The 72089-nt window shown below is 39.0% G+C and overlaps 1 protein-coding gene across 1 annotated transcript; it reads right to left on the bottom strand.

Annotated features, from left to right (window-relative positions):
• Positions 1-14517: 14517 nt before the first annotated feature.
• On the bottom strand, positions 14518-71081 carry LOC121504567 (cytochrome P450 26B1). The gene is made up of 7 exons (XM_041779454.1): positions 69908-71081; positions 40644-40868; positions 23969-24087; positions 23213-23369; positions 22827-22982; positions 19657-19941; positions 14518-19486 (listed from the first exon to the last, which is right to left on the bottom strand). The coding sequence occupies exons 1-7, from the start codon at positions 70109-70111 to the stop codon at positions 19094-19096; spliced, it is 1539 nt and encodes a 512-aa protein (XP_041635388.1). The 5' UTR covers positions 70112-71081; the 3' UTR covers positions 14518-19093.
• Between the last annotated feature and the right edge of the window lie 1008 nt (positions 71082-72089).

Genomic DNA, 72089 nt, shown 5'->3' with positions numbered 1-72089 from the left:
TTTCCCACTTAAAGTTGGTTAGAGGGCCAACAGAAGTGGCAATTGTCAGTTAACACTTTTTTGTCCAGTTTTTCCCTTTGAAACAGTTTCAGACAAGCTGTTACAATCGTGGTGTGACTTCATATGTCTAAATATAAAAGGAATATTATGACAGGAGTGGACTTGACCACCATGATGTCAACCATTGGGTTAAGGACTGACTGTCAATTGACTGCAAACACCTCAAATGTGTTCTGCAGACTGCAGTATAATGAAACCAACAGAAACACATCATCTGCAAAAGGTAGGTATGCTCCTAAACCCCAAAGTTCCCTGGTCGCCTGCTTTCAACCAAAAGAACCAGAGATTTTGGTTCAAGGGACTTATCGTCCAGGAACTGAAAGGTTCCTGTGGGCCAATGGGCTCTAAAGGTCTGCAGATCAGGCATCCTGATGTAGCCAGGTTTCAGGAAGTCATACAGCCATAAGATTTAGGCATGCTGGGTGCTGAAGACCCAGGACTAGGCCCACCCACAGCATTGGCTGGGCCTCTGAAAAACCCAGAGAACTGACCCTCCATTTATGATTTATTGATGATAACAATACATGTGTGTTGGGTCAGTAGCATTGGTGCTAGCATCCCGGCTAACAGATTCTTCTTTTTTGAGCTGAAAAGAGCGTCAAGCTGTTTTTGGGTTCTGGTGTTATTATTTATTCATGCTTCTTTTTTACCTTATTAATTCTTTTCTCCATTCATTATCGCCACTTTCAACTCATTTTAGCCGTTTTTTGCTACTTTTTTGCCACTTAATCCCATTTAGCCCCTTTTCATCCATTTTGCTGCTTTTTTAATTTAGTCCTTTCGGCCCCATATCCGTGATATTTTTTTACGAATTTTTTTTGCAACTTTTCACCAATTTTTGCCAAAATTGGCTACTTTTGGCTACTTTCTTGTTGTTTTAAAACAATTTTTGCAACATTTAGCCATTGTTACTATATAATTGATGTTTTTCCCATTTTTGAAAGGGTTAATTTGCCAATATTTGCCACTATTTTTTCAACCATTTTTGAAACATTTATCCATTTTTACCACATTTTTACATTGTTTTTTTGTCCATTTTACAAGGGTTTTTTTGCCCAAATATTTGCCCTTTTTTTTCTATTTTTGCAACATTTATCCACTTTTATCATTTATTCACTGTTTTTTCCTATTTTTACGAGGGTTTTTGCCAATATTTGCCACTATTTTTGTTTTGTTTTTGTTTTTGTTTTTTAACATTTTTTAAACATTTATACATTTTACCACATATTTACAGTTTTTCCCATTTTACAATGTTTTTTCCCAATATTTGGCACTTTTTTTCAATTTATGCAACATTTATCAATTTTTGCCACATATTCACTGTTATTTCATTTTTTGCAAGGTTTTTTTTTTTGCCAATATCTGCCTCTTTTTCTGTTTTTTTTTTTAACTATTTTTAAAACTTTATCCATTTTTACTACATATTTACAGTTCTGTCCTATTTTACAAGGTTTTTTTTCCAAATATTTGCCAATTTGTTTTCATTTTTGCAACATTTACCCATTTTTGCCACATATTCACTGTTTTTTTTTTTTCATTTTTTGCAAGGGTTTTTTTTTGCCAATATTTGCTACTTTTTTGGGCCAGTTTTCAAAACATTTATCCATTTTTACCACTTATTCACTGTTTTCTACATTTTAACAAGGGTGTTTTTGCCAGTATTTGCCCTTTTTTTCAAATTTTTGCAATACTTATCCATTTTTGCCACATTTCCACTTTTCTACCATTTTTTCAAGTGTTTTTACCAATATTTGCCACTTTTTTTGGACCTTTTTGCAACATTTATTCATTTTAACCACTTTTTCGCTGTTTCCCCATTTTTACAAGGGTGTTTTTGCCAACATTTGCCCATTTTTATCACAATTTTGCAATATTTATCCATTTTTACCACATTTTCACTGTTTCAAGTGTTTTTTGCCAATATTTGCCACTTTTTGTTGCCTTTTACTAATTTTCCTGGCATGGGCCTTGTGCAGGCCTGGACAGGAGGCCAGAGCATTACAGGACCAAGGCTGACATTAGGATGTCTGAATGGCTACTAGACCTGACCTGGCCTCATCCAGTCAAGGACTTGACATCACTGTGAGTTATCAGTCATGTCTGGAAATATGTCCTTTTTTGCAACAGTGCAGTTGTTGACTTTAGTGTCCTCGTGAGCACCCTGCAATAAAATTCCCAGGGGGATTTTGTTACAAAGACAAGAAGCCCACTCATACTTATTTAGAATTGACATGTTTATATGTTATGAACCTCCATGCTGATTATTGATGGCCAGTTCTTTAAGTTCACCCTGGACGTCCATGAGATGGACAAGCCAGGTGGATCACAACCCAACATGTTTCCCTTCACTTTGCCAAGTGCATGCTGGGATATGCCCCAGCTGCCCACCATCCCTCTAAAGTACAAATAAAGCATGGGAAATGAACTCTTCACTTCTCGCTGTTTGTTTCTTTCTTCTGCTAATGAACAACAGCGCTGCTCCTCTCCTCGTCCTCCTCTCTACATCTGTCTGTCCTTTTCTCCCCCCCCACCCCCCACCAGATCTATCTTTTTCCCTCCCTCCGTGCCTTGTTCTCTTTTCCATAATAATTAGCTCCCCTCTAGCCCGACTTCAAACCCTGTGGTCGGAAATCTGCATTCCGAGGATGGAGAGAGGCTGAGGAAGAAGAGAGGAGAAGGAGAGAGTTGGACAGAGAGGGAGGGCAGACGACTGAAAGAAACTATTGTTCCCTCATAACAGCAGATAAGAGCCCAAGAACTGGAGGGCAAGTGTAGTCAAAATAGTCAGAGTTTGTGCGTGATGGCTCCGATAAAGTTTTCCTCAACAGTTGAGATGTTAATAGGCTGATAGGGGAGGTTAGCGGGGGAGGACCAAGACTCTGATGCACAACTCTTGATACTTTTCTTTTTCTTTATTTTTTCCATTCTGTCTCTACCTGCCCATCCCCGGCTTATTTTCATCAATCCTCCAGGATTTTTCTGGATGCTTGTGATCTTTGGGTCCTCAGGTGGCACTGCATTAAAAAGAATGCATAATTTTGCAATGGAAATCACTGCAGCACTTCTAGAAATTACTGTTTGCCATCCACTGATGCAAGTTAAAGCTGTATCATGCAAAGTAAAAAAAGCCATTTGGGAAGTCATTCAAGAAACACTGCCGTCTTCTCTGGGTCAAAGCTCTTTTATAATTGGGTTGAGGCCAAATGGAAAACTGTTCTGTGGTCACATGAATCAAAATTTGAAACTATTTTTGGAAACCACAGATTTTGTGTCCTGTAAACTAAAGAGAAGAGGAAACAACCAGTTTGTTCTCGGCGCCCAGTTCTAAAGCCTGCATCTCTAATGGTATGGGGTCACATTAGTGCCTCTGGGCTGGGCAGCTTACACATCTGGAAAGACACTATCAATGCTGAAAAGTAGATAGAGGTTTTAGAGCAACATATGCTCACATCCATCCAACGTCTCTTTCAGGGAAGGCCTTGCATAGTTTAGCAAGACAATGCTAAACCACATACCACATCTATCACAACATCATGGCTTCACAATAGAAGAGCCATAAAAAGAAGAATCCGACAAAGAAGATCCAGAACTGTTGAGGGGCTAGAATCCCACATCGGACAAGAATGGGACAACATTCCTCTCCCACAACTCCAACAACTGATCTCTCACTTCCACAACATTTACAGAATCTTGTTAGAAGAAACAGGGATGCTACACAATGGTTAACATGTCCCCGTCCCAACTATTTTGAAATGTTTCACTGCCATCAAATTCAAAACGAGGTAATATTTTCCATTAAATGGTAGAATATCTAAGTTCCAATATCTGATATGTTTTCATGTTGTTTTGTGAATTAAAAATGAGTTTATGAGCTTGGCAAGTCACTGCAATTTGTTTTATTTGTATTTTACGCTGTGTCCCAACTTTTTTGGAATTGGTGTTGTACTTTGAATATGCAAAGACAGAGCAAAATAGTCAAAAAAAACATAAATATGTTTCTTTCTTCCCTTACCCATTTCTTCAACCATGCTGTCATTTATTCCATCACATTTTCTCACATTAACAGTACTTTCAACAGCCTAACCTCACTCTCTTCCAGGGTTGCCAGGTCTGCGGTTTTACCACGGATTGGGCTACTTTTTACAAACTGCCACGGGTATATTTTTTTGTCTGTGGGTTGAGCAGACCCATTTCTGATGACTTGTGTATGTGTATTTAATATGCAAAGCAGAATAAACAACTTTATTAACCCTCAAACGCAACTAAATCCACCAGGAGAGAAGCAGGATAACACAGAACATGGCAACAACCAAAGATCCGCTGTGCCACTCTGGCACATAGGCATTCAGAAGCAGCACACCTGCAGTTACACAAGCATTATATGTGGTGTGGTAGAGGTTTAGCTAATGTTGAATTTCAGCGTTGGGCTTGGTTTAGGGCTGGTTTTGGGCTTGATTTGTCACCCAGACCTGGCAACCCTGCTTTCGTCTTTCCTTGCCCTTTCACTTTCTCAAGTCTTTCTTGACTGTCATCTTCCCTTTTTCTCCTCCTTTCATGCCTTATCTCTAAATATCCCATAATTATAATTCTATACAAAACAATAACGTCCTTAAACTTTTCAGGTAAAAGAGTGTGCATTTAATCAGGATATTGCTGTCATTTCCAACCTATCTACATCCTTTTAAAATGATTGGCCCATATATAACTTTTGAAATCATTTAGGTTCAGCTTTCTTTTACTAACTAGCTCTATTAATTGCAGGGAAAACTGGATCCTCTTTAATAGTTTGAGGTTAGAGAGGATAAAAGAAACAGCATTAACATAAAGATATCTTGTTTCTTGTTGAAATAACTATCATTAGTCATATGCTTTATGTTGTACGGTGATTCAAGTTTCTTTTTTATTCTTAACTTAATTCATGTGCTTTTGCATTCAGTTTTTGTTTAGAAAAGTAAAAATAATGAGGAAAATATCTGTCAGATCAGTGGTTTAGAAGGGTACAAAACCAAAGAAATGCAAATACACTGTAATGTATAAGTGGATATGCTAAAATTAAACAATAAACCAACACAGAGATCATTTACCCATATCAATACGATGATGTCATACACTCTATGAACCTGATACTGACCTCTTTCCCATCTTCATCAATAATTCATCATTGAAAGACTGTGCCACAGAAATAGTGCTTTGGTTTTTTTTAGGTTTTATCTTTATAAAGCAGAATTCTTACCACAACACAACTACCTCTATATTCATCTTTTAATCTTGGATTAAATGAATACAGGAATATAATGGCATGTTGATAGACACCTTATTAGGGCATGTACAAGTGCTCCTAATGTTTGGAATTTTTCCTAAATCAATAGTTCTCTACTAGTCTTGTCTTAGTACCCATGTCTCCCTCTGCAACCCTGATGATGACAAACTGTGACCCAATGCTCTGAAAAATCCAACCACTCAAATTTGTATGTTAAAGAATGATGCAGTCTGGACATGAGATAGCACAGAATATGTCTTTATTATTATTTTTATTATTATTGTTAGTATGATGATGATTATTATTAGTATGTTTTATTATTATTATTATTATCATTATTATTATTATTATTTTCTTTTATGGTTATTATTATTTATATGTTTTATTGTTATTATTATCTTTAATTATATTATTATTATTATTATTATTGTTATTATCATTATTATTTGTAGTAGTAGTAGTTGTTGTTGTAGTTTTGGTATTAGTAATATTATGTTCTATTATTGTTGTTGTTGTCATTATTATTATTATTATTATTATTATGTGTTATCATTATTATTATTCACTTTATGTTTTTTGTTTTTTTTTAATGTGTCTTTCTGTCTACCAAAAAACTGAGGCTTGATATTGTTCGGTTTCTTTCTGATACCAGTGCCAAACTTATTCCCTTAACAAGTTGCCTGAATCAATACTTTAAGAGAAACAAAAAAGTGTTAAGAAAGTTGTCAGCAACTGAATAAGAGCTGTCTCAGTTTAGTAAAAAATTCAGAAATAAGATGCAGATAGAAAACATAAGTAAAGAAATAAGGTGTGACTTCTTTACATCAGTGTTTTGTGCATGTCCTTTGGAGTGACAGGCATCACATTGGTGAAGAAAAGTACCAAAATGAAGCACCAATATCTGTCTTGTAATTTTATATGGTAGGGAGTTGGTGCCAGTACTATGTTGGTACCAGTTTTTGAAACTCATCTCAACTGTTTCGTGTGTGGAAGAGATTTCATGTTGTATTTGGTGTCATATATATATCATGTCTTGCTGAAAAAAAACAACTACCTCCTCATTACTCCCTAAAAATAATAGTGCAACATTTAATTTTACTTTTTGCCCAAGCTTTGCCCACTGATAAAGACACCCCAACACATTCTTGGCCCCTGACCCACCAGATGACAAACATGGCCCTAGCCTTTATTAGGAACCCCAGCCTATAAGAGATGCAGGTTTTCGAAGTGTGCCAGGATAAAACGCTGGATGGTCCCTCTCTTCTTAGGACATGGAATCTGTGGATTCAAAAGAAAATTTCAATTTTGATTCTGACCACAGAACAGTTTTCCATTTTATGTCACATCATTTTAAGTGAGCTTTGGCCCAGAGATCGTGTTCACATGTGGCTTTTTCTTTGAATGATACAGCTTTTACTTGCATTAGTGGATGGCAGAATGAAAGTGTAGCTGAGCACGCTGGTCTCTACCAGTCATACTATGCTATTGTTTTGATTGAAAGCCCCATGGTGGTGTGTTTAAGTCTGAACACAAATGTCAGAATCTCTCAAAGATACTGTAATCTATTCACTTAATGTTTAAGTTGTTATTATTACACTTTGCATATTGTGACAAATAGGGGGTGCTGTTTAGCACTGTATATATAAAACCACTGTGTATATGTAAACCTTAAAGAATAGCAGACTGGGGACATGAAGAGATGAGAGCTCACAGCTGGCTTTTATGTCGGGTCATGTGGGTTTCACTTCAGTGGATGAGCAGGTCTTGGATTCACTTCACACACAAAGGGAATATATTTTTTATATGATGTAGAAGCTCCCATACAGCACATGTGTTCAGAGGATTCTGTATGTGTGTGTTGATGTTGGTAGATGTAGCTTTGTGAGGACTCGTAAACATCACAGACTCCAGGAGGACCATTTGACATGTGAGGACATTCTGTTGGTTTTAACACTGTGTTTTACTTTTACGGATAAGTATTGGTAAACAGTGTGATGAGGCATGTTATTGTGAATAAATAATGTCCCGGCAGGTCCTCACAGGCGTAGAGCTCCAGACTAAAGTCTGAGTATCTTCATGTGTCTGTGCTTGTTCTTTGAACTCTGTTTGACTCCCGCACCTGCTGAGCTCTAGACGCATTCGTATGAGTTCACCTTGAGTTCATGACCCTACTCATACACACCTGTGGCAATTCCCAGTTTATCTGCGATTTTATCTTCCCATCATCACCTACGCCTCATGTCATCCACTGAATCACATTTCCTCATTTTAATGTGCCATAAACAAGGCTTCCGTTTTTTTCCTTCCCACAGTGTCATTCCTTCCTTCTTTTTCTCTCTCTCTTTCTGCTTATTTGAGTTTTGTTTTTCTTTTTCATGCCAATCATGTTATGCAACGGTTTCCCCTCTCTTTTTCTTCCAATTCTAAATGAGTCACTTTTTCTTGCACTCTTCTTCCGCTACTGGGAAATTAGGGTTAAGCAAATATTATATTAATAACTGAAATTTCTTCTGTACATGACAAGGGTGAAAGCAAAAGTAACTTATGATTGATGGTGCGATTTTCCAATCAGCAGTTTCCAGGGACTTTTAGGGGTCGTTAGCAGGACTTTTGTTTTCCCAGGAAGATCATTTCTGTGAAACTAAAATTAAAAAAAAAAAAAAAAAAAGCAGAGCAAGGCCTCTGTATCATTTGTACAAAATATAAGCATTTCATGGACAAAAATGTCTTCTGGGAAAAACATGGATTGCAGAATTGTATAAAAACTTTCTTCCTTTTATTTTTTGGCTTAAATATTTTCGTCAACTTCAGTCATGATTAAAAAAACGACCAAATATTTGAATATCTGGGTGATTTTAACCCTTTAAATGCCAGGCTGGCCACAAAAAGTCACTGTTGTTTTGTTGAAGAAATTACAAAAAATATTTGAATTAATAAAAATATAAAAAACTAAAAATTATATGGATTTGTTTGCCCTGTTGGTTTTAATGTAGGGACTAATTTAAAAATTTACAACCTAATAAACCTTTTCTGGACAAAAATGTCCATTTACAAAAACTGCTATAAAAATATTACAAATTAAAATCTTTCACTTTTTCTGGCCTAAGTTATTCAAGCCACAGTAGTCATGATCAAAACTACCATTTACGTGAATATTTTTGGGGTTTTGTAACCCTTTAAATGCCAGACAGATCACAAAAAATCGCTACTTGATTTTAAAAAGTCAAAAAATTAAAAAAAAAATTAAAAAAAAAAAAATATATATATATATATATGTCAGGTAGCAGGTAGGATTTTTTTCAAACATAATCCTGACTACATCAAAGATTAACAACAAATTTGGTTTTGATGCACTGTCAGTTTTAAAACTTTACCTTCCTATAAGCTATTCAGGGACAAAAATGTCCACTTAAAAAACTGATTTAAAATATCACAAATGAAAATTTTACACTTTTTATTGACTGAAGTCTTTCGGTCAACATTCATCCTAATTAAAACCACCAAATATTCAATAATATTTAGGATGATAATAGTTAAAATACCATTTGAGTACATGGTGTTATTGTTTTATATGAAAATATCACACAAAAAATGAGTTATTGTCAATATGCTACATGATAGGGGACTGGGGTACTTTTTCAAATTATTATCCTGAATGTGCCAATGGTTATCAACAACACTGATTTTGGTTCATGGTTAATTTCTTTTGTAGTCTCCGATTTAAAATTTTACTTCCTTATATGCCATTCATGGACCAAAAATGTCCCATTTACTCCTATTATAACTGTATTTTTTAATCTTTTTGCCATAGCAGAATAAAAACATGAATTCTGTAATGCCAGTGATTCATTTTGAACAAAAATAGTGAAAGTTGTCATTTTAGTGTTCACGCCTAGATTGCCCTATTTTCTCATTTTAACCCTGTGCATGAAAATCATGTCATTTATTAGTGGTGAAACAGCTATAGAATATACTTGCTAATGCTATTTCAATTCAAAAAAGTAAACTACAATTACTATCACACTATTTTGTGAAATTACATTCAGTTTTGCTTGTAAAGTTCAGTCATTCATGAAATGCTTTTGCATGTCTTGGATTTTTTGGCACAGCATGAAATGTTTTTGTATTTCACTAAATGCTTGCGCCTATCACGAATGTTTTGTGTTTCCTGAAATTATTTCCTTAAAATGTTTCAGTATGCTATATTTTTCTTTTTGTTTTTTTTTCTTTTTGTTTTTTTTCTTTTTTTTTGCCATCCCCAAATCTAATCCAAAGAAATCCAAGAACAGATGAGAAACAAAGTCACTGTCATCTATCAGTCTGGCCAGAGTTACAAAGCCATTTCTAAAGCTTTGGGAGTCCAGCAAGCCACAGTGAGAGCCATTATCCACAAATGGATTAAACTCAGAACAGTCAGGAACCTTTCCACGAGTGGCAGGCCAAAATGACGCCAAGAGTGCATTGACAACTCATACAAACAAAACCCAGGACAATGTCTAAAAACCCCTTAACATCCTTGAGTTAAACCTTTAAGGCACTTTCGTCATTCGTGTTTTTCTGTGTCATCCACAAACTCCAGAAGGAAGTATTTTTTTGTCAGTGGAAACTTTGGAGAAAAGAAATATTAAACCAAAAAGTGTCTCTACATGCTTGACAGGCCATCATCTAGGGAAACCCCATTACAGCAACAAGGAAATCACACACCTCCTAGAAACTGAAACGCAACACAGACTGCCAGCTGCCTTCCAGAAAGCACTGACACCTGAACACAGACACACCTGTTGGCAACGTCACAGGCATATGATTAAAGGAATGAAGCATCTGTAATCACAAGATTACACAACACTTTGAGGATTCAAGGGCAGGCGAATTTGCAGCTCAAACACTTCAGAAAAAGCCCCAAAACACCAAATTCTAACTGTAAATTTTCTTAATTAAAGCATGAATTTCACTTTCATTTTTCAAATTACTGGCTAATGTGAGGTTAACATTTCCAAAAGCTTTTGGCAGATTCTTGGCAACAGGTTCAGTTGCTCTTGTCTGTGGACACACTTTAATTTTTGCTGGAGTACAGCAGGTTTAGAGAGGAACGAAAAGTGAAACTAGACTTGAAGAGTCATGAACTCTTGACGTGTATGTTACATGGATTTTTACAGCAGTATTTCCGCAAAGCATGGTGAAATTTTAGATTTTCTTTCACTTTTACGCACTTGTACTACTTTCTCTTAGGCGAGATGACAAGTTTGTTAAAGTTCTGATTAGTTTTGTTCAGTTTTCTTTGTTGTCACTGTCTCATCCTGTTCTGAGATGGCCCGTCACACTTCTGCTCCCACAGCGGTTCCATCCTGTTGGTTCAGTCTGCATGCTGATGGCTGGTTGTCTGGTCTCATTGTGATCCCTTTGCCTCCAGCTGAGGGTTCTGCTGTGTGCTTCTGCATCCAGTCTGATGGATAATAAGCAGTTTAATCTTTTAGAAGTCATGATAGTCACAGCTTAGAGTACCCAATCACTCATTGTTCATTTTCTTTAGCTTTCTCCCCTTGTTTCCCTTTCCTCTGTCTCTTTTTCTCTATCTTTTCTCCCTTTTTTCATGCATTTTTTAATTTTTTTACAAAGAATAAGTGTTTCTTTACCGACACCTAAAACATAATATTCTTGTCAAAAAAGTAAGAGCTGATTGCCGGATGCAGTTTTTTTTTTTTTCAAAAGTGTTGTCATGTCGAAGGCCGTCCTGTTCTTAAGGTCATTTCAATGCAGTCAACAAATGCAGGATATACCCTGACATCCAGCCGACTTTCAAAGAGCAGAGGAGCACACTTCTAAATGTGAGTAATTCACAATATTCATGTCAAAAAAGGACTGCAGACTCTTGCAGACCACTAGTGTGCGATGCCACCTCTGCCAGGATGGAAGTTGCATGTGCAATATATTTCTAAGGGTTTTTTCTGATTTAACTTTGCAGTTGCAGTTACATTCATGTATAAACCACATTGCAAACATTATAGACAGAGCAATATTTCATAGGAAAAAAAACAGAAAAGGTCAGAGGTCTAGCCCCAAAGCAAATCATACATAGGCCTTATTAGTTTTACAACAGTGGTTTGCTTTAGCTTGTAAGCTATAGCTAAAGCTAATGTTGCCCAACTATGTAGTTAACAGAAGTTTTAGCTTGTGGACAATAGCTAAAGCTAATGTTGCCACTGGCTATGTAGTTTATACTAGCTTCAGCTTATGAGCTATAGCTAAAGCTAATGTTGCTACTGGCTATGTAGTTAATATTAGCTTCAGCTTATGAGCTATAGCTAAAGCTATTGTTGTTACTGGCTATGTAGTTAATATTAGCTTCAGCTTATGAGCTATAGCTAAAGCTAATGTTGCTACTGGCTATGTAGTCAATATTAGCTTCAGCTTGTGAGCTATAGCTAAAAGTAATGTTGCTACGAGTTATGTAGTAACAGTAGCTTTAACTTGTACGCTAGAGCTAAAGCTGATGTTGCTACTAGCAATGTAGTTAACACTACCTTTAGCTTGTAAGCTATAACTAAAGCTAATGTTACTCCTAGTTATGTAGTAACACTACCTTTCTACTAGCAATGTAGTTAAAACTAGCTTAAGTTTGTAAGTTATAACTAAAGCTAATTGTGCCCAACTATGTAGTTAACAAAATTTTTTTACTTGTAGACTAGAGCTAAAGCTAATATTGCTACTGGCTATGTAGTAAACACTAGCTTTAGCTTGTAAGCTATAGCTAAAGCTAATGTTGCTACTGGCTATGTAGTCAATATTAGCTTCAGCTTGTGAGCTATAGCTAAAGCTAATGTTGCTACTGGCTATGTAGTCAATATTAGCTTCAGCTTGTGAGCTATAGCTAAAGGTAATGTTGCTACGAGTTATGTAGTAACAGTAGCTTTAACTTGTACGCTAGAGCTAAAGCTGATGTTGCTACTAGCAATGTAGTTAACACTACCTTTAGCTTGTAAGCTATAACTAAAGCTAATGTTACTTCTAGTTATGTAGTAACACTACCTTTCTACTAGCAATGTAGTTAAAACTAGCTTAAGTTTGTAAGTTATAACTAAAGCTAATTGTGCCCAACTATGTAGTTAACAAAATTTTTTACTTGTAGACTAGAGCTAAAGCTAATATTGCTACTGGCTATGTTGTAAACACTAGCTTTAGCTTGTAAGCTATAGCTAAAGCTAATGTTGCCCAACTATGTAGTTAACAGAAGTTTTAGCTTGTAGACTATAGCTAAAGCTAATGTTGCCACTGGCTATGTAGTTAATACTAGCTTCAGCTTATGAGCTATAGCTAAAGCTAATGTTGCTACTGGCTATGTAGTTAATATTAGCTTCAGCTTGTGAGCTATAGCTAAAGCTAATGTTGCAACTAGTTATAGAGTAACATTGGCTTTAGTTTGTAAGCTATAGCTCAAGCTAATGTTGCTACTAGCAATGTAGTTAACACTAGCTTTAAATTGTAAGCCATAACTAAAGCTAATGTTGCTACTGGTTATGTAGTAACACTAGCTTGCTACTAGCAATGTAGTTAACACTAGCTTAAGCTTGTAAGCTATAGCTAAAGCTAATGTTGCCCAACTATGCAGTTAACAGAAGCTTTAGCTTGTAGACTAGAGCTAAAGCTAATGTTGCTACTAGTTATGTAGTTCACACGAGCTTTAGCTCATAACCATTTTCTAAAGCTTACATTGGTACTAGCTATGCAGTTAACACTACCTATAGCTTGTAAGCTATTGCTAAAGCTAATGTTGGTTTTGGCTATGTAAATAACACCACATCAACAACCATTTTAGCTATGTTAGCTAAAGCTTTAGCGATGTCCACAATGGGCCTTAGCAAACATTGCTAAACTATGTTGGCTAACAAAATTTTGTTAGCTTTAGTTATGTTAGCAATGTAGCGTTTTTACATGACTATAAAAATGGATTGGTGACTTTTATGAAACTGTAAGATGTGTGCAGTCTTAATCAATATTACCTAGGTAGCTTATGTAGCTAACATAGATAATATAGATTTGTTAGCTTTAGCCTTAGCTATGTTGGCTGTGTTAGAGTGTTTTAATGGAGGACAGGCGTTTTCCGGCAAGCAGACTCTTTACTCAGCTTTGTTGTCTTTACATTAGTATGTAGAGTACTGTGTATAAGTTGTAGGTATGTAGGGTGCTAAAGATTCATGTGTCAACAAGTGGGGACAGAGTTCAGCTCAACACGTGTCATGTGTCACCTTGCAGCCTAGGTCAAGGTTGATGGCATCTTTTTATCTAGGCTTCAGCCTCAATTTTTGGCCCAAACACCCCAAAAAGTTCTGCAAAGTACTGTATATATTGCACCACTGTACTCTTTCCTGTAAGATAGTAGATGGTAGGTGTCTGTTCTTAAAAGCTAAAGACCCTGTAAAGTGAAATCCTAATTTTTTGTCTTAAGACACTAGATATAATGGATTGGTTGCTGTAAACATATAAAAACACTGAGACCTACATGTGACTGAATTTAGGATTTAGACCATTAGAAAGTTTTTCACCTCTTTCCTGGCTGGGTTTAATTTGGGCGGGGCCAATATGTGGGCTTGTGATGTCACAAGCCCATATTGGGGAATAACCCTGCCCCCTAACGCTACAAAATAAAATAACAGAGCAGTTCATCTCAGTACAGTCTGTTGTTAGCTGGTGTCACTGTCTTTATAGAAAGTTAACAGTCAGTTAAATGCTGTTTTTTGTTCATTGTGAGGTAAATTTCCCAAATCTATCAGCCACAGTGGTTTATGGATCATTGAAAGTATCACGACAGAGATTTGAGCCAGAAAACCAACTTTGTCTTCTAAGGTCAACAAAAGGTCAACAGGCAGGCTAATGAAGTGTGCTTTCCTCAATTCAGATTGTAGCTTTTTTTTTTTTATTTGAGAGGATCATAAGTCTCCTGAGTGGGCGTGGCTTCAGCTCATTCAACAGACACGCCCACACCATGCTGGAGCAGATTTCACTCCCTCATTTTTCCTGATTTGGAAGCTTAATTTCATAAACTTAGAGATGTTTTATTTGACTAAAATTTGACCTGGGGGTTCATAACACAGGGACCTGTCAAACAACAAACCTAGATACAGATCTATTTTCACTTTACAGGGTCTTTAAGAATAAAAAACAATTGTGAAATATTTGAGAATAATGCCAAAAACTCAGTGTTAATGTTTTTCTTTATGGTTTATTACAGGAGTACATTTAACAGTCACGGTAACAAAAGGAGAGGAGAAAAGTCAGACAAGACATTCATATTTAAACTAAATGAACATTTTTTTCCTGTAAAAAGAAAGAACAAATATTATGTACAGAAAGATGTCAGACAGGTTCAGAGAAACCAACAGGTGAGAGGGAAGTGTAGTCGCATGGCACTTAAAAAATAGACATACCTCGCAAGTGCTTTCTGTTTTCCATAATTAATATCAAATAAAATGCAGTGATAATAAGTCTGAATAACAAAACAAAAAATAATTATTACAGTAATCAAATCAACAATATTAACACTTTAAACATTGTTTACAATATAACTGAAATACATAACATTCTAAATACATCCAATATTTACCAAAGACCTTCTCATTTAGCCTAAAAACTCTATATCTGTAATAGAATAAAAAATATCATTTCAAATATCTTATAACAACAATATTAATCGTACAATAACATTAATATTAGGTTATTAGTAGATGTAAATAGCTGATTTTCCCCATGGCTTGCTAAGGAAAGACGTATTGTACAAATTAATATACACTGTTGCCTAATAATGCTCTTTTTAGCTTTCTCAAAATGCAAATATTTTAATCAGCTAAATTATATATTTATATAAAAAAGGGAAGAAATGGCAAATCTCACTTGGTACAAACTATTGCAATCTATAACTCTCAATTAGAAAATGTACACAAGAAAAGCAGCAAAAAAATCTATTTTTCATAAGAAGAAATCAGTGGTGTGGTTGGTAAAAAGAGTGAACAATGTCTAGCACAGGCAGAATCCTTCAGGAATGCTGTTGGACAACAAGGCTGTCCAATAGGAAAAGCCTTTCTGAGAATGACCCCGCCCTTTCCTGAAATCTTATTGGTCCATTTCTCTCTAGCTTCAGATCTCTGTTCAAGGCTTCTTTAGTGTCCAAGAGTTCCGCTAACAAGTCCCAGAGTTCTGCTGAAGCTTTCCACGAACAAGAGAACAAAAGTTCCTCTCCAATAATGAAACACACAAAGCTCTGAGAGTCCTGATTGTGCAATCACCTCAAACAATAAATCTCTTTCAGCTCATAAAGTTGCTTCAACCATGGAATTTCTTTTTTGTTTTGCATTTTTAGCGTTGATTGGAGGAGCAGCAAGACAGAATGTCACCTTCTCCACAGAACTCAAAAATGGCTGCCCCACGGAGACGGGAAATAAAAACAGCACACAAACAAACACAATATGACAAAGCAACATTTAAGCAGCATGTATGTTAAGTTTTCTCTTCTCCAGCTCTACTGTGTCCCTCCGTTTCTCCCACTGCAGCTCAATGAAAGCAAGTTCTACCTTGCATAGGGTTATTGTCTGGGAGAGATCAATCTCAACGCAACTTGAAAGTGAAGTTAATGCAATACAAAACAAATCTGTATCTAGATACTGTCTGCTCTTGATTCAGTTCATCTTATCATAAACAATGGTGATTGGTAAAAGGTCTGTTGATTCTACTCGACCTTCAGAATAGCTTTCTTAGGTGGATACAAGAGCTACTGGAAACCCCTGATTTCTCTCTGTTCACAAGGATTGACCTCAATCCAATAAGTATCTAGTCCAGCTATGAAAGTCTACAGTGAGTAACTGACAGTATTTATGTGCAGTAAGTCCAAGTTAACCTCCAAAAATGCTAATTAGTTATTCACCACAAATACAAATCTTCACCTGAGTTCATAGAGGATTAGCTTTTTATATGGGTAACATTTTGAGTCAGTATTGGTGGGCAATTTGAAGTTGGCAACAACATTCCAATATTCTTCTACAGAGGAGGATTAGGCTCAGGTGTGAAGGAAAAATAATGCTGTGCACTTTGAGAATTAAGTTGAAATGATGAGGAAAAGAAGTCATTATGTAGGGAATTAAGTCAAAATTTCAAGGATTAAAAATGATTTCAAGATTAAAGTCAAATTGAGAAAAAAAATTCAAATGTTGAGAATATGTTGAAATTTGAGAAAAAGTTGAAATTTTGAGAATGAAGTGAAACCTTTGAGACTAAAACAAACGGTGAATTTTATAAAACCACACCATTTTCATAAGTTAAAAGCTAAAGAATGTGTCTTTTGTTAAATCCAATTCTGATACAGTTTCGCAAGTTCATTGACTGTTTATTATAGTCTACTAAGCTTTAACTTTATTCTACAACTTTTTGACTTTATTATTGAATTTGTATCTGAAACTATTTTTAAATTGTATTTCAACATTAGTCTGAAATGTTTTTCTCAAAACTTGAGCTCTTTCTCAGCATTTCAAGTTTACTAAAGAGACTGTAGTTCAACTTTATTCTTGAGGTTTTGACTTTTTCTTGAAACTGTATCTTTATCCTTTGTTCAAGATTTTCTAAAAGTGAATTTCACATCTATGTCCGGAATTTCAACTTTTTCTCAAGTAGAATATCAACTTCAGTCGTTTTTTTTAGTTTTTTTTTTTCACTTTTGTGTAGACACTGTAGTTCAACTTTATACTCACATTTAAACTTTTTCTCAAAATTGTATTTCTACTTTATTCTTTATCAAAACTATATTTACACTTTGTTGTCTAAATTTCGATATTGTTCTAGAAAAATTCTATTTCAACAAAGTTCTCAAAATTTTGACCTTCTTCTCAACACCTTGACTTTAGTCCATAAACTGTTATTCCACTTCATAGTTTAAAAAAGATCACTTTTTTTTTTTTTTCTTGAAATTGTGTATGACGTTTTATTCTAGAAATTGAAACTTTTTTCATGACATTTTGGCTCTTTTATGGGCAATTAAACTTAACTCTACAAACTATTTTATTCTCGATAGTTTGACTTTATTTTCGATATTCTCTAAATTTAGACTTTTTCTAGAAACTGTATTTCAACTTTAGTTTCAAAATTTGAACTATACTTTAAGTTTTTTTTTTCAACCTTACTCTCAAAAAATTTTAACTTTTTTCTCAACATTTAAACTTTTGTCCAGAAACTGTAGTTCTTAATCATTATTCAAATTTCTTTTTTCTTGAAATTGTTTTTTTTTTTTTTTTTTTTTTAACTTTATTTTCAAAAAAATTTTTTGGTAATTTGACTCTTTTACAAAATGCTGACATTTTCCTTTAAATTGTGTTAACTCTGTTCTTGAAATTTCTTATTTTTTACTTGAAATTGTTTCAACTTGATTCTTCAAATTTTGACTTTTTTTTCTTGACATTCTGACTCTTTTCTTGACATTTTTTCTTTATTCTCAAAGTTTAAAGTATTATCTTTTCCTTACCCTTGCTTTAATCCTCTTTTTATATATATTTATTTATATATTGATTGTTTGTTTGTTTTACATTTGATTTCGTCCCAAATACATTGAAGTTTCAGGCTTTGGAATTTGGAATATAAAGAAGGCATCATTTCAATGCTCAAACTTTAATTTGGAAAGTCCAGTCCTGAAATTTCTTGAATAAATATTTATTCATATCTCACGTTGTTGGCTTTTTTAGCTTATTCTGCAGTGGAATTCATGACTGAATGCAACATGGGAAGTACTTTTTAAGAAGTCAACAAAACTTTTTTGGCAGTTTTATAGTGGAAGGTAACTGGAATTCAGAAAAAATGCCAAGAACATGGAATCAAGAAGGAATGTGTTATACTTTTACTACATGCATCCATGATAGTTTCCCTTAAAGAACTATATTACTCAATTCTTGAAACCGCCCTTGCCTCCACCGCCTATATTGACCCTTTTTAGTAATATAAGTTGAAGCCAGTCAAAGTAGTTACTGCATCATAATGTGGTTGGCTTGTCCAAGAGGTTCAGAGCAAATCTGACTAATTTAATGTTGCTGTAAGACAATCTGCCACCCAACGTGTTATGATCTTTGCAAATGCATCTGTAAACAGAGTCATCACTGCTTTGTGTAAGGCTGACAGAGTCTTTCTCTGATTACCTGAACACATGAGGTGAATCTGGTTGCCACTATAATGAATTCTGGTTTGAAATAGTCATTTTCATCCAAAACACCTAGAACCTTCTGCCCACATCTCTTTTACCCTGCTAGACAACTGAATGGTTCAATGCATTTGATTAGAGACAAGCAAAATGCTAAAGTATCATATTCTTTCATCCTATACCCTGTTTCATCCATCTTGTCTTCCTTCCAGAATCATCCATACTTTCACTTTTCTATTTTCAACACTTCATTTCACCAAAGTACCACCATACTTCCCTTACTACCATTGTGCACTACCCATATTCTATCTCAAATTATATTACATAGCTTTTTTGTAAATAGATTTTGTTTGTATATTTCTTTAAAAAATACACAGAGCATAATCAAGAACGTTTTTGGCAGCTTCATCCTTTCTCAGAGGAATGTTCAGGTCATCATCTTCAGTTGTAACAAGAGATGCAGACCTTTTCTTTAAGTCTGAAAAGGAACCCCTAACGTAGCAGGTGGAGAAGAAAAAATAACTGAAATTCTTTCTTTCCTTCCTTCAATCTTCTCCCTAAGACTTCTTTATAGCTCACCCCCCCTTTACTCGCCAACCCTCTGCCCCTCAAACAGTTGCCCCAAGCAACTCTTCTGACTTGGCCATGATCTCGTTCTGGTTGGAGTCCAAGCCGTAGAACTTGACTTTCAGTCCGTCAACAGGGTGGACCACCGGTACCGTGATCACACGGGGGAAATTCCGGGTGGCAAGCTCAAAACGGCTGGTGCTGGCCAACTCAATGGCGAGAATTCGAAGGAAAAGAGTGGCGAGCTGCTTGCCCAAACAGGACCGGACGCCACCACCGAATGGAAGGTAGTGGAAGCGTCCCTCTTTGTCTTCTCCTCGCTCTTGGCTAAAGCGGTCAGGGTCGAAGGCATCCACATCTTTAAAGACAGCAGCGGTATCGTGGGTATCCCGGATGCTGTACATCACACTCCAGCCTTTTGGAACTTGGACTCCCTGCAAACAAACATTAAAGGTAGCCAGTGATCAAAGTGATATGAGTTCTTGTAGGTTGCCAAGAAAGGGTGCAAAGATATTCTGTGAGATTTTCGGTAGAATTTTGGTCTTTGACAGGACTTAGTCATTCTTGATAAACTTCATTCAGAAACTATCGCAGTGCTACTCACATCAAGTTCGAAGGTCTGCATAGCGGTTCTGTAGGCTCCTGAAACTGGTGTAAAGAGTCTTAGCACCTCCTTGATGACACAGTCCAGGTACTTGAGGCTCACAATGGTGTCCAGCCTCAGCTCTCCTTCAGGACAGAGGCAACCATTGTGGAGGAGACCCCTTGCTCTTAACTCCTCCCTTAGGCGTTCCAAAACGGCAGGGTGGCGGAGGAGTTGCATGATGAGTGAGGTGCTGGCGCTGGCCGTCGTGGCGAAGGAAGCAAAGATGAGCTCAATAGTGGACTCCTATGGGACAATTAAAGGCAAGATGGTAAGTTACTCAATATACTTGGCTTCTGACCTGCACAGTGAGAACGTAAAGAGTGCAAACTGGACTGACCTACACAGTTATACTCTGATAGGCCCAGAAGGCTTGGTAGGCTTGGTATGTATGTTTGCTTGGTAATCAGTCGTGCCAACTGATGAACCCCTGGTGAGTTGGGACCCAAAAGTAGGTTGCAAACCTCTTTCCAGTGAATCATGACTGTGTTTTAGAAACAAAAATTGCACCAAAAAGCCCATGAAACTCTTTTATATCATGGTTAGTTTGTTCTGCCTCTTTGATTGAGCAGGGTCTGGCTGCAGACTACATATCTCAGACGCCGCTTCTTGTAGACCACTACTGTGAGATGCCAGATCTGTTAGAATGGCAGGGACGATGCTGATTGGTCAGGTCTGTTCTCAGACTGGCATAATTGTTTCAGATTGGGGCTTTGCAAGATGGATTTGCCTGATGACAGGCATGGAGTCTGGACTATCAATCTGCTTTAGCTTCGTTTTTGGTAAGAAGATTATCTTGGGACGGTCAAAACCCATATTTGTCCATTGCACATATAATATGTGACAGTATTTTCAATATAATGTTCCTTTTTAATCAAAGCATTGATAATGTATTTAAATGAGTGGTTTACTTTTATATAACTGTTACAAATTGGCTAAATAAAGAAGCTGAAAAAATAAATGTTTGTCTAAAAGTCAAGACGAAAATGTGGCAACTTTTATTGGCTAATATAAAGACTAAATTCAAAATAGCTGCCACAGCACACACCAACTTTGCTGTGTATTTTTCTTACATATATAGAAAAACAGATTCTGTTTACCTGAGAAAGTGTTGCCAAAGGGAACCTGTCTTAGGTGACTGAGCACACACATATACCAACTAATATCATAATTTGTCTGACAAATCATCATGGGATCATACGCAGTGAAAGTGACTTTATATACACATCTTCATGTCAAATATGGCTGCAGCATTGCAAAGCTGATGCCCAGAGGGAGACAGTAACAGTATAAGACATATACACTCATGGACAGGCACACCCTCTATTTACCTATTAAAATAATTCAGAGGAATTCTGTGGAAACTCAACTCTCTCTGCGTCTCTCTCGCTCTCTGTGGTTTCTGGGTTAAGTCCAGGGCCAAAAATAAGTCAACACTCCTCCTGCTAGGGGTCTGAAAGAGGCCTCCTGTACGCACACACATATATAAATACTCTCACAAAGTGAACTGGGGAGCCCCTGTCGCAGAGGCCCCGGCTGAAGCTCTCTCCTGCAGTTTTCTGACGCGCACATATATAACACACCGACATGGGGTGAGGCGGAGATGTGTTTTGACACGGATGATGGCAGATGAGAGGTTTATAATGAGTGTCGTGCTGCCCAGTGTTCAGTGTTATTTATTCCACTACTGTAATAATGGGCCCGGTATGGTACACTAAATGTTAGTATTGGATATGAACTTTCCACAAAAGGCTTCTTTTTAGGAAAGAAAAACATCACACTTTTATTATGTCTTGGCTTTTGACTTTTTTTGGCCTTGTTGTTATGAAACAAATGGCAGGCATAAGGTGTGGGGTGGTGGATATGTGCCCAAAGTAAGCAGGCCCAAGTTCAGTTTTCTCACAACTTAGCCTAAAAATCGGAGACAAAAGGACATAACATGTAAGGTTGGGAAACTGTTTTCTTCCATGCTTAATTATGTATTTTGTTATGCTACCTCCCCTTAAAACAGTAATCATGGCTATGCTTCAACTTTGGCTGATATCCACACCCACCCTCAGCATAACATACGACCATCAATATTTCCACTCTCTGGGCCATTTAGCCAAGTGACAAGCAATTAGCCCATCAGTAGCTGAGGGAGAATCCAGTTGGCTTGTCCACAAAGTAAAGCTAAATCAATTCAATTGCTTTTGGTAAATATCTCTGCTTAGTCTAAGTTCGTGCTCATGCTGAATTTAAGCTGTACTTTACAGATCAATGACTGGCTCTTTCTTGAATCTGGCTCAGCAGTGGATAGCTACAGTGATGGGTGGGGAGGTTATGTTTGGGAAGAGTCACACTAAATTACAGATACCCCAAAGAGGTTGGAAGATAAAATGGGTGGTTGCAGGATGATTCACATCACTGGAAAAAGATCAAATACAGTACAAACAATAACAACGCTAGTTTTGTATTTCTCAGGCCAAGACTTTAGTTTTCAAAGGATTTCTGAGAACCAAGGTTAAAACATCTGCAAACGAGGGTTAGGGGTTAGGGAGTGATGGACTCTTTGGCTGAACTGCTCCCATCACTTAAAAAACAGTGGTTCCCTTACTGGTATTGCTAGCCAGTAGCAGTGACCGCTAGTGAAGCTATTAGCTTAAAAGAAGCTTTAGCAGAGTATCAGAGTTTAAGAGTATCAAAGAATCACACGGAAAGCTTATCTTGGTGGGGATGATGTTTTTGCTCTTGTCCCAAATGGCCTCGGCATGAGTTGTATCCACCAACAAGCTCCAGTGTCAGTGTCTTACTGTCAAGCTCAGGTTACTAACAGAGCTGTGCATGTCTACTACCTCGTTTAGTCTTGTCCCTCTGATTGGCCAGTAATGAATGTGACATGCAAAACAAAGAACTACCCTTCCTAAACACTTTATATGTGAGGTTTTACATATGAATGTGAAATATATCCATGCAATGGACCTGTTTTGAGCTAGTCTTATTTTTGGAAAAATGGTGGTCAACTAACACATTAAGTCATCGGCTGGTGTGTGCCTTTGATGAACGTCTTTACATTGCTGTATCCAATACAGCCACTTGTTTACATACCCATTTCCCACTTATTAATTAAGTTTATTACAATGATTTGTTACCTTCAGCTCTTGCATGGTGAGCTCAGTGCCATTCTCTTTGGCGCTCTCCATCAGGACGTCCAGTGCGTCGCTGTAATCCTTCCCCTGGGAGCACAGCGGCTTCTCTCTGATCGCCTTCTCTATGCTTTTTTGCAGAGAGTCTCTTGCACGGATACCCTACAAACAAAAGCAAACTTAATACTGGTAGAAACATGTTCATTTCAACATCATCCAAAGTTTTCAACTTGGAAAATTTGTTGTGTTTCATTTGTGGTATTGAGAGGTCAAAGTATGTTTTACTTTCAAAAAATGGGGAAGAAATTGAAAAAGTAGTCAGTGGCAATCAAGCGAAGAGACCAAATGGGAAGACTAGAGGTTATTATTCTGTGATAGAAAGTTTGCAGTACCTTTCTGTAGCCGCTGAACGGCAGGTCTATAGGAAGACTGAACAGGTTGTCAACAAAGTCCTGGAAAGTTGAGAACAGATTCCTCATCTCCTCTTCTGTCACCCTGAATCCCAGCAGCACCCTCACCGCCATGGTAAATGACAACCTCTGGCTTTCCCTGTGGAAAGACAACCGATCAGGACTAATGCATTTTGCATCCAAAATGTAATACCAAGCTAATAATTATGCTTTCATTTTACATGCTGTTGAGCCTTGTAAAAGCACAGAATTGTTCTTTCCAAAGGGTTCTGTGTTATAGTACTCTTGAAGGTAAAATATCTCTAAGTATGCAGATGATCTTCTGCTTTATTTTTATGAACAGAAAGTGAAGATTACCTTTTTAATGTAGCCATATCTGCAACATCTCTTATGTCTCTACCTCCAATGATGTTTCCACTAATGATGCCTCTTAAATCCAGCAAAGGCTGCAGAATTTGTGGCGGTTGTTATCAAAAGAAAACGTAGACATCCTAAATTTTAAAGCTGAAATTTTGGAATGCAGTGATGTTGCATAAAGGTGTTTTGAGTATCTGTAAGAGTGACTTGATATATCTCCATCACAATCTGGGAATATTTTTTCAGTTGTCCTTAATAATAATAAGAAACCCAACAACGAGATGTGGTCTAACCTAGACAAAGTAACTAAGAAGGGCAGGCCTTGACAAAGAGTCAACTGCATCCCTCGTGAATGCGTTCACACTATGAACTCTGTAGTACCTGTAGACGTTGATGGGCTCAGGATTGGAGCTCCACACTCTGAGGCTCTCCTGGATGACCTGCTGGATTTTTGGGAGGTAGGACTCCAAGGCTTCATGGCTAAACACTTTGGCAAACACCTGTAGAGACAGAGAAAGACACAAATATTTCCATTTATTTAAGATGCAGGATGGGGCCGCACCTGCCTGTTTGTAACACTGACTGAAAAAACTGATAAGATCAATCAGGATTTTCATTAAATGCTCATAAATTCTGACTTGGCAGAGTGTCAGAAAGAGGTGAGAAAGTCGTTTGAACCCAGGTAAGCAAACTGAGGACAAAAGCACTGATTAACCAAACAGTACACGATACTCCAACGGTTGAGTGTTCTTAGGAAACCTCTAAGCGTGGAAAATCCTGATTGACAGGGTGTATGAACAGATGGCACTATATTCTGCTCATGTACTGACATTTCTTCACCCCACAAAGGAGTATTTTCTGTTTGATTTAACCATCTTTGATGATGGCATGAAAACCAAGTTTTCAAATATCTAGGTCAAGTGAATGAAATTGAGTTTTTACTTTAGTCATATTCATTAAAAATACAATGTGTGGTCAATGCAAGGAAGCTGGACTCAGTCCAAGTATTTTCCCAAATAGGGTCAAATGTCTGGCAACAAACGAGGAGGAAAAATTGTTTTCTTGTCCAACTTGGCAATCAGCATTCAGGGCCGGTTACGTAACACCTTTCTACATTGAGCCATAAGCCATCATATTAAGTAAACAGATATTTTGAAGCATTTCTTTGCAGGTCACAACATCAGAGAACAATGGGAAGCATACAAATTTGAGGTATATATACTCAAATTGCTAACAGTACTTCATCCATTCTTTGAAGAGCATAAAATGTCTAACTTATTACATTTAAATACCTCAACATGCCCAACATTGATGCAATGTACATTGTTCTCACTGATGATCATTTTTCATTTATAGCACGCAATTTTTACAATCCAGTCAAAAGGTCAAGGGTTCGATTCCTGGCTTCTGCAATCAAATGTTGATATCTCCTTAGGCAGGACACTTAACAGCAAATCCTTCCCACTGGTGCACCAATGCTGCATGAACGTGCACAGATGGATTAGTTAGTTCTGATTGCCACTCTATTCAGTGTGGACTGAATGGGTTTGTGTGATTTGCAATGTATAAAGCTCTCTGAGTAGTAACATTGACATTGCTGTTTGAGCCAAAGCTCCTATCTAGAGATTTATTTGGAAAATCAAACTCTACTTTAACACCATTTTATACCCTTTATTTACATTGAAAATACATGCATTATTTATTGAAAGTAGTTTGAGACATGTACCCCATATCTGATGCTCATCAGTACTGAATCTTCAGTGTTCTTGGAGCATGAGGCCCAGACCTACCTTCGCTCACCTATGTTGACACTTCAAAACTATTTGTAGTTACAGCTGCCTTCTTAAAAGTAGGATCATTTCTTCAATGCCATCTTTCAGTTATTTAAATTTTATGTTTTTTTAAATAACTTTTATTTTAGACTCATTTTTAATTGATAGAATTGGGGCATCTAAATAAAAATTTGGTGGCAAATTGACAAATTTTAGGTTTTATTTTATGACTTCTAAGCCTTTCAATTCACTCATGTCTGCGTTGAAAATCCTTACACACAAAAGAACCTTATCAAAAGTCGAAAAGAAAACTAAGCCTTTTAGTTACAACTGATAAAGAGTTTAGGTTTAGAGACCATGGGTGGATTTCTCTATAGCAGGGGTTTCCAGGGCAGCTTAGGGTTGTGCTGTGACCTTAAAACTTTAGGAAGACATTCTTGTGTGAATTGTTTAACAGAATCCATTTTGATTTGATAATTTGTTTTGATTCCACTGGAGAAGTTAAGATTCCAGGATTACGTACTTATCATTTAATGCCATATTTAAGGATATTTTAAGATATCTGTTAGCTTATAGTTAAAGTTTTCTCCTTTCATAATCTTATTCTCCTGGTAAATACTATATCTTTTGATAACATTTTATAACAACTTTGTTTTTGCCATCATACAGCACTTTGATATGCTTTATAAATCATACATGTAAATGAACATAGCTTGCCTTACATTGTTGCTATTTACCCTTAATGTTCTTTTGCACAAAGCCAGATATGTTTTTCCTGTTACCATGAAATCTACCATGGAGCTATCCCCACTGAATAAATACTACCACAAACATTTTTAAAACTTTCACATCTGCAACCTTAAACAAATTTGGTTCAATACAATCATGCAATACAAGTTGAAATATGCGCCTTTAAATGATGTTCAAACCACCAAAATGTCATGGTATTTCTCCTATAGATGGTACCAGCAAGTTGTGGTGGTGACTCACTTGACATTTACCAAGCTTGATCCTTGTACAGTTTTCCTAATATTAACCTTTCTTCTCTGCTGTCACATCTCCACAACTTCTACTATCCATTAATCCCCTTCTTCTCTAATGAGTTATACCTCCACAAGACTTTCCATCGTGCCCTAACTCCTTTTCATTTTCTGTGATGCCCAGTCCTTATTCACCCCCAAACCCTCTTTCTTTCCCCCCTATTCCTCTTTACAGAGACTTATACATTGTGGAGGTTTTCCCCTGTAGTCAGCAGAACTGGAATGACAGACAGACAGAGCAAAAGAGAGAAGAAGGAGGAGGAGGGGTTCAAGTCTTTCCTGGCTGCTCCTTGTAGTATTTCTTTGTATGAATCAGTCGACAGTCGTCAGTGTTGTTTGGACAAATAACATTCCATCTGATTTAAGCTCCAAAAGTGCCCTTAAACAGTCTTGGAAATGATTTAAAAGTGGAGAACATTGGAGAGGAGAGGAGGAACGTGAGCACACTAGACTAGAATGGGGCTTTTATATTAATCTGAATCAGTCAGTAGCACTTTATTTTATTTGGATAAATAACATACTGGGACATTTAACCTCTGGAGCCCTCTTACAAACAGTCAGAGTTTGGTCTAGATGTAAAATTACAAAAAGAAAATGATTAATATCTTATCTGATTGGAGTATAAATAAAACAATCTTTTCACTACAGAGGACAGGATGAAACCACACTACTACATTTTGTTTTACCAATCTCAATCAGTATGCATGATTTGCATTTTTAAACCCAGTGAATTAGAATGGAATAAACTGAAATAAATACCTTGTATAGAGCTCTCTGACTGCATCACCAGCCACCTTAATTCACTACCAAGTTCAGGCTACACATTATTTTAATGCATTTTTTAAATATGATGGACTTTGTACCCGCTGCAGCCAACAGGAAGTTGAAACAAACTGATGATTTTCATGTTAATGAATTCTGTGGAATAGAAGTGAATTTGATTAAATAGGCTACGATTTGGGATTAAGGACCTGTTGGCCCTGAAAATCCATAGTCTTATTCCATGTAGCCTATCTTGACTGCCTCATGACCTCCCAACAGAAAGTCGTGAAGGTCTAGATTTTTCTTCTGCATTGTACGATTTGTTTCATCATGTCAGATGTCAGGGATGTTGACCAATGAGACCACAGCGCTCTCTGCATGCTCAAAAGTCATGAATGATGACAAAAAAATGGTAAAGCTAAAGAAGAGACAAGCTACTGGGACTAAAAAATTGGAAATATTGACAAGGAATAGCAGTGGTATTTCAGTACCCTCGCTAACTGCCATTAGCATTAGCAACACTCACTCATCATAATGTTTGGATAGACAAGTACAAGTTAATAGAGTACATACAGTATGTTTGTTTATGGTATTTTCTCCATATTTTGTGTGGCCCAAACTCTCATCATCGAATGACAACACATCGGTCACAATGATTGGTCTGGTCCCACTTTACGGTCCGTTTCAGCTCTAACCTGACACAGTGACCACTGCAGCCAACAAAACGATCATGACCTCATAGCCTTACCCTTAAATTTCACATACTCTGTTTGCACACTCGGCCATAGTCAACTTTTTTTGTCAGGGTCTTTTCACCCCTCATAATATGCGCAATGACCGCAAGTTGTTTTCAGGCCTGTGGGAAATCCACAGCACAACCAGGGGCTTGTGGTAACCCTACTACTGGTCCAAACAGTACCCTAGGTCATGCTTACTCACCAAATCCAGCCATTACTCCGCCCTAAATGTGTGAACTTCATTTTTCAAGTGATTATTTTCCATGCCCCTGGTAAAATGCAAGGACATCCAGAGCACAACCAGGGTTGTGTCGATCCTCCTTCCCACCAGATGATGCCCTCAGGTGGCTTACTTGCAATATTTACGCCTTACTCCAGCCTCAGTTTTAGGCCCAAGCATGCCTAAAAGTACTGTACAACCAGTGGGCAAGGGCAAGCACCAGTGAAAGCAAACCTGCTCACATGAAATGCTGTGGACATAGATGATTTTGAAACTTAAAGTAAAGATTAATCCATCTGTTATTCATACTGTTTGTCCTTGCAAGGAGCTAGAGCCAACCCCAGCTTGCATGGGGTGAAAGGTGGGATATACCCTGGACTTGTAGCCGGTCAATCAAAGAGGTGACATACAGAGACGAACACCCAGGCGTTCTTGCATTTACTCAATGAGACACTACTGAGCCAAACTAGAATGTCTTTGGACTGCGGGAGGAAGCCGGAGTACCAGGCCAGAACCCACACATGCACGGGTAGAACATGCAAACTCCAAACACAAAGGCACTCTTTTGGCAAGGATTTGAACCAGGAACCTTACTGTTACGAGGCGCCAGCGCTAACCACTTCACCCCAGTGCAACCCCATGGCAAAGACGTGGAACACAAACTAAATATTTGCTTTCTTTTTTTCATTTTTGTAAGTTTTTTTGTGCTTTTTACGGGCCTCTTTTTCCCTAGCTTGCACAAACCCGTGCTTGCATCATTTGTGGTTGCACTGTGGGTTCTTTTTATGGCCTTCCTCTTGCTTATTTATAAGCATGCAGATAAACTAAATCATGCTTAAAACAATCTAGACTTTACTTTTACTGCCTTAGAAGAGAGCCTGCAAACTGGCATGCTTTTCCTCGATAACACTCTTCTAAAGGAGGCATATGTCTACAGTAAACCTTTGGAAAACCTGAATAAGCGCACCAAAGTGTGTTGTTGCACAAACTGAGCCCTTGTAGCTAGAAAAAGGCTTTATTGTGTATTAAGAATATATTTTCCACATGTTGACACACTGAAGAAACACGGTTATGAAGACACACTGTTCTTGCTTCTTTCCATTGAGACATAATGGAGTCTGAGAGGGAATAAAGAGGCTTCTAGTGGGCTTTGAGCCTCGGCCAATGAGGGTACATGTGGTTCCTGAGGTCGATGTTTCAGCCACCAAACCAACAGTTGGGCACCCGTACTCTTATTTTGTCCTCTACCTCATTTTTCCTCTCGTTTTCTCTCTCTTCTGTAGCCGTCTTCTCTCCCTCTCTCTCATCGTTCGTCCAAACCCTGCTTCCCTCCCTCCGTCTGTCGCCCTCAGAATGAATGAACAATAGTCCACTGAGCTCAGTGCATGAAGTGTACATGTGTGAATTACGTGTATGCAATGTGTAGGCATGTATAGATACAGTATATAATGCCCTGTGTGTTAGGGAGTGGTTAGTGCAGATCACAGAACGCTCCAAGACGTAAGCAGCGCTACATTTCCTTCGCTGCAGCGCCCGAGGCCGCCGGTCACAGATCAGTTTACATGACCTGCTTTCCAACCCCAACCACAGGGGATTACACACACTATCTGACCTCAGAACAGTCTGAGAAGAAACACAAGGCTGTCATGAACGTTGTTTAGTTTGTGAGGCGGCCAGGATTGGTTGGTTTGGAGGAGAAATGTGGTCGTTTGTGGCCAATCAGCCACTGTTCGATCATCCATTGTTCAGGGTTACTGCGCATGCACACGTCATCAATCACCCTACGATGTCTTTTATTATGAGGTCGCTGGAAGTAATCCCCTGCAAACTGTGCCTGACGTATCTGTCTAGCATATGAAGCCATTGATCCAAGATGCTCATCTGTTCAGCCCAAACTCGTTGGTTGACTTTTAAAGGTTCAGGTTGACTTTGGTGTCACTGGCTGACAAATAAGGACTTCCACTTTCACTCTGGAGAGCAAGTGTTGTGTCCTGGTTGGATTCAAGGTTTACTTATTTTTACTAACATTGGTTACGTCAGTGAAATAACATGGTTCCAGTTCATTTTAATGCTTCCATATTGAAAGCCAGCAGAGGAGGCATTTCGTTTCTGGGCAAATATTCTTGTGAACACAATATCTCAAGAATGCTTTGTGGGATTTTCTTCAAACTTTGCACAAATGTCCACTCTGAATCAAGGATAATCTTGTTAGATCTTGGTAATCATAAGTTAAAGATCAAGGTTACAGGGCTTGATGTTATTCAGGGGGCAGTGGAATTCTAGCAAAATCAGAATTATATGTTTGCAAACTTTGCACAAATGTCTACCCAGACTCAAGGATGAAGGGATTGGATCTTGGAGATAATGGGTCAAAGATCAAGGTAATAGTACCAGATGTTATGAGATATTTCAAGAACGCTTAGAGGGGTTTTCTTAAAATTTTTCTTTAATGTCCATGCTGACTCAAGGATGAACTGAGTAAATTTTGTAGGTACAAGGTTACTATGAACTGCTGAACCAGCATGGCTTAGTTTTACTGTAAACCAGTATGTAATGGCTGTCAATGGAGAGGTTAGCTTGGATGTAGCTACAGAGGTACTCAATAAAAAGATCTCAGTGATGATTTTAACCCATTTAGTCAAACGGTTTTCAGTGTTTGAGTTATTTGACTATTTTGATCCATCAGTGTTGGATGCCGACTGCCATTTCAAATCTAATGGGATACGTAGGTGTTGTCCCAGCATGCCCTTGGGCAGCATGTTGCCTGTTGTACAGTGACAACTGTTTGGATTCCTTTTCTCTGGCTTCTGGTGGATTGTTGTTGTGTTTTTTTTTTTTGTTTGTTTGTTTTTTTTTTTACATAAGACACTTGGCACCATGACTGAAGTTATCCACTGAGTTAGTGGCTTCCCACCTGCAAGAAGAGATTATAGGGGGTGTGCAGTATTTTATCAGGGTTTTTCCTAGCTCTGCATTTGTCTCTTTAATGCAACCTTGCAAGAGAACGCCCTGTGTTGCCACAGGGGTTCAACACAAGGTTGCCATCTTGATTAAATATGAGAAGTGCTTTGCAATGGGGCATGCCCACTTCGCCATATGCTTCGTTACAATGTTACAATTTCATTTAGGGGACGCTTCTGTCCAACGCAATGTACGCCTTAGAGTAAGTGCAACACAAGCAAAGATCTAGACAGAAGGACACAACATCAGAAAGTGCCATCGACTACCGCCAAGCAGTGCTAAAGCTAATGCATGTGGTGTGTTTTTTTACCAGTTAACACCAGCAACGTGAGACCTCTCATCATCACCATTAATTAAACTGTCTTCATTAACAAATGATGACCACAGTTCAAGTGCAGGGTCTCTCACAAAGAGCTGGGTGCAAAAACCCCAGAAGTAGAGCGGGACAGTGCAAGTCATCTGCATTTGGGACAACAGTGGAGAAGAGTCTAGCGAAGTGCATAGTAGAAATGGACTCTGCAGATTGGAGTTCTACCAACGAGAGACAACAGAGGAGAAGAGTCAAGATAGTGACTTAGAGCGCTGATGTGCTGGAAGTACAAGACGTCTTTTGATGGACGAGCGTAGGAGTGTACCTGGATGAGGTTACCTGCTTTGTTAGCAATGATTAGAGTTTTGAATTTGATGTGAGCTGCAACAGGAAGCCAGTGTAAAGGGCTGAACAGTACAGTGACACAAGCTGTCTTGGGTTGGTTGTAGACCAGATGTGCGACGGTCAGTGTGCGACATTACAGCCAGCGTTGCTGCTGTGATTGGCCCACAAGGAGACGGAACATTCGGACATGCAATGCAATAGATATGTGAAACAGCCCTGGCGTGTTAGGTTAATCAGAAAGTGTGAGGGTGTCAAACATATTGAAAAGCTTCCTTTAGCTACTTTTTATCCTCTGGGAAAATCATCCATCACGAACATTACCATCTTAAGCAAGACTTCAAAAAAGAAGCCAAATGTTAAATGAAAACCTAAAGGATGATTTGGAGAGATTTGACTAAGCCAAAGATGGTTGTGTAACGTGGTGAATTTACCTATTTAACCCGTCTGTGCTGGATTACGTATAATCGGTCAATTTGGGTGAGTACTGCGCCTCTTCACACACAAACCTACAGAGATAGAGTCAGAGCAGCAGAGCGGAGCTACTGTAGGACCAGTGAGTCAGCCTATCTCAAAGGTAACTACAGGTCAGACAAACTCAGAGTATCTCCCCTTTCTCTCTCTCACCACAGTGTGGCTGCCAATCAAACACAGTTTTTTATGCAGTGTCACTCTGGGACATACCAAGTCCCACGCCGGATAGGGGGGATTGTTCACTTCAACAGTCATTTTTCTGCACCACAAAAACGTGACTGTCTTCTGTAGCCCGCAGCGTAAAGACACACACACACATGTCGCACACTCTCCCAGACTCCTGCGCACACAGACACGGCCGTCCTAATAACGTCCATATGTCTTAAATTATGTGAAAGTGCTGCGAGCTGCTGGTTCCACAGACATGTAAAGACTCCTTTATTCTTCTCTCGGCCCTCCTCTCTCTCTCTCTCTTTTTACTCCCACCTCTTCCCGTCTCTCCCTGCCCCTTCATCCATCCTCTTTTTGAGATACATTTTTAGTCCTTTCTCTGTTCTTTCTTAGTCAAATGAGCCGTTTGTATGGTTTCTTTGCGTCTGTCATCACTGTGAATCACAGAGGGAATCCTTCTGGTGAGCTTTAGATGGGAAAGGTCAAAGCTAAGAAGGCATTATTGTAGGTATTTATTCATCTTATAGCCTGTTTTATAGCAATAGAAACTTTCCTACACAGAAGATGGCAGCATGGCCTAGTTGGTTTACAAATCAGCCAAGAAGAAGAACGAAGAAGAGACAGCCAAGGCAACCACTCATGTCGACATTTGCTAACGCTCCATGCAGAAAGTAGAGTCCATCCTCCTGCTACGGATGCTTTCATTATTATCAATGCCAGTAATGACCCCGTTCCTATTTCTGCAGCTCAGATGATGCAGTAGGCCCATGGTGCATTTATACCAAGGTTTTTGAACTAACAGGAAATGCTTAGAAGTGCCTCTACTTGCTGAAACGGACTCAGTACTTGGGCACAGTTGTGTTTGGATGGACCATGCATGAATCATACATGAGACCACCTCTAAAAGACCCAGTTCTTGAGTACAGCATGCTGGAACTGGACTTTTCAACTGGACTATGATCCAGGCCTAGGCACCTAATGTAAAAGCGCCTACGACGCAAGCAAAGCTTGATAAATATGCTACATTCAAGTCAAGCACAATAACTTAAGTCCATTTTTTAACCTTACACAAGAAAGGACTTTGCATTTCCTGTGTCCTTTTTAAAGGAATAACACGCAACATTTCAAACATTTCGTTTAGGGCAGGGTTGTCAAACTCAATCACAGCAGGGGCCAAAATCTGAATTTAGGTCTAACCTGAGGGCCTAACAGGGTCACGATTAAACCAAAAACTGTCCACTGTGTTTTCACAGGTTATGAATTATAGGGGAAATTAAACAGTGATGATAAAGGATTTTAAGATTTCTAAAAAAAAGTCAAAATGATTAAATATCACAACATCAGTGTTACCGTATCCATGTCAAATAAATGCTAAATAAATTACTTAAAGGCTCAAAATCTGAGATAAAAAGTCAACTTTATAAATCCTAAAGGTCAAAATACAAAATTAAAAGTCATAAAAGGTTTTTAAAAGGCAAATATATGAGATAAAGACTTAAAATCAGGAGTTTAAAGGTCAAGATATAAGAGAAATACAAAATCAAGGGTTTAAAAGGTCAAAATAGATGATAAAATTCAAAATAGTGACTCTAAAAGGTCTAAATATGAGATAAAATTCTAGGTCAAGAGTTTTAAAAGTGAAAAATGGGATTAAAAGTCAAAGTTAGCAGTTTAAAAGGTCACAATATGAGAGAAAAGGTCAAAATTATGAATTTAAAACGTCAAAATATGGAATAAAAAGTAAAAATCCTAAGTTTAGGTCATAATCTTGGGACTCAAAATGGAAATGTGAAATGAAAACACAAATGAATTTCTTTCCCTCATTCCTGACTTCTTATCTAAGTTTTTCTACTCTCTATTTTTTTCTGATTTTAATGACTCAACAAGGATTTTTTTTTTTTATCTTTAAGGTTAAATTTACATTTTTATGCTGGAGGAAATCTGCAGACCTCATTCAGCTGAGCCACTTCTAAATAAATTATAATATGATCTTGCGGGCCGGGTAAAACTGCACTGTGGGCCACATTTGGCCACCGGGCCATGAGTTTGACACCTGTGATTTAGGGGAACTAATAGGCAATTCAAGCCGAAGATTTTCAATTGGATAAGAACTGAAGCAATTTGGGCTGTATATCAGAGTTGAGACCCGTCATAGGAATGTCTTAACTCAAGTCCAGTCTCTGTTTGGGACATCAATGTCGCTGGAATTATTGTGAGAACCAAAACGGTGCAACGGAAGCTTCATGAAATGGGCTTCCATGGCCCATGGCGAGCAAGCGCATGCAAGCCTCACATCACCGAGTCCAGTGCCAAGTGTCAGATGAAGTGGCGTAAAACACACCGTTTCTGGACTGTGGAGCAGTGGAATTGTGCTCTGTGGAGTGGCCAATCCCACTCCTCTGTTTGGCAGTCAGATGGGTAAGCCTGGAAAACGTTACCTCCCTGACTGCATTGTGCCAACTGTGAAGTTTGGTGGAGGAGGGATCTTATCTCTAGTGAAGGTCAATCTTAATGCTTCTGCATACCAAGACATTTTGGACAATGCTATGCTTCCAACTTTTTGGAAACAGTTTGGGGAAGGCCCTTTTCTGGCCCAACCTGACTGTGCCCCAGTGTACAAAGAAGGACTATAAAGACATCGTTTGATAAGTTCAGTGTGGAAGATCATGACTGAACTCCATTAACTCCATCGAGCACCTTTGGAATGAACTCATCCTTGAGTCAGGGTCATGTTGCATGCAAAAGTTTAAGAAAAACCCTTCAAATGTTGTTAAGATACTGTATTCACATGTAAGTGATAAGCATTAGGTGTGATGACCTTTAATCTATGACTTTTAAATTCGAATAATTCCTGAGTCAGAGGGGGCATTGTGCAAAATCTTAGGCAAATCTCTCCAAACCTTTTTGGTATATGACAATCAAAAGAATTGCAAAGATGGATGGACAATCATACAGATGGACAGCCTAAAAAATGCTAAAAATGGGGCATTAAAACTACAAAGAGTTATTTAAATTGGTTTCAGAACTAACATTTACCTTAAATATGAAAACCTTAATAATGTCTAGATGACATAATATTTGACCTGCTGATAACACTCTAGCTCTTCTTAATCTTTAAACAACAGTCTCAGTTATTCTCAGCTACTGCAGCACTTCAGCATGACATAGCTGTAACTATTGGCCTGAAGCTGTCAGGGAGTTGAAAAATCACCTTCACTGCAGCTTTTTCCAAAGACATCATTGACACAGTGTTCATGGTTGTTAATGTATGAACCACCATCCTGCAAAGACTTTGTATAAACTCAGCTGCAACTCACCATTCATATATCTCCTCGTTAAATTCGGCCTCAGAGAGAGATAAAACTTAGAAAAGCAAAGAGGTAGCAGACACAGTTGGCTTCAGCTCTGCTAGACTTGGCAGTGCCCTCTACTGGTGATGAGCAGAATCACAGGGTGTTAGATCTCTACTTCTGACCTTCCTCTCTGTTTTCACTGTCTGTGTTTCTCCTCCTAAATTTAGGGACAGGGGGTCGGTTTAAAAAAAAAAAAAAGATGATGAAAAATAAATGAGAAGGAAAATGTGGAACCTAGAAAGATGTGGAATGAGAGAGTTTAAATAGTGCAAGAACAGAAAAGACTGGATGTGAAAATAAAGAGCTGGCTGCCACTGTCAACATAGTGTGTATTTGTATGTGTGCTTCAAAACTCTTTAGTGTTATTTCAGTTCACAGGGACATTTTCCACTGCAGCTTTAGCTGTTTCAGCATGTTTACTACAGCACGCTTATTCACTGACTACTAACTCGCCGTTTTCTGTCAGTTTACATCATCCTGTGAGGTAAATAAAGGCTTCTTGATGATGTCTTTCCCTTACTTATTGTAGCCTGGGCAATGAAACATCAAGTGTTCTTCGATCTTGTGCCATTTGTGCACAGAGAATGGAGGAACTAAAGTAAATGGTGCAGGTTTCGATCCCAAATAAGGCCACCTCAAGGCTTCCAGCATGGCTACCCCCTGTAAAACTTCTTATCGTGGTTTATATCAGTGGTGCCACAAGAAATTCCAACATCTAAAGCAGGTATAGTAATGTTTTCCAAGTTCTCATTGAATCAAACTGATACTAAGAATCAACACCTTAATGTAATGCGTGATTGCTACGTAAGCATTACAAATGCAGAACCACTTGTTGCTAGACTAGTACTACATCTAGTGGGTCTCGGAAACCATGTCCCTCATTGATAAGCACCACTTTCCATTGCCTTACAACACTAACCTGACACTCTGGACCACTGGTTCTCGAGTGGCCCACCTCCTTTACCTGAAGCCACAACTCAAATGTCCAAAAAAATTCAACTACCAAAACTGTTGCAGTTTGGACCCTGGATGGAACAAAACGTGACTGAGTAAAGATACCAAACAAAGCTTTGTGATAACAAAGATCTTAGTTGTTTTTTACAGAGATATTTTCATTAGAAATCCAGCTTTCTTCAAGATATTTCTGTCCAAGATAACAGGAAAAACAGGCCAGGATCTCAAGAAAATAACCTGAATTTCCTCCTTGTCCAGGAAAACAGAGTAAAATAGCATATATGGAAATACATCTGCCTAGAAATACCGTACATCCTAGCACAATCTTTTTAAGGCACCGATATGTGACCCACTGCAAACAGCTCCACAACCCCCTTTTGGGTCCCGACTTACCAGTTAAGAACAACTGCTCTAGACATCTAGACATCCTCGTTGGCTATACGGTGTTTGGGAAGGGGGTAACCTTTAAAAACACTCTAAAGTGCTGTAAACACACATTTTCAAATGTGTTTTTTTTTTAGACCTGTAATCCACACAACGTCACACACTCGAACCTTGTACACCGAGTCCGTTCCGATTTATCTGCTTTAACTGCCAAATTTAGTAGAATGTGACAAATTGTTACAGACTGTGAGCCTGTGGCTCTGTCACGTCTTTAAAATCACACTAGATCCATCCATCCTGACAGAGATGTCCATACAGAACAAGCTTATGCATCATGATGGACAACATGTGCTTGATTTTCTTTTTTTCAATGTGAACAAAAAATTCGGACGAAGAAATGACTCAGTATGCAAAGGCCTTGGACTTATGTTCAGTTCGTCATATTCATAGTCAGGGTGCAGCACCCCAAGAAGTAAGCTATGAAGTGCAACTTCAACAAGCAGCTGTTATTGTTGTGTACTGTTGGTAGAGTCAGATGGTAAATACAAATCTTGCCTAAGAAAACTGGTAGAAAAATATACTTTACTCCTTTTTGATCTAGAAATGTGGTCCAGTTCTGATAAAACTGCAGCTATAGCTAACTTTGCAAAGCAGATGGATTCGCCCATTTCCACGTTTCTCACTGGCAAATCCATCTTGCAGAGCTCCTGTTTGAACTGTTTAGGCCCGGTTAGAAAGTGACAGGACCAATCAGTGACGGCAGTACTTTAGGGCACGGCGGAGTCGTGATGTAAGCATTGCACAAGAGGCCGGTGCAATTATGGCGGAAGAGATTAGCATGGATGCTCCTAAAGTGCCAGTTTTATCACAACTTGAAGACATTTCTTTGTTAAAAGAAGAACAAAGAACAGTAGTGAGTTGTTTTCTTTTCAAAACAACAAAGGTCTTGTACTGACATGTCTACAGTCGCCATGGTTCGCGTTATGCAGCTCTAATGGAGTTCATTCCTTCAGTAGGGGCGCAGCTCGGTAGCAGCTATGTCATGTGTTTTGTTGCTCCGATTTGCCCGTAAAGATGTGACAGACAGAACGTTCATGCAATCACCCTCCGAGTTTTTTTCAAAGGCTCTGCCCTTTTCCCAAACGTTGTCTGTGAGTGGCGTGCCAGATTAACCTATAGCTGCATCCACGCTAATCTCATCAATGGCAGCCATAGTTTACCGGCTTGCAGTACAACTACGCCACAACTGTAGCTACCGCCTCTTTCTCCACAAATAATGCAGACTGGTGTGGATATTTTCTTACTGGGAACAAATGTTTCAGCTTGTAGCACTGCAAGATGACTCCACCTGATGATGGACATGGAATCTGGAAAAACTATGGACTTTGCAAAGTTCTTATCAGCCTCAGTTTGCACCTGTTTTAGCTCTTAGGGCAAGACAAGGGCCGAAAGAAAGTCCACCAACAGTATCTCCTTTGAGTTAATGTTCAAGGCTGAATTTAAGCTGATGGTTCAACAATTCAGTTTTACAAAATAAAATGCGACTTTTCTGCACAAACAAAAGTCTTTCAGTACAAATAAAGGACTTGAAAAACTAACTTGCACTCAAATAACTGAAAGAATTAACTGTGCAGAGCCCAGTTGCAACTTTCTGGAGAGAAGGGGGAATTTTCAAAACAAAAACGCAGGTTTTCTGTGCAAGAAATGTTTTTTTTAGTGCTGGGAAAGGGAGACTGTGTCTCTTGCATAAGTTTTCCACCTAATGCTGCAGACTCGGACAGTTAATCTCAGAACTGGCCCAATAATTTCATTGTGTCAATGTAAATAGCCTATTTATGTTGTTCAGTGAGTGTAGGCTGTTGTTAAATTCTCCCATCCCTTCATATAATGCCAGAATTTATACTGGAAATAATCCACTGGGATAAAGGCAGAGGGAGTAGGATTAAATACGAATGATGAAGAAAGGGATACCAATTAAAATGTTGTAAGAAATTAAAAGTCTTTAATGTGAACTAGGAGTCAGTGGGGAAGTTGTCAGGACTGACTTCTGAGGCAGACTTTGCCTTCAAGTCTCAGTCAGAAGCAGCAGATCTCCTTCCAAACTGACTGTCCAGGAGCCAGAGAGAGAAGAGCCTTGGTACAGTACAGAAGTTGATAAACTGTCTGTCCACGGCAGACATCATAAGTCCGATGTTGTTTTCATACAGAGACGATGTGGCCCCGTTTGGCCCTGACCGTCCCGTAGTGGAAAACCCTTCTACTGTGTCTCTTTGGAGAGAGAGTTTCCTAGCTTAACACGGGGTTAGATGGAAACTGGCTGGCTCTGTTGATCCACCAAAGGCTAATGTGCTGTGTGAAGATTGTTTTTCCGTATGAAAAAACCACGAGGAGGACACACTCGCATACTCGGTGAGGAGCGGCTCGGGTCCAGTGGGTCAGACAGAGAGCCAGTGGCTCGTTCTTTCTCTCAGTTTGTTGTTTCGTTTCCGTCTGTTGACTTTTTTTATTAGCCAGAAAACAGGAGGGAGCGCAGCCAACAAACACGCACTAATACACAACCACACTGCCCGGCTGACCTCTCTGCCCTGCTCGTCATTCCCAGAGAACTGTTTTCTCTCGATATTCATACCCTTTTCCCTGTCGTGACCACAGGATGGTCAGGCTGTACAGACAGATCGGTCATCTAGCTCTACACCGCTTCAGAGGCGTTGCTCAGCTAAAACCTGCAGCTATACCCAGAATATTTTGCATGATTTCTGCCCATAGATCTGTCTGTTTGGGTAGCGAGCGTAGGAATGTTCAGGTGCGTGTATGTGTGTGCATTGGGCCCCCACAGAAAGCCCCTCTTTGTGCTTGTGTTGCAGGCTGCCTTCCTAATCAGGGGTCATTACATGAGGTTAGTGCGAGGGTCCCCGGGGAGAGGAGAGGGGATCAGAGCCCAGATTAGACTCAACCGACCCCTCACTGTCCCCGGGCACCGCACAGGCAACGAAACCCGACCCCCGCCTCCCAAAAAAATCTCTCCTTCCTCCCACCCCCCCGCTTTACCTACGATCCAAGGAGAGAAAGTCTGATTTACAGGAAAACACAGCAGCCTCTGCTTCTCCTGTGTTTATCTGCGGCTGTGTGCGTATGAAACGTGTGTTTGTGCGAGGGAGCAGAGGTATGTGCCCCGGGGATAACGGGATAATAGGAGGGAGAGCTAAGTGGCTGATTACCTGAAATAGTGCTGGCATGGAAGGGAGAAAGGAAGAGACTGAAGGTAAAAGAAGGCAGAGAAAGGGAGATCTAATAGTCAGAATAGGGAGAAATTATAAAAAGCAGATAACAGAGGGAGGGCGGGTATTGACGGGATGATGGAGTGATGGAGAGGCCGTTCTCACGCTTCAGTAGCCAGAACGCTGCTGATAAGAGCGAAAGGACGGGGTAGCTTTACACTGATAGGCTTCATTTCAGTGGGTGATAGTGTATCCAAGCATCCTCTTTGTACACTAAATGACTCCAGAGCTTTCAACAAATGCATTTGTGTAACAATCACGCCGCACATATTATAAATATGCATGTTTGAGTCCTGACCTTCCTCCTCTTGCGGTGGATGTCTCCGATGCTGTTGGCCAGCGAGTTCGGTCCCAGCAGCGTGGCCGTGCTCTGAGGCCAGTCCACCGTCACCAGCGTGTGTTCGCCCATCAGCACCTTACGAACGTTCTCGGCGCCCGTCACTCGAATCAAGGGGCGGCCCAGCAGGTGGGTCTTGAAGACGTTGCCATACTTCTGCCTCCGCGATGCATGGAAGCCTGAACCCTAGGGACAGAAAAGACATATAAGGTCAAACTTGGTGCTTTAAAGGTTACGAAAAAAGAGCCTCTTCGAAAATGTCCTAAAGAATTCACTTGCAAATGTAATAACTGCCAACAAACATTAAAAACTACAAACATAATGCAAATTCACAGTTTTTAACGTAACAATCCCATGAATGTCATAAATCTCTCACAAATGAATCTGCAGTTGTCTACCACAATAATCAATAATCTATAATATTTGTATGACGTATTTGTAACAACCTCATTTAAACACTACTGTTTATGGTTAGTTTGTCTAGTTTGAGTGTTAGAAACCAAAGAAATACCAATAAGGACAAGCCACAGTCAGGAAAATAAATAAAAAATGGTAGTTATTCCATTACCCATTGGCTCATGCTGTCAAACTTTAAAAGGAAGCCATGCAAAGATCATCACCTCAAATACCAGATCTATAAGTAAACTTACTCTACATCTACCCCAAAGGGAAATCGTACGTCTGATCTGTACTAATTCAGATCAAAATGTGTCCAGATACACATTGTAAAGATTTGATCTGATTCCTGACTGACTCCAGCAGGTGGGTTAGGGTTCAGGTTTGACATTTTTGACCTCATGAAAACCTCAAGTTTGAACAAAAATCTTTCAGGTCCTTCATGAAAGCTCTTTTATTCTCCGTCCAAACACTCAGTGTTCTCTAGGAAGTCATCTGTTTAATGTTTCCTGTTTGAAATAAACAGAAGAAGAAGAACCAAATGGCAAATTTGCATGCACAGTGAAATACATTACTTCTTTGGCAGCAAAAGTGGAAGACAGAAGAAAGAAACTTCTGTAAATCCAAGAATAAAGGCTCAAGAATTGACAGCGAATTTAGAGGAATTGGATAGAGGAATTGTTCAGAAGCTTCAAAAGTTGCTGAAATCTCTCTGTTTAGAGGATATAGTCGATGTATTTGCCCTTTTTTCATGCTGGGACCCACCAGGAGAAGCCAAACAGTCCATTTCAGGCCTCCGCCCTGCAGTTTGAATAACCCTGCCGTCAGTAAACCCCCAGAGAACCAGAGCTGGAGTCAGTTAGCGAGCTGACCGGGGTTCAGCTTTGACGCTGACCTCTAAACGGTCCGGGTCACGGCAGAGCGAGAGGGAGCCGACCCCAGAACTGTAAATGGGCTGTTTGAGTGAAAAGAATATATATCAGCCCGAGGGCAGCTTACTGTGTTACACACTAGCAGACAAACACATCATTCACACACACTTTGAAACACACACATACAGTAAAAACACATTCATGCACACGAACGCTCATTTCATAAAAGTCACAAAAAAAAAAAAAACATGAAAAGCAAACAAACATGCCGAGGCAGAACTGCAAATTGCCGTGACAACACTAACTGGTTTGACCCCAGTTTACTCCTGGGGAAAGAGATATGTACGACTGCGAGGTCTACATACACATATATATACACTCACAAGTAACATATGTAAATAGAAGTGCAAAAGAAGCAGCTCTGTGAGGTACTGAAAAATACCCCGGTGTCATCATTTTACTCAATGCAACATGAGCGAACCTTCAGCTCTGCAGTATACTTGGGTTGAAGGAAATAGAAGTATGTTTGGGGGCTAATTTTAGCAGATAGTTTTCCTTCTTTTAAGACACCGCTCTCTGAAGTAGTGTACTTTTCTACAGTTCAGTTGGCTAAACCTGCAGGTTTATCTACCCAGGGGTTTTTGGGGTTATTTGCAGGCCTGAATCCTTTGATGAAGTCTTGCTACTTTGGCAATAATCAAATTTACAAAAGCATCTTGAAAAGTCCTAAGGTGGTAAACATCCATTCATTTTCCTCCGCTTATCTCGGGCCAGGTCGCTGTGGCAGCAGGCTAAGCAAGTCAACCCCGACATTTCTCTCCCCAGCAACATCTTCGAGCTCATCCTGGGGGATTCTGAGGCATTCCCAGGCTAGATGAGATATATATAATCCCACAAGCGAGACCTGGGTCTACCGTGGGGTCTCCCAGTTGGGCGTGCCTGGAAGACCTCCGAAGGGAGGCATCCTAATCAGATGCACTTCATCTGGCTCCTTTCCATGTGAAGGAGCTCTAGTTTGAGCTCAACCTATCTCTAAGGCTGAGCCCAGCTACCCTACTGAGGAGTCTGACTCCGACCACTTGAACTCACAATCTCATTCTTTCTGTCATTACCCACAGTTCATGACCATAGGTGAGGGCTGGAACAAGAGTCGACCGGTAAACTTTGCTCTGATTAAGAGGCTGTAGTGGATTTGGTTGGAAAATTTTGCAGGAAAAAGCAAGGTCGCATTTTTGTGTTTTGTTGAATCATGATTTTCCTCAGATGGGTCTTGGAAAACAATACTGCTGGTGTCATGAAGCTTTAGCATGTGTGACTCATTCAGCGTGTTTGTGAAGCCTCTAAAAGTTTGCAAAACTCAGTGAAAAACCATGCTGAGCAAGCTCCAAGAGTATTTGGTTCCAAACTTGAGTCTACAAGTGCCACTGCAGAACTGAAATATATATATTTGTCTAAATCTCGACTGAACATATCCATGGTTTTCTCTCAATCTTAAAGGTATTGCAAGGAATGTATGATGCCAAGTCATGTGTGATACTGTTCAATGCATCATCAATTACCTACAGTTGATTACAGACAGTGTAATTTCTATTTGGAAAGGCCAGCCTAAGAAGCAACCCAATAGGGTCAATGCAAGAGTTTCAGATCCCGGACAAGCCCCCAATTTGTCATGTCTGGCTCAAAAGACATTATCTTGTTTACTCAAGATAATCCTATATTACACGAATTTCTTCTTTGGTCCTATAACAATTCATTTACTTGAGGGCTTATTCACAAAAACTGGAACCACTTTTCAACCTTTACTATGCCAGTGGACTGGGGCATCTCAACTATGCAAAAGCAAAATTAAATGTAAATTCCTTACACTTTTTAAAGACAAGGGACCAAAAATCCACAATTTCAGACACACAAAGACAGCTGATGCCATAGATTTTTCTTATAGGATTATCTACTTCTTCTCACAACCTACCTCCCATCTCTCTGTGTGAACCCGGCCCAAATTAAGCACAGATGCCTCGGCCTCTCCCTGGCTCTGTTAGCTGTTTCATGTTGCTTTGAAAACTCTGATTGCCAGACGGCTTTTATAGATGAAAAATGTTGCTAATTAGCATTCAGGCCCAACACGCCCCACCTCCGTTTGTTGGGGCGCTTAAGTTCCTGCAGATGTTAAGACCTTTTCATGAGGTGTTGACATTTATTTATCCACACCGTGCATTTTAGGGATTAGCTTTTGAATTTATCTCCAAATGTAGGTGTTTTCTGGTGGCTGTACTGAACTCTTGTCCGTCTTTCACTCTAGAGGAAAACTGGGGCTAAAACGTCGTCTTGCTTTCCGGCAGATATCACAATAAAATGTTGACTTTAAAGTCACAAAACTTTGTTTTTGTGGTTTGAAGTAGAGAAGAGTGTTAAATGTCGAGCATGAAACAAAAAATAAGATGAAATTTTTTTTCATCATTCCCTGCAAGAAAAAGACTAAAATAGAAATGAAATGTATAACACAAAGGAAAAATTTTCCACTTTAACTTTTTCCTCTTCATTTTGCCTTTCTATCCTTGAAATTTGCCTTTTTTCTCATTATTTGAACTTTTAACCATGAAACTAAAACTGTTTCTTGCCATTTTAACAGTTTTACAAAACATTTTTCTATTTTCTTGCTATTTGAAATTTCAACATTTTAACCTGGTTTTCAGCCGTTTGATATTTTTCCTCAATTTGATTTTCCTCTTATTCATTTGACTTATTTCTTAACATTTTGCCATTTCTCAAGTCAGGTGGACATTTTTCATTATCATTTTGGCCCTTTTCTTATCAGTTTCACAATTTTCATCAACATTTGTGTTCTTTTCTCTAAATTTTAACTTTTTTTCTTCAAATTATGATAGATATTTTCATCATTTGGACATTTCCCCTAACCTTTGTAACTCTTCCGTTGTCATTATAACTATAAATCTTAACATTTTGAAATTTTTCGGCATCATTTTGACAATCGTCTCGCCATTTTGCCATTTAAACTCATCATTTAAATTCTTTCCTCTCAATTTTGACATTTTTACTCTGTTCTCATCACTTGGGCATTTTGTCAAAACCATACATTTTCTTGGCATTTGGACTTTCCTGAATATTTTGACCTTTTTTCATCATTTTTAAGCTTTTCCTGTGTTTTGTCTTTCCTACATTTTGAATCTTATATCATCAACTGGATGGATTCTCAAAGAGCACAATGCAAAAAGAATCCCCTCTCTTACCCAACACTCTTGTGTATTGAGGAATTTGTGCATTTGAGATAAACATCAGCTTGAAATCACTGCTCAAACATGATCCCTCAGGTGAATTTCCTTTCAGAGCAGTTATTCTTAAAGAGACATTTCTGAATCCCTCCACATCTACAGCCTTCTATATCTCTTGGTCGATCTGTCCGGGTACAAACTGTTGACCTGAACTGTTTTCACAGCTCCTGTACACTTCCTCTTTTTACTGTGGCACGCACACGCACACACCAGGTCGCCGGCTGGCCTCTGGAGCCCTCGGGGTGTCTGTGCGTGTAAGAGTGGGGTTGTTTTCCAAGCTACATTTTGCTGCCACATGGATGTAGAGTGGTTTAGTATGTCTGCCTGGCAGGCCTGCTCTCACAGTCCAAGTTGAAGGGAGTTCCTCAGGCAGCCAGACAAGGCTCCCTTTCACACTCCGAGATACAGCATCAGATTGGGCCGATTGTGTACTTTTTGTGGTGTGTGCGCGGGCGTAGCTTTGTGTATTACATGTGTATCACTTCTGACTTTCTCTCTTTCCATTTCTCCATATTTTCTTTTCACACTCACACAGTTTGGCAGGATTTCATCCGTCTCATTCCCCACAAGAAGATGGAAAAAAGAGCAGAAAAGTTACCCTAAAATAATCCGAGTGTATGTTTGATGTGTGAGAGTGCCAGGGGTGTGGTCTGGATGACATTTAGCGTAAAAGGTGAGAAGTGTACGCCCCCCCTCTCCCTCCAGAATCTGGCGAAACACACACGGAGCAAAGCATGGAAAGTTGTGATGTAATGACGCCACTCTCTTCATGCAGGAGAACACGTAGAGAACCGCACGCTGGATCACAACAGAGCCGAGTCGTAGACGTCGCCGCAGAGGCGCAGGCGTCACACTTTCACACTGATTGAACATAAGCTGAACATTTTTCCTCCGTTGTAAACACTCTCAACTTTGGCGAAGGAGAAAAAAAAAAAAAAAAAAAAGGAGAAACCAAAATTGCTCCCACAACATCATGGCTGATTTTTACCACCAAGTTCACAGGCGACAAACTTTGATGTAAACTGAAAACCATAAAGCAGTTTCTCTTAATGACACTGGGCTTAAGTTTCTTTTTTTATTCTCGTGTCTTAGCGACTGAGAGCGCCAGCTACGAATCACGAAACATGATGGGTAGTGGTGTTGTGGTGCCTACAGAAGTGGGTATACTCTTAATTTATGCCCCTTATTTTTCAGCAGCATATCCTGCAAAGGAGAAAGGATCTGTGTTATAGACTGCTCTGGCTGCTCTCTGGTAAGAGTCATTAGAAAGTTATGATGATCTTGTGTTGCAAGATATTCCAGAGATATAGGAGAAATCCTGGGAACTACTCTGGCCATACAATAGATGGTTTTCAAATCTTAAAAGATTTTTAAAACCTCTAAAACCAGACACATGTGACTCGGTAGACCATTTTTTTCTATACTACTTACTGGTTCTCAACTGGTGGGGTGGGACTCAAAAAGGATCGGGAAGACATTTTCAGTAGGTCCCAGATGTGTGCCTGGAAAACCAACGTAGAAAGTCGTCTATGATGTGCTTTTAATTTGAAGGAAGTATGTTAATGTCTCGGTTCAGTGTCAAATCCAAACTGGCCCATTTTTCATTAAAAACATTCAGTTATAAATGAAAATGATAAGGATTTATGTGGTGTTTTATCATTAAGGAGGTGGTGGTGGGCCTTCTCATTCTTGTTTTGTATAACGGCACCAATTCATAACCGAAGTTATCTCAACAAGCTTTACAATGAGGGGCTGGTCTAGACCGCACCCTCTTTTGTGTCCTATTACAATAGACCAGAGTTAATCATTAATATTACAATAAAGACTACACCCTATTACAATAAAAAGCAGTGTTAATCCCCATGGGCACAGGACTAGCAGTATTTAGCCCCGTTATAGTGGACTGTCGAGCAGTAGTAGTAGGGGTAGGGGTGGGACAAAAGCAGGAAGAGGAGAGAGGAACAAGAGAAACAACAAAACAAATGAAAGACAGATTTATTCCAGTTGTTGCCATGAACTTATCTCCCATTTTGTTGGAAGTTGCTATAACTTAATTGATGATGGCATCAATATGTCCTGAAGCTTAACTGCTTGAGAACTATGGCCTTTAAAGATATAATATCCATAGTATTGAAAGTGCTGTATTTCTACCAGAAGCCACAAAAAGAGTGGTGCAAACAGTAATGGGTGTGTCCTGCCTCTTAAAAGAAACAGTGATATGAAGGAAAAAAGACATTGTTTTCTTCAGTTATGCGCTAAAGAAAGACTTTCTGCTCCACCCTTCGTAACACCCTCCAACCTCGCTAACTATTCAACTAACCAGCCGTAAAATACATTTTAGTAAACGTCTTTGGTATCTCATAAAGAAGCATGCATTACCATTAGTGTCTGTCAGAGCAGAGGTGAGAGACAGCAATGTCTCTGGTCCCCAAAATTTTCCTTTACATCCCGACAGACTGATGACAGCCCTGCATAAACACTGACATCATCATAATGACTTAAATATGGAAATAAAATCAAAAGAGCAGATCCACCGAAGACACTTTTTCTGGTTTATTAATGATAACTTTAATTTTTCCTTTTATTACGATAAACTGCATGGCAAATTTTGGTTTGTGTTTACCAGTTAGTGAACCTTTCTTGTATTCAGATTGGAAAAAATAAATAGATTTACCAGTTTGGGGTGTCTAGGATGTCATATTTGTAACCGTTGTCTAGAACGTAAAATTTCTACGTAAGAGGATTAGGGCAATTTTTCTTTTTTTACTTGTGAGAAAAAAGTCAGAATCCTTACAAAAAGTCAGAATTCTGAGTTTAAAGTCAGAAGATATTAAAATTGTTGGATTTGACTCGATGTGTAGGTTTTTCTTGCAAAATTGTGGAGATATTTTAATGAGCCTGCCTTGCACTACTATTGTGAATGACTTAATATACTATTTATTTATTTTTGTGCTTTTATTTTGATAGGAAGGCTGAAGAGAGACAGGAAATACAGGGAAAAAGGGAGTGTGACATGCACCAAACAGTGCCGAGATTAGGAATCAAGCCCGCCCCCAGTGCGCCAAGGACTGCACCCGCTCCACCAGCCGAGCCAAACTAGCACCAACAATTTATCATAGTGACATAATGATGGGAGTTTGTTCCTCTGCTTTAATTGAAGGTCCTTTATTCGTGACTTCAGACAGAGGTCGCTGCACGCCAGAGCACACAGGTAAGGTGGCAACAGCATCGCTGGATTTATAGGCTGTTATCCAGCTAATGACTACCTAGCAATGTAAGGGAAAAAGTCGGCGAAATAAGGGAAAAGGTGCAACAAAAGAGCAAGAAGAAGCGAGTCAGCTAACGTGTGTTATCAGTGCAAATAAGCACTTAAAAAGTCGGAACCTTTCTCTTCAATGAGGCTTACATATTCTGGATTAGCTGTAAAAATAGAAACATTAAACTACAAGTTATTGTTAGAGGTTACTTGTGCAAAAAATTCAACATTGCCGTAGATAAAATCGCCTGTTGTCATCTTTTTTTTTTTTGGCTTTCTTTCTATCACCTGGTTGCATGTTTTTCTTATGACATCTTGTCATTATGACACATCATCATCTACCTTTTCTGAAAAGCAACAAATGCACTAAGAAATATGAGAATGAAAGATAAGGAATCTGCCTTTTTGCACAAAACTTCCTGCTTCCTTTCATGAAAATAGGTTGCTGCAGCTTGGTCAGAACGGCGTACGCCACTCTACTGGGTGACTGAGTATCAAAGGAATGTAATACTTAAAGTTTAGGGTTAAATTAAGGCCATCATGGTTGTAAAATGAAGATAAATTCAAGTTTAAAGGCTTTTCACACATCAATGAAGGCAAAGATTCACACTGAGGAAAAGAGGGGAAGATCTGTGACATTTTGAGCTTTTGCCCTCTGCAGTCTGGCCGTTCTCGACTGCTGATGTCTGCTCTTCCACAGAGTCTCTTTTATACTTTTTGAACAGAGATTTATCAGAAATTTTACAAGAGCCTCAATAAAGGGAAGGGAGACAGGAGAAAGGGGGAGGATTTTCCACAAACGCCATCCAAATACATTCAGACAAATGCCACAAAGATCACTGAAAATCACATCCAACCCATGTCTCTGCAGAAACACACACCTCTCACACGTACACCGTCCAAGCAGGGGTGGCGAGCGCGTGCTAAAAATACCCCCGTCTGTTCTGTTGGGGTTGGCCTGGGGGCGAACCTGGGCCCTGGGCTTATAAATGTCCTCTTTGTAGCCCAGTGGAAATGTCCAACAAATGACTCTTTTATTAGGGCAAGACAAAAAAACACAGCTAATTATGTTTACTCAGATCAACGCCACTGCTCCACCAGCGCGCAGAGACACCGGCAAGCTGAAGGGACCCCAAGATTGTGCGCGGAGGAGGAGGGGGCCAGGAGGTAAGGGGTTATAAAACAGAAAGATTGGGGTGACGTAAAAAGAGGGCAGAGGGGAGGCTGCTAGAAAAGAAGCTGGAACAGTAGGAGAGATGATGGCGCAACAAGGCAGGAAATATTCAAGCTTATGTTGCTCTTGGTGGCACTTTGATATTTGTGTTAAACGTGAAATATACAAGAAAGTAAATATGTAGTAGTGACTTTAAGATATAAACAAAAATATACTGGATCTGGTGCAGCTGGGCTGCGTGAAAAGGAATAAAGGGTATCAGTTGTGATATATAAAGCTTTGCCGTGGTTAAGGATGAGAGGAGTTGTGTTTTTTTTATATTCATGGTTGATGTTTTGGGTGGGAAATTTATTTAAATGAGCCATCATCCTGCTGAAGTTCCTCATCACACATGTACAGCTTTGAGGGATGCATTTACCTGCAAAATTAGCATGCAAAAGCAGGTGATAACTATATATTGAAAGTTTCGTACGTGCATGAATTGCAAGATTTATACCTTGAGGCAACTGCCCAGAGCCTCAAATTCTACGGGGCCTAAAGATATCTTTATCAGGGGGCATCTTGAATTATTTAACCAGTAAAATGAGTGTTCAGTTTAGTAAATACAGTGCCCAAAGTGTTTGAATTAGCAATGAAACTGTATAAATTCTAATAATGGCCTAGGATTGACTTTGCCCACCAAAAAAGCCCCACCACGTCTCCATATCCCAAAAATCATAGATAAAGTAGATCCATGTAGACATGCCAGATCGATAAAACAGTGGGTTTCTATTTTGTAAAATAGATTTAAATGAAAATTCAGAAATACAGATTTTTCCAAGAACTGACATTATTGAAATGAATGTGTTGTAAATTACTCTTCAACCTTTACATGTTAAACCACATTAAATGTCACTTTCAGACACGTTTGTAAGGAATGATAAGTGAGTACTGCTGGGTAAAAGAGGCCCAAATCTGATCCAGTTGCTCATATGTGGCTCGTATCTGATTTCTTTTCTTACAGTGTAAACGGGACAGGTCACATTGAATCTGATATTTTTGTATCAGGTTCGGGCCACTTTCATATGTGGAACTAAATCAGACACATATCTGATCCTTTGGAAGTTTACTGCAGTGTGAACAGGCAAAAAAGAACATCAGAACTGAGCATTAAGGCCTGCAGTGTGAAAAGCCTTGCATGTATCTTGTAAATATGTAATAATGTAACTTTTATGACTTAAAAGTAATGCCTGGAAACAGTTTCTGTACTTGCTATGAATGCTTGAGGTAAAACGGACAAAGGGTGGCAAAATGACAATGATTCGTAAATTCAGCAGTAAAATTGTATAATTATATCATGACTTTTAGCGATGACCAGGGTTCCTGCAGATCCTTGAAATGTCTTAAATTGGACTTGGAATTGGAAATTGAAGGCCATAAAAGTCAGATTTTCACTTGTTAGACATCTTAAATTTTAAACTGGAACTTTGAATAAGAGAAGCTTTTTGTTTACGAGCCAATTTATGATTTTTATTATTCATGTGTATATGCATCTTTATATTGCAATTAACAGCAGTGCAGCCTGCACTCAGCCTACCAGTATTTACTGTTTAGAATCAGCTCAGCAAACCTGCTTACATGTGTTATGATAGATAGAACCACACTGATAGAACGAAGGTATTAAATGTGCCAGAAATCACCAAATTTGGACATTTATGGCCAAAATAACTGTCCCTATACCATGTGACATTTCATAAATAGATAAATGAATCAGAAATTACAGCCCTGGTTTGATGTACAGAGAAATCACACTACTTGCTACGCTAAAAGTTGTATGAATTCTTCTCAGTTCAGGTCTTAAAAGTCTTAAATCTGATCCTTAAAAGCCTGTAGGATCCCCCGAATGATGTTGAAAAAGGCAGTAAATGTTGCAGTATTACTGACCCATTTTCAGAGTTACATTTGGAGATCATTGTGAGTGAAATACAATTAAAAAAAAAATCAGAATTCATCACAGAAGACCTGATTGGGCGCATTTAGTGGGACCTTGTCTTCAGATGTTAAACCACAAAATGCACCTTTCAGCCATGGTTGTACTCAAATAAAGCATGATCTGATACTGCTTGTTTACTTTTTATTCGGCTTTGTTCACTGAAAAAAAATACTTCAAGATATTTACTCATTACGATATGATTGCTTAAAACAGGAGGAGGGGGGCCTTATGTTATTCTCAGCCCAGGGGTTCCAAATGACTCAAAAACACCCTTGGATATATATATATATATATATCTATCTATATCTATATAGATAGATATATATATATATATAAGGAAGCATAGTCTGTTGACATGGATCATTCCAAGTGAATCAGTCTATTCTTTTCCCATATACAGACAGTACTCAAACAGGCAACCCAAGTATAATGCAAACCTCCTTTCAAACCACATATTATTATAATCATAAGTTCTGATGTTTCATAAAAGCTGAAGCATCTCATACCTCCATCTATTTTTTCTTTCTGCAGCTTCAGCCGTCCTGCACTCGTACTTTACGATGATCATTGTGCATCACTAACAAGCCTCCATACACATGATAACATGATAATGAGCTTTTTGAATTAAAATGTGAAATTGTGGTAGTCTCATGTAGAAACACATAAAAACCAAGGTGGAGAGAGGGGTGCAATAGTGGCTCTTGCAAAAATATTTTATCATGTCTCCTGAGAAGGGCTAGGATTAGGCGTTAAACTTTGGATGTAATGTCTGCTTGATGTTCAAGCGTGTGTTCATAATTCACAATTACGTAAAAATTCCAGACTCAAACATTAAATCAGAAAGAGGATTATGCTATACATTTTGCAGTCTAAATAACCTAGATTTAATGATTTTTGTTATTGGCAGCGATTCCGGGAATTGTCTTTACTGAAAATGCCTTCATTATTGCTTTATTTTACCATTTTTCTATATTATTATTATTATTATTATGTGTTTATTCCCTAAGAAGTTCGGGCGTGTGCATTTGTGAGATGTTGGAGGAAACCTTAGTTTACCCAAAATTTCTAAATTCCACTGTATTTGTCTCTAACATTCAGCTTAACTTGCGTATTTGAAAGGCTAATGGTTCAAGGTTAAAGGCTCTTTATCGCCACATGCATTTGGTTAAAGCACAGTAAAATTAGCTGCCAAAATGCACCAAAGCGACAATACAAGAGGAAGAAAATAGGGCAAAAACATACAAGTAGGGACACAGTTGCTTGTGCCAAAAAATGAAACTAAGAATTGATTTATTTGATTAAAATGTGGAGGAATATTTGTAGAATTTTGTAGAAAAATTCAAGAAATGTGGAAAGTTCTTGTAAAGACAAAACCGTTACGTGTCCGCCTCTTACTGTCATTAAAGGGGGTTTACTGTCGTGGCGTAGAGGCTTTTTAATTGCCGTTTACTCGTGTAATTTTCCAGCTGGTGCTTAACTTTCAGCTAAATTCAACTTTAAATAGAAATTAATTTATTGAAAGAAAGAGAGAGGACTAGCTCTGATTTAAGTTTACTTGTATGCAGGTGGAGAAGCTACAGAAACAACGTCCGACTGCCGAAACATTTATCCGCTTCAAAGAGCAACCCCATGCAACAGTCGATCTGTTTTATACCACGATAGCAGCAGGGAAAGCAAGCTAAATAAACCTTAAACTAGAGAGTCACACACTTTCGATATCTAAGATAAGTATTATGGAATTAAAGACAGAGCTGAATTTTTATCAGCAGCGTAAATTCGGGGAAACAACTAATTTTCTACTGCTTTGCCTAACTGAAAGGTGATTTTCCAAGAGAAAAACTGCAGAAACACAAAATATTTTGCCAGAATTTTTTCATTAAAGTGAAAATTTAAGAGACAAATGAACAAAGTTAAGAAATGCGTAGTGAAATAAAGCAGTGGCGGCAGCAAGAAGTACAAGAGAGAGGAAACGAGGTCAAAGGCTGTGAGGGAATTCCTTCTTTCTTTTCAGACGTCAATCATTCAGCCGGTGCCAGAGATACCAAGGAACCAGTGTTTGAATGGTGCGATAGCTCCTCGACTTGACAATGAACCCCGTCCCTTTGCGGTCACGCCACCACATCAGAGAGACAGAGAGGGAAGACGAAAGAGAGGGAATAAGAAGGTGGGATGGGAGAAAGGAAATAAGGAGGGGAAGAGGCAGGGAAGGAAAGGAGGTAAAGAAAAGGGAGGGGGAAAAAAAAGAGGAACGAGGAAGAGAAAGTGTGAAAGCAGTAAGCGCCAAAAAGGGAGCAAGAGAAAGCAAGCAGAGAGCGTGGCGGAGGAGGCGGAGAGATGGGGAAGGCTGCTCGCTTTAAAAAGACGGATTAACGAAAATGAGCTTCGGATGGTTCAGCCAAAAAACAAGGAGAATAGAGAGAGAGGGAGAGACAGAGGGAGAGAGCGGGAGAGAGAGAGCGTTGGCCCCTGACCCGGGGACATTATAGGAAGGGAGATTATGGTTGTTCAAAACTCTCTAAGCACTCACCCCGGGACCCCAGCTAATACCCTGACGCACACTCAGACACACAAACACGTTCCCCGAATGCAGACACGCTGAAAGAAACACCACAAATATTCACCATAATATGCTCAAAAAATCTTGAATCATTAGCAAATCCCAGGGAAAGAGCAAACTCACTTTCAGCTGATTCAGCCAACAAGAGTCATGAGTATGTACACATCTTTCTATACTGTTCAAAGTAGGCTCCTCTATTAATATAAGCATCATGTTATTTTGACTAAATCACACATAAAGTGCTGCAGGAAATACCAGACCTACCAGTCTTACAGAGGGGGTTAGGTAGAAGGTTGCTGAGTAGCTAAAATGGTAAGTTCAGTTAATTCAAGAACACTCTCGACATACATTTAACCATTTTATTGCAAAATGGATGTGCAGTTTTACTCAGCAGAGAAGGCTCTGATGCTCCCTGGGTTAGTCAAGCAGCATGCTTTCCAGGGAGCGCATGGCTAGAAACCCCCATATTGATCAATACATTTATGACAGTGTGTACTGAATACAATAAAATTAGATTAAAAGAAAATAATCCATAGTAGCATGAATCTGACTATGAGGGCGCAACAAGCTTTATGCTATAAAGGAGGAAGCTGGGGTGGAGGAGGTTAAGCTTTACTGGCAGCAGCAGCATTGATGCAAGCAGGGTTTAGTGAGAAGTCTGTCATATTTAAATACACAGCTGTGTTGAGAGACAGAGCGGTGATTTGCTGTGGGAGCTGGGAGGTAATGGTTAGGATCAGCTGGCAGTCGGCTGACCACTCCAGGGCGTATGACTACCGTGTTCTGCATGAACTAAAGCAAGGCTTCATTTAAAATAGTTTGCTGAAAGTCATGGATAAATAGTTTCGATTGCCTACATAAATTGTTATTTAGATCATAATAATATTAAATTTAAAAAAGCTAAGAATACAGCTAACTTATCTTTATTTATGGATAAACATTGGAAGTCAGTAAGCTAAAGTTTCTCAAGTCAGAAAAAAAAAAAAACAAAGTTTCAAAAGATGGGGAAGGGGCTGAAAAATTAAGGTTGAAAAGTTTAGCAAAAATTAATGGGACACCAGTCAAAATCACTTCACTGCTACTCTTGATTGTCAGCTAAAAGGTTGGCCACAATGAGTCACAATTACTTAAAGAGTTAGCTAAATTTCAATCCAACAATCCATTATCCATTCTGCTTATCCTGTTCATCCTGGTGTAGTGGCTAAAGAATGAAAACTGGTTACAATAATTTGCAAAAATTAATTGATAAATGTCACTGAATGCTAAGCTAAAGGACATTATAGAAGGTAAGAATATTAAGCTAACAGTGGCTACTAGAATTCAGCTAACATAGCTCTAGCTCTGAATGAATAGTGTAAATTATAGTTTCTTAAGTTAGCAAAATGATGTTTGTTTCAAGACATGAAATAAAAGGTGAAAATCTGAGGTTAAATGGATAGAATGATGGTTAAATGAGTAAGTTAAAAAGTCCAAAAAAAAAACAAAAAACTCTAGACTAAAGCTCTGGATTGTAAGCCAAAAGTTCATAAAATTTGACAACACTGAGTCAAAACTAAGTGAAAAGCAGATTAATTTTTCAGAAAAAAATGCATGTGAAATCTGAAGGAAATCAGATGTTCCATCTCAGAATTAGGCCAACTTCTTGTGAAACTGGTGATAACTGAAATGGTTGGAATCGGCAGTGAAGCATTTTTTATTTGACATGTCAGTGTTATGGACAAATATTGGGGCCTTTCTATCAAAATCTGAGAAAACTCAGCATCACTTTCTGAGTTTAAGCAACTTCCTGTGAAATTGGCGAGATATCAAAATACTTGCCATCACCAGTAAAGCTTTCCAAGACACCACTCCCCTATGTTTTGTTTGAGGCCACCGTCTGACCCATGCGTGATGGACCGTCTGACCCATGCGTGATGGACCGTCTGACCCATGCGTGATGGACTTGCAAGAAAGCACCAGAACAAGTTAGCTCTGGAGCTGGTGAGTTTTTGAGCATCTTAAAGCCCCAAAAAATACAATTCTTTGGCTGTATAATAATAATATAATTCCTTCAATTTAATTCCTTCAATTTCAATAGGGTCCTCGTTCAACGCAGGTCAGTGCTCGGGCCCTAACTAACTATGGCTCATCTTGGTTTGAGACTAAGTGCCACAACAGTAAAGGGAGGTTGCAGGGTTAAGAAAAGGGCTAACGTATAGTATTTAAGTTTGGTATTTGTTACCAGATGAAAAATTGTAATTCTTCTCGTATTCTTTGCACATTTAAACACAAAGTCTAAAACTGGTTCAAAGGCTATTTCCCCTGTTCGCACACACACATGCAAGCACACACACTCATTGAGAAAAAGAGCTTAACATTGTACTCTGTGCTCGGCCAAGGACAAGAGTGTTGTTAGGAAGGAGCGGTGTGTTCTCGGGGTGAAAGAAGGGGCTGCCAGCACCTCCTGCTAATCTGAACAACAGGAGGAAGAGGAGGAGGAGGATGGTCAGGATGGAGGGATGGATGGAAAAGGATGAAGAGTGAAAGGCAGAAATAAATAAGATAGAAGAGATGTGACGCTTTTTCCAAAATATAAACAACTTTTCCTTTTTTTCTGAAGGTCGTCATCACTGGATTCTTTGCAATAACGCCGGTCCGAGCACCAAAAACGTCTGACAAAGTCATGTAAGTGAAGAAAAGACTCATTTCCTTCAGGTTTAAATCCTCGGATGAGACACATGGAGAGAGAACCCTCATTTAAACCCTCATATTAAAGATAGGAAATGGGGGAGAGAAGAAAAATGCGTAACAAAGCGATGAAAATCAAATGGGAAATCTTAAAACGAAGGAAAAGGAAGAGAGCAAAAAGAAGGGAATGCTGAATGAACACGTTCGACAGTGGACGTAATAGGTAAGAATGTCTACTTTTCATGGCCAAGACTAATAAACAAAGCAAAAGTACTTTATTTTTTACCCAAAAATTCAAATTAACATTTAAAATGGGGTTAAAAATGGGAGCATTAGCCCAAAACATGGTGCAAAATTACTTTAAAGGTTTTAAAGATGCAAGGGTAAGATGCATCCTGAACTAAACATGCAATGAACTCCGCAAGAAAATAGGACCCGAAACAATGAAAACGGACTAGACTCAAACACTTTAGTGCACTTGAGCTTGTCTACCTTGTGTTGCTGCATGCTCACTGCTCTTCCATACTGTAAATGTGTGCTTATAGAGTCATAGTATTTCCATTTACCATGTGTATGAGCCTCAGGACTGTGTAACCACAGCTATGCAGCACACAGAGAGCTGGACCGCAGTAATGGAACCTTCTATAGATGAAGCCACCAGGCCTCACAATCCGCGCTCTGTCTGAGCTGCTTTACAAAACAAAAAAAGAAAAATCCCACGTGTTGTAAATGAGAAAAGCTCAGAGGTGATCACAGCAAGTCGCAGGGTTTTTAATCTCTCGCTGCACCACTTTCCAGGATTTTATTTTGAAGCAGTCACCAATAAAATCAAACAATACGTCAGCAGAAAGAGTTCAAATGGAGCTTCATCCAGAAATTGGATTAAACAGAAACAACTTTTGAGAGTGCAAGCTGTAAGAAATCTTCACGCTTTCTGAAATGTTTTCAGACAATAAAGTTAAGAAGAGGTCAACAGATTCCTTGTATCACTATCACTCATTATTTCATATTCATAATGGGACCAGCAGAGTCAATGCTAGAACATAATAATGCATGCTAATCAGTTGTGTTTCTTTGATAAAAAAAAAAAAACATCATCTATAAATTAGAGTTAGGAAAGCTCACACTGTGCCCAGAAAGAATAAAAACTGCCTGAAAATGCAAATTTCAATATCAAAACAGGAAAGCCAAAGACACAACATTGCATTTTTGAAAGCCATTGCTAGCGTTGCAAATGCATGAAAGATGTAGAGTGGTGGCATGTCGATCACGCTGGCACATTTCTACGTGGTAGGAAGCAGTTCCTGTTGGAGGGCCTTTTTCAGCTCTTTTTGTTGTAAATAAAAAACAGCGCTCAGCCAAAGTTGCAGCTGCTACTCTGGTGTACAACATTAATATGTTATAACAAACATTATGATTAAGCTTATTGCTTAGTTTAATTATATTGAATAATTTCAGTACAACTGACATGCACTGGTCAGTAATAGGTCAGATTATTGCTCAGTTTGGCCGGTTTTAATGAAGCCAAAATGGCACCACATGAAGGGCCATTTGTGCACCAAAAGTGCCGTCTTTTATCAACAGCGTTGGTTTGTGTTACCTAAAATGTTTCTAGGCTTTTGCCTTTATTTTTGATAGGGAAGATGAAAAGAGAGGAAATACAAGAAGTGAGAGTGGGGGAAGACATGCACCAAATATGCACTGAGACTGGGAATCAGTTCCATGACCAGCGTATTGAGGACTATAGTCTCCATATACGGGCGTCTGCTCTACCCACTGAGCCAAACCGCCACCCAGCATTACTTTCAAAAATAGGTTACGGGTTCTCTGCCATTAAAAAGTAACTTGTGGCACCGTGATGGCCAACTGGGTTGGTAACACCAAGGTGTAAGCCTGGCTTGGGTATCCTTCCCCTTCCTCTTATCCCAGGACCAATCAGCGTCGAGGGGCAGTACTTTTGGGCATGGTGGAGTCGTGACGTAAGCAAGCAGCAACAGGAGGCCGGTGCAATTATGGCGGAAGACATTAGCATGGATGCTGCTAAAGCACCAGTTTTATCCGACATTTCTTCATTAAAATCAGGACAAAGAACAGCATTGAGTTGTTTTCTTTTCAAAAATGATAAAAGTCGTGTACTGACATGTCTACAGTCGCTATGGTTCACGTTATGCAGTTCTCTATGTAGTTCACTCCTCGGTAGCAGCTACATTACGTGTTTTGTTGCTCTGATTGGCCCTTAAAGATGTGACTGACAGAACGTTCATCCAGTCACCCTCTGAGTTTTTTTTTTTCCAAAGGCTCTGCTCTTTCCCAAATGCTGTCTATGGAAGGTTTTCCAGATGGATGTGTGAAACAAATCCATCCAGCTTGCTCCATCTGTCAGGTTAGAGAGGAGGTACATGTTAGAGTACTTTTGCATTACCAACGAAACACAAGTCCAGACGACACATAACCGACTGCACATCTGCCTTTGAATATGTAATCTCAACTGTCACTCTGCACCCTTGACCCTCCAGAAATTCAACAAAATGAGAATAAAAAAGTATGTTAACAGCTGTAGATTTACCCCCTGATATAATGCCGCTACTTGCGGTGGAGAGAAACAGTGCACACACTTGGGTGGCAGAAGGTAGACGTAAACACATTATTTTTCCAGTTGCAGATTACTTTTCTAAAAGAATAAAGATAAAGTCTCTGGTATTATCTACCTGACAAGGGCTCAGGCTGTGTAAATCCTACGCTACCATCTTGTGTGTCTTCGTTCATGCCAAGGTTCATGCTGGTCCTAAACCAAGCTGACTGTAGAAAGTTGGTCAAACATCTCTGGTGCATTGCTGTCTTGGATGTAGGAAACATTAATGCTGATTTTTTCAACAGCGTAATATTAAGTGTATCTGTCGGTTAATGCATGGTGCATTTCAGCATTGCAGGATGACAAAATAGCATGGCACAGTGGAAGCTCCACATGCACAAACAAGACAGCAAGGTTTTGTTCCCCATCCTTCCAGCCCCAAAATTCCTTCTAAATGAAGCTAATCTTGTGATGCTACAAGAAAGCAATCACTGCAACCTTTACATGTCTGATTAACTACAGGATTCCTGCTGGAAGATGTCGAGGACATTTGTGTATAGAAGTAGGACTAGAAGGAGCCAGAGACAGCAGGACAGGTGTTGAAGAAAAGAGGGAGAAAGAGAGAGAGCGCTGTCAACACTGAGCAAGATGAGAGAGTTTCTGGTCTGTAGGACTGTTATTACTCTGCCCACTGTCATTTACACTTCATCACTGCAAACAGAGACAAGAAGACAGGCTGGCACAGAAGGACAACACATTAGTGTGTTTATACCAGTGTGATGATTATCCAAACTACTGAGGAGAAGGAAAAGAGACATAATCAGTGATAACGTTTCACATCCCACATGGATATCTACTTAATGTGTGTGTATTTATGAGTGTGTGTCTCTCTCCTCACTAACTTTAAACACACACTACAGTCTGAGTCTCAGTGCCATGTGTTCATTTCCTTCGGTCTGACCCAGATTCGGTCCAGCCTGTCTGCACCACATGTGTGTCTATTTGTGCTGTATGTGTGTCTTTGTGTGGTGTATAAGCATGCGTGTGTATTTGTATAGTGTTTGAGCATATATAATGTGTGTTGTTTGCCCATGTCTCTATCATGTTTATATGTGTTTGTGCAGATTTGTGGGGTTTATGCATGTAGATGAACAGTGTAGGCGTGTTTTTCAGAGTATGTGTGTTTTGTGGTATATGCATTATAAATGTATGTATTTGTGTGGTCAGTGCATGTGGATGTGTGCTGTATGTGTTTGTGCAGTGTATGTTTGATTGTGTGGTATCTGTCTATATTTGTGTGCTGTTTGTGCATATTTGTATGGTTTTACCTGTGTTTGGGCCGTGTATGCTTGTGATAGTGTGCTATGTCTCCATGTTTTTAAATGATAAATGGACTTTGCTCTGGGGAACTGAAGAAGCTCATTCAAACGCATCCATACCCATTTACACAGTGGACAGTGGTCTGCTAGCCCCCATTGTTCACACTACAGTTGGCTCGTTCGTGACAGACACATCCCTAGAACCCACAATCTTTTGATAACAAGACGCCCAACTCTGCCTATTGAGCCACAGGTGCATGGTACATGCATTTGTGTGATTATATATACCCAATGTGTGTGTGTATTTGTGGTGTATGTATGCTAATGTGGTGTATGCATTATTTTGCAATGGAATGTTTGTATGGTAAACATGCATAGTTGTGCAGTTCATGTGTGTTTTGCAGGGTATGTGTGTGACAAGAAATATAATTGTGCGGCGTATGTGAATATTTTTGCAATGTATGAGCATATTAGTGATTAAGGTGCATATTTGTGCAGTTTATGAGCATGTAAGTGTGGTGTAGCTGCATGTTTGAGCAGTATATGTGAATATTAGTGCGGTGTAGGTGCATATTTGTACACTGTACATGCATATTTGTGCAGTATATGTGCATTTTAGTGCCGTGTATGTGTATATTTGTGCAGTATATGTGCATTTTAGTGCGGTGTTTGTGTTTATTTGTGCAGTATATGTGCATTTTAGTGTGGTGTATGGGTTTATTTGTGCAGTATATGTGCATTTTAGTGCGGTGTATGTGTTTATTTGTGCAGTATATGTGCATATTAGTGTGGTGTATGTGCATATTAGTACGGTGTAGGTGCATATTTGTACAGTGTACGTGTGTATTTGTGCAGTGTATATGCATATTAGTGCAGTGTTCACTTTATGTCTATATTTGTGTGGCTAATGTGCATTAATATGTTTATTTTTTGTCTGTTTAAATGAAACGTGGTTATTGAAACCTTTCACTAGAGTAAATTTTGTTTTATTAATACCGTTTCTGTTTCTTAAATTCATCGTCTACCATGTTTTACCGGCAATGGAGGCAAGAGAAAGAACGTCTGGCAAAGATGGCTCAACTTTCAACCATATGTGGCACTCAATGACCACTTTATTAGGTACACCTATTTAACTGCTCATTATTAAACAATATAAAACATGAAGACCAAACTACATTAAAAATAAACTACCCAAAATGCTTGAGACACTGTATCACTGAGTAGCTTATAAACAAGTTTACATTGAAATATGTGCAAAAAGTGTCACATTTTACCCTGGTTTTATTGTGCAGTTGTTGAAAACAACAATTATTCAGTATCAATAAAGGAAATTAACATGAAAAGGGACTTAAATGCACATGCAAAAGTCTTTATACTTTGTTCTCTATTTATAATGTTCGAGCACCTGCACTCGAGCCGGCATGTGTGCAGATTGTAAGATATGAGTGCATAACTAATGCGTGTTTATCTGAGTATATACATGACTTAGCCCCATGTAGGTAGGATTTCAGTGCACGTGTGTTAATGTGTGTGTGTCCCAGCCCGGTAGTGAGGCTCCTGCTTGGCACCGTTCGTTCACAAAGCTCCAGCTACTAATGAGAGCAGACAGGTCTTTGGCAGAGTGACCGTAAAACTGTTCCTAACTGCAGATCGCTTTAAAATGGACCCGTCACTAAAATCTGCTGCTGCTGCTGCCGCTGCACGTGTGCCAGGTTAATATGGACTATATATGGACTCAGGGTTAAGCAGAAACTGTGTTTAGGGAGGAAAACTTGCTAGAGAAAAAGAGAGAATAGAAAAACTTGACTTTATTGTACTACATGTTCCACACAACTGCTGCTTGTTCACACAAGACAACAAAAAGATCTTTACCTGTAGTTTAGACATTTATAACTGTAAATCAAATGACTGAATACGTGGAACAGTTCCTCTGCTAAGATTTCACCATTTCACCCACTCTTTCAGCAGCTCTGGTTCCAGAAATACAGTAAATTTACCGGTTCAGATCCTCATTCAACATTTCAGAAAACCCTTCTATGAACATCTTTAGTCCCACAAACAACTAGTGAAATACAAGTGAGTATAAAAGATCTGATTTAGTGTAAAAACAGTTAGAAAAACAGGGAAAAGGCTAAGGTAGATGACTGGACATTATTTCAGGGATTGAATGACAAGGCATCCCACAATCCTTTGCAATACCCAAATTCATTGTGAATGATAGCCTCAACAACATGAGTAGTGTTGTTGATAACAATGTAGTATGTTGCAGTTTGTGTATGTATATGTACATTGGATTATTCTGGCATTGAAGTCTTTAGATCACCCTGCTTACTTTCACTCAGGCCCCACAAGCACAATCTTAGCATAGATGTGTTGATTTTTCCTACTTTAAATGTGTAAAGACTGTTTATTAGTGTCATCATGAGTTTCCACTGAGACTGGTGCTAAGTGTAACATGAGCGCCCTCTGCTGGTGCCTGATGTACTCTATCTCTTGTTATCAGCCTTCACCATGCTGTCCCATCCCTAGTCAATCATAAGTACTCCTAAATACAACAAAATAAGGACTTTTCTTTGGGTAAAAGTATTAATTATTCCTAAATACCACTATTATATTTTAAAATAAGTTGATTTGCCTTTGAGAAAGTACTCCTAAATCATAAGTCCTGCTAAAATACTTTAAAATAAGTTCATTTTTCTTGGTAAAAGTACTCTTCATTCAAATGTTAAAGGCCATTTCTTTCAGTAAGAGTACTATAATTCATAAGTATTTCTTAAATACTTTTAAATAAGTTGATTGCTCTAGATAAAATAACTTTTTAAGTTGCAATGGAATACTTACCACTTAAATAAGTTTGTTTCCCTTGATAGAAGTATTCATTTAAAAGTGCAGCTAAATACTTAAGATACGGTCATTTTCGTCAATAAAGGTACTTTGCACATCTAAGTGAAAATTTCCATTCATTTCTCTTAGTAAAAGTACAACTAATTTATAACTACCACTAGAAAATTGAATTTCTGGTGGTAAAAGTACTATAGATTCTTAAATAGTTTAAAATGGGGTCATTTCTCTGGCTTAAAGCACTATTTATTCAATAGTATCACTGAAAAGCCTTGAAATACAATCTTTCCTCTGGGTAAAAGTACTTTTTATTCAACAGTACCACTGGAAAATCTTGAAATAAGGCCATTCCTCTGGGTAAAAGTACTATTTATTCAACATTACCACTGAAAAGTCTTGAAATACTATCTTTCCTCTGGGTAAAAGTACTATTTATTCAAGATTACCACTGGTAAGTCCTGAAATACTATCTTTCCTCTGGGTAAAGGCATTATTTGTTCAAAGTACCACTGAAAAGTTTTGAAATACTATCTTTCCTCAGGGTAAAAGTACTATCTATTCAAAAATACTTTATATTGAGGCCATTTTTCTGATGTAAGTTCTATTTACTTCAAGGTACCACTAAAACTTTTAAAAATTTTGTTTTTTTTCTGGGAAAAAGAATTTTTAATGTTTAAAATCTGGATGGCAGAACCTCTAAAGTCAGTGTGGTTGAGTTTTTCAGGCTAACTGTGTATTTTTGCTTTGATCTCCATTTTAAGCAACAGGTAGCTCAGGTATTTAAATATTTTTGGAGCTTCTTACTTCAGGAGTAGCTGTTAGAGGCCTTGTTGTTACTGAAATAAATGGTGTGCTGATGCTAAAAGTGAAACTTTTTGCCTGGTTCAACATACAAGACTAGAAAAAGAACACAGTTCCTCCACATGCGTGGTACTGTTCTTTGCTATTTCATGTAGAAGCGTCAAAAGAACGTCTTATCTCCAAATATTCTCTCTCTTCCTTTGGTCTTTTAATCAAAACCATTTTGGTGCAGAAAAATGCAACATCTGCAGCTTCACTTCTCCCGCTACATCAATGGATGTGAGCGCTTCAGTCCTTCAGAAGTCTTTTCCCCCGACTCTCGTGGAGAGACGACTCGTCTGACATGTCGTCTCCACAACCAATCAAGCGGCAGACTAGTAGCTGAGACATGAAACGGCATCTGGGAGCGAGGGTCCCATCAGATCTCCATCTCTGCAACGCTTTCCCACAGCGCAGACGAGGCTCAGGCTGCAGCCAAGCATCTCTATCTCGCTCTTAGTTAAGTTAATTTATGAGGCATTTCATGGACTACATTAACTTATTAACTTCATCAAGATAAGGCCAAGACTGCATGCAGCCACTGAATCAAGCACAGGAGCCAAAACACCAGAGTTTCTCCTTTAGGAGAGACATTTGGTCCTCATAAGTATAGACACACTCAGGCTTTTATTCCTCAATCTGACTGACATGCATCCCCCTCCTCCTCCCCGCTCCAAAAACTTGGCCGTGGTCCTCGCTTGCATTCCGGGAACGCGTCTCACTCGGTGTCAGATGTTAACGGAGAGGAGCACCGCGAGTTCAAGCCCCGCACACGGCCAACGTGCCTGGTTTGCTTTTTTCCTCTTTAACCCTCCCCCTTTTTTATTTGTTCTGTTCGACCCCCCCAACACTCTCTGTCCTCGAGCCCCTGGGAGCCATCATTTAGCGCTGACAACTGCTGCTTAGAGGGGACTCTAGAGCTGTCTGGTGAGCTTTTTTCTTCTGTGTTAGTCCTCTTAGGGCTGGGAAATGTATCCGATTTTAAGATGTATTGATATATTTTCAAATAGAATGAAGGATAAGATAATATCATTTATACTGACAATGTTTACGCTGATGTTGGAAAGAGAAATGAGAATGATTGTTTACAGTAAGAACAGCTGACAGTCATCTGCATATCGGCTCGCTTACCACAAGATAATCGACACTAAAGAGGGAATTATGAGGTTATTTTTTATCTTATTTTTACAGGATTTATTTTATTAGCAAAAATCAAATGATATTGAGAGGAAGACAACAAAAATATACGGCGTAGACGCCCAATAATGTAAAATTTGTTGTTTTTTATGGTTGAAAGTTGCTGAAGAACTCATGCACAATATATAAACTTCACAAGGATTTTGCAAACTCTCATTCCTCGCCTATACTAACCCCACTTTTCCAAATGTTGCCAACGGATTTGTGCAATTTAAACAGTGCTCTATCTCTGTTGGTTACAGAAATCTTTGTAGTTTATGTATGTTTTGCCAACAATTGTTAAAAAACAATGTCGATTTCACCATTTTTTTTAAACACGATATTCCAGAGAAAGGCAATGTTGACAACTCTGATGCTGCAATGTTACAATTGTTTTGTCCAAATTACAGTTTTATGCAAGTTTTTTGTCAACAAAAATTAAAAATTCTCACTTTTGGCTGGCTAAGACTTCTATTTTTGCTTTTATAGAATCAGAAATGTTTCAATATTATCCCTTTTTTCCATTTGATGAAAGAACAACAAAAATTAGTAGTTGAAGACAACCAAAATTGGGCAATTTTTGTTTTTTTTTTTCACAAAAATTGCATCAATACTCCTGCATTATTCCAAAACTGCACAAATACTTTCAGAAACCCTTATTCTTGCCAATTCCGCCTCACTTTCCCAAATATTGCCAACACCTTTTTGCAACAAAGACAGTATGATTGCCGATAACAAGGCTTTTGAATATTTTGACAATCAATCATCAATGAAACGGAAATTCTACCATTTACGAGTGGGAAAAGTTTCAACAATCTGAATAAAAAGTTGCCAATATTTTTGCACTTCTTAGTGCAAAGAAATGTTCTGAAAACTTTTATCATTCAAATTTGAAAAATTGCAAAAAAAATTTGTCTGGGACTTTAGTTTCTGTTGCCATTGCTTAAAAAATGTTTCAACATCATATTATTTTTACCTGTTTATGAAAAAAGAACTTGTAGAAAAACAAAATTGAGCAATGTATTGTTTTTATTTAATAAAATTGCATTCAAACTCCAGAATCATGTCTAAATTGCACAAATACAATCAGAAACCCCATTCCGGCACACTTTTCCTAATGTTGCCAACACATTTGTCCAATTTTAACAGTGCCCTCTGTCTTTTGATTAAACATGGCCAAAGATCATTATGTTGTTGTTTATTCGATACCGCTGATTGCTAAGAATATGTAGATTTTATCTTTTTTAACACACCATAATGAAGAGTGTAGAAATTTTGACAATCCTAATGAAATGTTGCCAATAAGTCTGAGCAATTTAGACAGTGCGTTGGAGGTTTTTGCAGTCTTTTGTGATGATGAGTAAAAAATGTGCCTATTAAAGCTGTCTAGGACTTTCTCTTTTTTGTTGCCGTTGTATTAAAAGGTTCCACTATCCAGAAATTTCTACGTGTTTGATGCAGCGGCAACAAAATAAAAGTCCCGGACATCCAAGTTTGGGTGATTAATTGTTTTAAATGAACAGCAATTGCAGGCAAACTTCTGTATAATGTCTCACCTGCATAAATACGATTTGAAACCTCACTTCTCACCAGTTTTATCTCCTCTGCCAATGTTGCCAACACTTTTGTACAATTTAGACAGTGCTCTGTGTTTTTTAGTTTGTAATATGACTTGATTATCAGGTTTCTGTATGTTTTATATCATAATGATTTAAATAAAGAACATTTTATCATTTTCAAAACATAATACTGAAAAGTAGTGGCAACTCTGATAAATGTTGCCAATATTTTTGCACAATAAAGACTACACATGTGGGGGGGGTTTACTTTTGTTTTTTTGCTTGCTTTGCAATATTTGACCATTAAAATTGTACAAATTGCCCACTATTGTTGTCTAGGACTTATGTTTTTGTTGCAGTTGCTATAAAAGGGCTTCAGTATTGTCTGATTTTAACCTTGTTGATGCAATCAAAACAAAAAACAGAAAACCTAGACATGCAATACTGAGCAATCACTGCTTTAATTTAACAAAAAAAGCAAGAATTCAAAGGAAATCTTCACCCACTCAGCAGTTCCACACACTTCTCCAAATGTTGCCAATGCATTTGTGCAATCTGGACAGCGCTCCCTCATGCTTTTGGTCAAAAATATGACTAGAGATCATTATGCCTGCATATTTTGATGCCACCAAACACACAATATTCAAAAGAATGGGAAATTTGAACAACTTCAGTGGAATTTAGCCAATATTTTCACAATGTGGACAGGGCGAAGGAGTTTGTATGCAATTTTTGGTCCTTTAAATTGAAAAGCATATATAATACTTGGCATATAGGACATGTTTAAGTAAATTTCAGTTTGACTTTTATTGCAATGGCACCAAAAATAGAAGTCCTAGACAACAAGAAACACCTGTACAATGTCTAAACTGCACAGTGACAATGCAAACCCTCGTTTCTCTCCAGTTCCGTACTCTTTTTCAATGTTACCAACACTTTAGTGCAATGTTGACCGTGCTCCCTGTCTTTTAGTTAGCAATATGGTGATTATTGCGTTTCTGTAATCATCTTTACGTTTCTTTTTTGTACAACCGGTCAATAAATAAGTATTTGTATCATGTTGAAACACATTATTGTTAGGATAATGGGAGATTTTGACAACTTCAATGAAATGTTGCCTTTATTTTAGCAGAATTTAAACAGTGTGGAGAAGTTTTAAGCCATTTTTGGTCATTTACAATGGGAAATCACTCATTTTTGGTGCTATTGTTTGTTGCTATGGTATCAGACGCCCAGTAACTCTTGCACTGTGGTGACTATTTGCTATGTCTTGACGGAAAAATGATATTGACCTATATATATATCGAATATAAAATGTTATATTGCCATTGAGCTGAAAAATACTGAGTAAAAGTTTTTGGTCCATATGAGCCGCCGTAGTCCACATGGCCATCTATGATCCAAACTTGAAGGTTTCCTGCAGATTCAGACTCATTTTTTTTTTTTAAAGATCAGATGCAAAATAAAATTTTTAAAGGGTCAAGTTTAGGAGCAAACGTGCAGGAGAGTGAAGCATCTCCACAATAAACGATCTCTGTCCACAACAGCCTCAGGGAGCTGCAAAGCAGCTTTACTCCACATGTCAGTCAACTCTCACGAGGAGGAATCTATGATTTCTAAAACATGCAGCATGCTGGGAACTTTTTTTTGGATGCATCTGAGAGGAGGAGAGGAGAGAGAGGAGGTGGTTACCCTCACCTCACCCTTTTACCCATTTACCTTCATTCTGACTCATGTAAAAGCACGTGCTCCTTCCCAAGGCGTCAAATCCTGACGCATAATCACTGGAGGAGACTCCACTCCACATTCTTGGCATTTTTGAATATTTTATATCAAAATTAGATTACAAGAAATAGCAGGAGCCTTCATTTGACTTCGTCGCAGACACAGCCTGCGTCACTAATTGCCTCCGTATCAGATATGAGTGGATAAACTATCAGGCTGACCCAACACGCTCCCGTCTGAGACAATAAAAAAGAAAAGTGATCCGATCGCCTCTTGGAGCCACGGCACAGAGATTGTGGCGCTTTAAACTAATCAAAAGTGGAGAGAAAGTCGTGATGCGTGCGTGTGTGTGCGTAAAGGCGCACACGAGAGGATGCAGCAGCTTCTGAGACATGAGATTTGCAGAAAAAAGACTATGTATGTCAGGGAATAGGTTGAAATTGAATGTTTGGAGATGCGCATTGAGGTTCAAAGCCTAACTTGTGAAGTTGGTTTGATTTTGGGAACTTTTGTGGTCACAAATCACCGCCTTCTTTACGCGTCTTTGCTGTTTGGCATAAAACTGGTGGAAACGAGACAAAAGTGTCTCAGATTTATGGAAAAGGTGCATCTTTTTATTTAAAAGCACTTTACTAGGTCATATTAAGAGAATGTCGTTGTTTCACTGCAGCTAAAGTGGCCAAATTGTCTCCAGTGTGCGTAAAACTGGCACTAAAAGGCTCTTTATTAGACCGTATTAAAGTTATCTCGCTGTCTCTTTGCAGACTAACTCTAAAGAAAGTTGCAAATTGCTGACTTGAATCCGTAAAAGTTGCGCACGCTCAGTAAATCCAGCGAAAAAGTGTAACTGATGAATGAACTCAGACGCCAAAAAGAGTCCACAAACTCGTAAAGAGTCGACTGACACCGATAAGAGTGATTTCATCATACTTGGATAGACTCTGCCTCCGCAGACACCGAGAACCGCGCTCCAACTGTTCCCCCCCTCTCGCCCAGAGCGCGCGCTTACCTGCAGAAGCCAGTGGCAGGTCTCGCCGATGAACGGGAAGCCCATGGATCCCTTGGGCATGGGCAGCTTGCAGTTTTTATCCCGCGTGGCCGTCCACCGAAGCTGCCACAGCTGCTGGGAGACGGCGAGCAGCAGAGCCATGGACACCAGGCAGGCGGCCAGAGTGGCCAGAGCCGAGACGAGGTCGAAACTGTCGAACAGCATGATGATGGAGAGCCCGGCGTCCCTCTGGAGCGTTTCAAAAAAGAATCTGAAGTGTCTTTAAAGTCGCAAAAACAGGCAAGTTTGAGTCCCCAGGGTGGATTATCAACTCTTTCTTTGCGTAAAAGCGCAGCGCTCCTTTTACGCACTCCAAAGCCCCTCTGGAAGTGACAAGAGGGGCAGAATGAATGAACTGTTTGATGTGAGAGTTTCCACTCTTTGGCAAAACTGGATCTCTGTCTTCAAACAGTCACAAAGTGGCTTTTCTGTGCGTAAAAAAAGTGCTAATCAGTGTTGGATGCTACAGGTGAGATGCACTCCTTGTATCTTCAGTTTCACACGTCAGCTGAAGTGAGAAAAATCAAAGCTGTAAACTCACTTTGTTTCAATGACTTAAGCTCTTAGGACAAGAAAAGCACGGGGCTGGTGTTGGAAATCTCATTTTTGGTCACTTTTGTGAGCTCAAATTCAATTGAAAATAACTTTTCAAGTAGGTAAAAATCTCAAGGTGACACGTTTGTGTCAGGAGCTGGTGGGACACGTGGAAAAAGTGAAGCCGGAGCCCTGGAACTAACAAGAGCTTTACTTTTAAAAACTTCTCAAAGGATGGAAAAATGGGATTTAGGGGGAAAATGAATAAAAAATCTTTTTCCAGGAGTCCCGTCTCTTTCAAATCCAAATCTTTTTTTATATAAAAGAAAAATGTCTTTGAAAAAAAAGTATTAATCTCTCTGTGAGGATGAAGTAAACTTTAAGATCCGTGAGGAGTGAAAAGGTGCGCAGGAGATGCTCAGGAGCCACCGTCCTCTTTCTGCTTCTCTAACTTTCTGTCGTCCACTCTCCTCTCTGTGTACCTTTCTGTTTCTGAAGCGCTCCTCTCTCTCTCTCTCTCTCTCTCTCCCTCTCTCTCTCTCTCTGCATATACAAGTCACTCTTAGTGTGTGTGGATGCGTGCGTAAGAGTGCGTGTGCGTCAAGCCAGAGGCACCAATGAGTGTTTATATAGCGCGGAGGCAACTGGAAGGCGAATAGGCGGCCAAGGGCTCCCGTCGCCCCCCTCCAACCCCACCCCACCTCACCCCAGCGTCGTCCCCTCCTTCTCCTCCTCCTCTCCCCCCATCCCTCCTCTCTGCTCCACCTCTTTCAGCTCCTGGAGGACCCCCTCTTCCCTCCTCCCCTCTTCCTCTCTCCTCTTAGAAGAAGGAGGGGTGGGTGTAAAGTGAGCGGCAAGCGGCGCAAGAGGAGAGGAGGCTTGGAGCGTGCTGGAGCTGGCAGAGCGCCAAAGAGAGAGAGAGAGGGAGAAAGAGAGAGAGAGAGTCGGGGCTTGCAGTTACTTTTATGACTCGTGTCTCCGTGCAGAACGTGCGCACTCTTGAACTAATCACCTGCAGACTAACACAGCGCTGCGCTCACATCAGGATTGATGTAACCTCATTTTTACCGCCTAGTAGAAACATCAGACTACAAATCAATAACTAATCCCATCGCAGCTGGTGGAAAAAAAAAGTCAAACTCTGCTGCAGATTCCTCTGGATGCACTCCAAAACTAAAGCGCGTCTTTACGCACGGAGTTTGGTGCGTAAAAGTAGAATATGCTCGCCTTTTTGAGGCACTGTGGGACCAGAACAGCCAAACTAAGAACCAAAACAACGGAGAGCTTCAGCTCCTCAATGACCACGTGCCAAAAACTGAGAATAAAGCTGATTCATGACTCCTCTGTGGGGATTTAATTAACAAATTATCAACTTCTTCTCCAATCTCAGGGATAAAAACAAGGATGTGCTGAGGCTTTCTTTACTTTTATGTCACTTTCCCTCTTCTTCACCTTTCCTACAGATGATTTCATACCTTCATGCCTACTTTAGATATATTTCAATGGATATATCTGTGGTGGCAGCCCAAATTTCCCCCAAAAACTCCTCCAATCACATGTTTTTGATGAAAAGCGTTCTTGTTTGGACCTTGGATCAATTAAACAGAAA

Source organism: Cheilinus undulatus, linkage group 22 (genome assembly GCF_018320785.1).
Source record: "Cheilinus undulatus linkage group 22, ASM1832078v1, whole genome shotgun sequence".
In the NCBI taxonomy this organism is placed as follows: Eukaryota; Metazoa; Chordata; class Actinopteri; order Labriformes; family Labridae; genus Cheilinus; species Cheilinus undulatus.
Note: the sequence above shows the minus strand (reverse complement) of the source record. Positions and strands in the feature narration are given on the sequence as shown.

What these genes read in the sequence shown, in the direction of transcription:
- LOC121504567 (XM_041779454.1), bottom strand. Translation starts at nt 70,111, where the DNA reads ATGCTGTTCGACAGTTTCGACCTCGTCTCGGCTCTGGCCACTCTGGCC. An exon ending in TCCACCGCAAGAGGAGGAAG is followed by an intron (nt 24,088 to 40,643) that starts GTCAGGACTCAA and finishes CTGTCTCTACAG; the next exon opens with GTGTTTGCCAAAGTGTTTAG. An exon ending in CGTTCAGCGGCTACAGAAAG is followed by an intron (nt 22,983 to 23,212) that starts GTACTGCAAACT and finishes TTTTGTTTGTAG; the next exon opens with GGTATCCGTGCAAGAGACTC.